The 65,476-nt window shown below is 35.7% G+C and overlaps 6 protein-coding genes across 6 annotated transcripts; 3 read left to right on the top strand and 3 right to left on the bottom strand.

Annotated features, from left to right (window-relative positions):
- Positions 1–12,033: 12,033 nt before the first annotated feature.
- LOC129922491 (uncharacterized) lies at positions 12,034–15,974 on the bottom strand. Its single transcript, XM_056008917.1, has 2 exons — positions 15,821–15,974; positions 12,034–12,662 (listed from the first exon to the last, which is right to left on the bottom strand). Exons 1-2 carry the CDS (start codon positions 15,882–15,884, stop codon positions 12,082–12,084), a joined length of 645 nt encoding a protein of 214 aa, XP_055864892.1. The 5' UTR covers positions 15,885–15,974; the 3' UTR covers positions 12,034–12,081.
- Positions 15,975–18,993: 3,019 nt separating this feature from the next.
- LOC106077847 (uncharacterized) lies at positions 18,994–24,184 on the top strand. Its single transcript, XM_013238548.2, has 2 exons — positions 18,994–19,086; positions 21,590–24,184. The coding sequence occupies exons 1-2, from the start codon at positions 19,038–19,040 to the stop codon at positions 22,054–22,056; spliced, it is 516 nt and encodes a 171-aa protein (XP_013094002.2). The 5' UTR covers positions 18,994–19,037; the 3' UTR covers positions 22,057–24,184.
- A 4,225-nt stretch (positions 24,185–28,409) lies between these two features.
- Positions 28,410–33,601, bottom strand: LOC106077844 (uncharacterized). Its single transcript, XM_013238545.2, has 2 exons — positions 33,488–33,601; positions 28,410–29,014 (listed from the first exon to the last, which is right to left on the bottom strand). The coding sequence occupies exons 1-2, from the start codon at positions 33,549–33,551 to the stop codon at positions 28,491–28,493; spliced, it is 588 nt and encodes a 195-aa protein (XP_013093999.2). The 5' UTR covers positions 33,552–33,601; the 3' UTR covers positions 28,410–28,490.
- Positions 33,602–40,756: 7,155 nt separating this feature from the next.
- On the top strand, positions 40,757–43,232 carry LOC106077839 (uncharacterized). Its single transcript, XM_056008908.1, has 2 exons — positions 40,757–41,470; positions 41,838–43,232. Exons 1-2 carry the CDS (start codon positions 40,963–40,965, stop codon positions 42,401–42,403), a joined length of 1,074 nt encoding a protein of 357 aa, XP_055864883.1. The 5' UTR covers positions 40,757–40,962; the 3' UTR covers positions 42,404–43,232.
- Positions 43,233–45,972: 2,740 nt separating this feature from the next.
- LOC106077843 (uncharacterized) lies at positions 45,973–48,375 on the bottom strand. Its single transcript, XM_013238544.2, has 2 exons — positions 48,205–48,375; positions 45,973–47,014 (listed from the first exon to the last, which is right to left on the bottom strand). The coding sequence occupies exons 1-2, from the start codon at positions 48,251–48,253 to the stop codon at positions 46,041–46,043; spliced, it is 1,023 nt and encodes a 340-aa protein (XP_013093998.2). The 5' UTR covers positions 48,254–48,375; the 3' UTR covers positions 45,973–46,040.
- Positions 48,376–51,248: 2,873 nt separating this feature from the next.
- LOC129922490 (uncharacterized) lies at positions 51,249–56,049 on the top strand. Its single transcript, XM_056008916.1, has 2 exons — positions 51,249–52,127; positions 55,207–56,049. The coding sequence occupies exons 1-2, from the start codon at positions 51,732–51,734 to the stop codon at positions 55,570–55,572; spliced, it is 762 nt and encodes a 253-aa protein (XP_055864891.1). The 5' UTR covers positions 51,249–51,731; the 3' UTR covers positions 55,573–56,049.
- Positions 56,050–65,476: the final 9,427 nt, after the last annotated feature.

Below are 65,476 nucleotides of genomic sequence, written 5' to 3' on the forward strand. Positions count from 1 at the left end.
ACCACGATGGACGAACTATAAAATTATAAACAACGATAAACTGCTAACGAATTTTTTATGGGCGGAATGGAGTCTAATAATTTAAGATTATTTGTCTATGCGTATGGTTATGTTGTTTTGCACGTTTGTGACCTTACAGTGATAAATACATTCATTTGTGCATAAAGAAAAGTAAACTACGTCATGCATATAATATAGTACCTATCTTATTATAGTCTTAGGATATTATATAGATCTGGTTCTTGATTCTTTTAAAGAAATATTATATATATATATATAAATTATTAATGAGTCAATAACACAATTCCTATTTTATTTAAGATAGCACGCTCATGACCTCAACAAACGCAGATTAAGTACAATATATCCTATATAGACGGCGGCGCGGTGGCTGAGCGGTAAAGCGCTTGGCTTCGAATCCTTGTGAAGACTGGAATTGTTAATTTCGGGATCTTCTGGCGCCTCTGAGTCCACCCAGCTCTAATGGGTACCTGACATCAGTTAGTAAAAGTAAAAGCGGTTGGTCGTTGTGCTGGCCACATCACACCCTTGTTAGCCGTAGGCCACAGAAACAGATGACCTTTACATCATCTGCCCTATAGATCACAAGGTCTGACAGGGGAACTTTACTTTACTTTACTTTATCCTATATAGATATACATATGGGATTGTAAATAATAATGTTGCATATCAAAAATAAAAGGCTGGAGCCGTGTTCTAAGTACTAAGCATTTTCTGGGCAAATCAAGCTTCAGAGTAAGTTCCACCTAATAAATACAATAGTCATGGTAACTGAGACCTACGCTTTAGAGACGTGGAAATCATTTCATAATGGATGACAAGACTCAACGTAGAAGTACATCAATAAACTGAGAAGGATGCTAGGAATGTCAAGTTCATGTCATCTGTAGTCTAGGAATGTCAAGTTCATGTTATCAATAGTCTAGGAGTGTCGAGTTCATGTCATCAATAGTCTAGGAGTGTCAAGTTCATGTCATCAATAGTCTAGTAATGTCACGCTATGTCATCAATAGTCTAGGAATGTCAAGTTCATGTCATCAATAGTCTAGTAATGTCACGTTATGTCATCAATAGTCTAGTAAAGTCAAGTTCATGTCATCAATAGTCTAGTAATGTCACGTTATGTCATCAATAGTCTAGTAATGTCACGTTATGTCATCAACAGTCTAGTAATGTCAAGTTCATGTCATCAATAGTCTAGGAATGTCAAGTTCATGTCATTAATAGTCTAGTAAAGTCAAGTTCATGTCATCAATAGTCTAGGAATGTCAAGTTTATGTCATCAATAGTCTAGGAATGTCAAGTTCATGTCATCAATAGTCTAGTAATGTCAAGTTCATGTCATCAATAGTCTAGGAATGTCAAGTTTATGTCATCAATAGTCTAGGAATGTCAAGTTCATGTCATCAATAGTCTAGTAATGTCAAGTTCATGTCATCAATAGTCTAGGAATGTCAAGTTCATGTCATCAATAGTCTAGTAATGTCAAGTTCATGTCATCAATAGTCTAGTAATGTCAAGTTTATGTCATCAATAGTCTAGGAGTGTCAAGTTCATATCATCAATAGTCTAGGAATATCTAGTTCATATCATCAATAGCCCTAGGAATAGCAAGTTCTTTTTATCATTAGCCTTTAGACTATCTTGTTTATGTTATTATAATTATTATTATTATTATTATATTAATATGGAATATAATTTTAAAAAATCATTAAATTTAGGTCTAGTGTCTACTAAACAGGATTACATGTACAAATGACAAAATGTATTCACTGTATTATCTTTAACACTCAAAAGTATATTCTATGTATGACAATTCAGTATCATTCTGACACTCTACTTCTATTTCTATGTCACTCTGCTTATTCGGCGCACTATCGATTTCCTGCTCATCAACCGTGTCTAATCAATCAGTTAATCCTGGTAATCCCCAAACCATTTCCGCAATGTTTTTCTTACCTGCAAATTTGATTTACACATAGTTTATAACGACAGCTTACGCAATTGCAACTTTCAGTCTAAATGTATTTTACAATATAAAATATCGACTACCATGGGAAATACATATATGTACTGTCCCATCCCATCCCATAGGACGTTACCCAATGGATTCCCATGGTAATAACATTCCTATGGACCTTTGACCACTGGGGTGGTAATTTGCATACGGATCAGAAGAATGTTTTATTGGACATTCCGATGGTCTAGAGCAACGGTTCTCAACCTTTTATGCTCGGCGACACCTTTTTACAATCCCCCACTTAGACGCGACCCCCCCCCCGCACACACACACACAGCAATAAAAGAATAGATAATAACAATCCAACTTTTCAATGGTCTTTGGCGACTCCTGGCAAATCGTCAATCGACCCCCAAGGGGGTCGAGAACCACAGGCTGAGAACCCCTGGTCTAGAGGTTAATTTCGCTTGGTGCGTTATCGCTAGGCCGTGGTGTCGAATCCAGAGTCACATGTTCGAGCCTCGGTCGGCGCATACCCTTATAATCGTAGCATTTTAATTCACTACTTTCTCTCTTAAAAACGTGGTCCTTGGTGCTGTTGTTCATTATATGTTTAATATATGTATGTAAAAAATCGCGTAGAATGGCTTTAATACACTAAACGACTACACAACAAACATTTCGTGAACACATTCTTACTGACGAGTTACAAGCACATGTAAACATGAGAACAACAACCGATATAGAATATAATTTTCATAACAAGCCCTTTCCAGCACCCTAAGGAAAATAATGATCGAACCTCATATAAGATTGTCAAAATTTTTATGGAGTCAATGTTCAATGTAATTTCTGCTTTCTTGTTGAGACGGACAGTAGGACCACACATAACAACAACTGCGTTACAATTTTTGTGGGAACGCTGAAAAAAAATTAAGAATATTTTACCTGAACAATATTGATTAATTTGGCTAATTAAAAACTGCGCAGCTTGGAATTGTGAGTCTGTGCACCAGTTAGCGGTAGTTTTATCCGCCAAGCAATCTACCACCAGACTTTGAAATCTATTTAAAAATAAGAAGAAAATTGTTCACACGTTATAAAGTCCTATTAAGAAAGTAGACAAATAAAATACATTTGTCATAACTTTAAAATAAAAAAAGATTTGACAGAGTGTAATTGTATCAATTAGTTTGGATCAGTAAAATTTAATTAAATTGTAATAAATCTAGGCCAACAACAATAGATCTGTGCGACTGGAAATATTTTTACCGTTTTATTGTGTTTTTTTTTTACGCTTTTTAAGGTTTTTAAGCACATTTAAAACCACCAAACATAAGAATATTCAGAACTTGTGTTTAAACGTATGTAGATTTTTATTTTACCCGCATTATGTTACATTTAAATATTAAGCGACTTCAAAGAATAATACTTATATGCAATATTTTATTTATCATTCAAGACATAGAATATATGGAGTGAATATATGGAGTGTGATGTGTGGCTGGGTGACACGAGTCACTTGGCTACTTAGCAAATGAGCTCAAGTTTTAATCCCGCCTCAAGCTGAGTTATGTATACAGGTACCCGCACCCTCACCGTCTCACCGAATCAGAAACCCCATTAGCATCAAACCATGCTGAGAATGACTCTCTTAGAGCACGTGAAAGGCAGCTGGCAGATAGTTTTAAGGTCCTCTGTACAAGAACAGACCTAATGGTGCACACGAACCAGTTCTCTCTCTCTCTATCAAATCCTTGTACCGTCATGCAGAACGCGTCATTCATAAAGAAAGTGGACTATTGTTTCCACCTCCTCTATGCAGTGGCGACACCGTGTGTCGTAGTTGTCACTGAACCGTCCGAAGTAAGCACTTATTGGACAGTGACCGACTCGGAACTGGGCTAGGACGGCCTGTTACGCACGATTGAGCAGCAACCACGCATCCTTTAGGTCTGGTCTACTCAGCTGCCTATGGAGCTCACGGCTTTTGTCTGAAGAATCCCAAACTGTCGTACCGAAGTGACAACTATCGGGATCAGGCTAGTGATCGTACTCTCTCGTAAGTGCACGGTCATCATGTAGGGTTGCCGTTTGCACCGCGGATGTCGCTAAAATGTCAGCCCTCTCGTGATTGATCAGACCACAGTGGGTTGGAACTCAAACTATCAAGTTGTAGAAGACGTGCCACGACCGAGAGGAACGCTCCCATCCTTCTGACGCCTGGATGCTGACCTTCAAGGGCGTCTAGGGCAAAAATCGAATTAGTGAAAATGACCACGTCCGCTTATGGCGCAGATCCATTTCTGAGCCTTCCTCAACCCATTCCCACCCAGCCTCGACAGACATAAACTCCTATCTGTCATCCATCCGCAGGATCTAGGTTAGCACAGGTTTTCACCCACTTCAGTTTCGTACCCTTCGTCCCACCAAAGAGATTGAGCCGTAGCGCTCAGTGAAGGCTATAAGAATGACAGTTGCACTGTAAAAGAATACTCCCTATGAAAGTATTACGAGCATAACAAAGCATTTCATGAATATTCGTCGTTTTTATTTCAAATATTTTTCGATAATGAAACATTTTCAAACCAATATAACGTTCGACCTAAAGTTTTTGCGATGTAGCCAATGTGTTGAGAATTTTTCATCCCCAGTATACACATAGTATGAAATTTTAAAGAAAATCGTTAGAGTTGATTTTGAAAAACAAAATGCTAATCTATATCTATAACTATGTCTCTCTCTCTCTCTCTCTCTCTCTCTTATATATATATATATATATATTGCTCGATTAAGTGTATATGATACAACACACTAATACAAACTTACTCACAATCACCAGTAAAATCTAGACATGTTGGACACGCAGCTTCAACCAAATCAATCCATGCTGGAAAAAAGATTTTTTTTTTTCAAAATTGTTCCTTTTTGTTAATGTAAATAATTGTTTTCAAATATCAATTTAATATAACTTTAAATGTATATGATATGGCTATTTTTTTTTACCTGATACCATAATTAATACCATCAAGCCTGATATTTTCTTGGTCGTCATGTTATTTAATGTTTATTCTGAAAATAATCACAATTTTTTATGAAAACTTTATTATGAAGTTCCATTAGTGTTAGATAGGAAGATATGTAGTACGGAGATAGAAGAAATTTAGACTGCCAAATTTAGAAAGCTAAGAAATTAAGACTACGAAATTTAGAGATCGAAGAATTTCAAACTGCCAAATTTAGAAAGCTAAGAAATTAAGACTACGAAATTTAGAGATCAAAGAATTTCAAACTGCCAAATTTAGAAAGCTAAGAAATTAAGACTACGAAATTTAGAGATCGAAGAATTTCAAACTTCCAAATTTAGAAAGCTAAGAAATTTTCTAAAGACTACGAAATTTAGAGATCGAAGAATTTCAAACTGCCAAATTTAGAAATTCAGACTGCCAAACTGCACATAGTGAATAAATTTAGACTGCCAAACTTTAGAAAGCGAATAAATTCAAACTGCAAATTAAGAGAATGAAGAAATTCAGAATGCCAAATTTAGAGAGCAAAGAAATTCAGTTTGTCGTAACGCCAGAAGGAGAAAAAAATTACAACTATAAAACTATGGAAAGTGAAGTAAAATAGTTTGACAAGCTCTGAATAGTATAGGTAGAAAGTTTTACTACTGACTGCCCTTAAAAATATTTACACTTACGCCCCAACCCCTTTTTAGGTCCACTCTGATGTATAAGATGTATAAGGGAGTTATAAAGAAACTTCATCAGTTGTAAAACTTTAGACATTTTTTACAGTTTTACATGATTTTAATTTAAATACGTTTTTATACGTACAATGCAAGAATAGCACAACACTAGACAGATTTGGCGGCCTTACTTTCCGAAAGACATTTGAGAAAAACTGTAATAGTTGTTAAAATGAACAAAATATTTTTTAAATGAAACTATACAGAAAATTTAAAAAAAAACATATAATACAAAGCAAATCTGAAATGTATTTACATTAATATATGACTTTATTTACTCAATGTAAAATATGTCCTAGCGATATACCAGTAACAGGTATTGTCAAAGAAACTATGTATCTAATTTAAAAACTAACCTTTGTGTGTGTGTGTTTGAAGTCTGAAACCCACACACAATCTAAAAGTATAAAGACTATTGACATATTTATACTTATTTTACAACGTACGATACTTATGAATAATTTATGACAAATTTTAAAGGCATAATTGCATTCATAATCTCCTTAGTACAGGTTCTCAAGTGTAGCGTTTAGAAACTATTACATAATATTTTAAATTTGAGCAAGAATAAAAGATACATTTATATGTTGAAGATATAATATTATCATACTTTCTATCCATCTATCTATCTATCCATCTATCTATCTATCTATCTATCTATCTATCTATCTATCTATCTATCTATCTATCTATCTATCTATCTATCTATCTATCCATCCATTCATCTATCTATCTATCTATCTATCTATCTATCTTTTATGTCTGTCTGATTGTTTGTTTGTCTGTCTGTCTGTGTCTCTTTCTGTCGTCTATCTGTCTATCGATCGATCGATCAATCAATCCATCCATCTGTCGGTAAATTTAACCATCTATATTGTTGTAAATACAAGAGGAGTTTAGCATAAGTTTTTTGAATCTTAGATTACTCAAATAGTCTCAAATAGTCCAGTTTTTTTCTTATTTTACCTTCTCCTTTTACGATCTACGCCTCAAGCACCTTCGCTGTACGTAACAAACACGCTTCAGTGATGCTCCACCTTCATGAAAGTAGCCTCCCATAGTTACCAGTCACGAAGAAGGACGTCTCTTACTTGACTTTTAGAGTTACTGAAACTGACTCATTTTTGTCTTTAAGGAAGCTTCTCTATATAAAATAAAACTACAATAATAATACTGCCCTGGTTTTGTCTCAGAAAGGTGCTATGGTGCACATCTTAAACGTCGACACGCTAGTAGAGTTATCTCTTATAATAATAATAATAATAATAATAATAATAAGGCTTGTCTTCAAGTCCGAAGATTAGTGAGGAATTCAGTATTTTCAGTGGCTGTGCAGCCCCAGCTGTGACCTACATATTTTGCCACAACCAGGGCCAGCATAACAATTGTCTGCAGGTGGCCGATTTAGATTTTAATTTCGCCGTCTGCAGGGTATTTTGTTTTGGTCTCAAATGTGTATCCCGCGGCCTTTGTGAATGACCTCCAGCTGTCTCGTTCAGAGACCGCGTTCAAGCAGGTGCTCTCTTCTATGTCAGCCAAGGCAAGTTGGCGCCTAAGCTGGCATAATATATATATACAGAACAAAATAAGGCGTAGGTATGTATGTCCCGAAAGAAAAATCAAAACCTTTTGACCAATCTTTTTAAAACATGGCATAAATGTTCCTTTGATCATTCCTGAAACCTTATTGTATGCTTTATGTCCCTCTTACAAAAAGGGGGGGGGATCCTAAAATTAAAAACAAAAAGAACCTAATTGTATCTTTATTAAATAACGAAATGTGTTAAACCATTTTGACAGTATTTTTAGAGGCCCCCGAAAGGGGAATAGACGCTATTAGTTTTGTGTGGTCCGTCCGTCCGTCCCGTTTAGAGCTCGTAAACTACAAAAGATATCCGTCATCATATTATTTTAGACCATTCAAAGTTCTTTTCTGAAAGCGAAAAAGGAGATTTTTTTGTGAGGCTTTGAATAATATATTACAAAACAATTAGATCAATAAGATAATCATTATATGACATTAGTTAGCCCAGGTTCACATCTAACTTCACCTTCACTATCACTTTACCTTGGCCTGGTGGACCGTTGGAGCACCACACAAGATCTGTCAAACTTTCTTTCTCCATTCTTTTGTGTTATTTGCCTATGATATAATTTTATTCTCATATTCTTTCTGAAAATGTAAGATTGTACCTTACCTTTTTACCTGCCTAAGTGAAACCCATATTTACACTCTACTTTTAATTTCGAGGTAAAATAAAATAAAAAAATTTACAAAATGTGAAGGGAACACTCTCCATGTTTGACATAGATCTAAATTCAAACCAGTAGATCAGTTACACCCAAACTAAGGTCAGAAGGCCATGGGTCATATCTAGCTTGTAATTATATATGTAATATATATATATATATATATATATATATATATATATATATATATATATATATATATTGTAATAACTTAAGTGAGGCAACTCAACGAGGACATTGACGTTTATTTACACTGAGACATGACAAACACAAAGGACATCTGCCTTGAGCACAGCATCTCCATATTGGCTCCAGACTTGGGCGGAAATCGTTAGTCCTAATGTCAACAACCGACTTGTTTGGTCACAGATAGTGCGCACCTTCTTTCTGCACTATCTTGGATGGCGGTGCGCATGGCAAAGTCATAACATTATATATATATATATATGCCACCCGTAAGCATTATGAAGATCAACTCGGGCGCCATTTCGCCCTCACTGGCGTAGAGGAAAGTAGCTGATAGCAAATGGCCTCTGAGAGAGACAGGTTGAGAGCTCTAACAAATACTGCGGGACAAACATGTGACAGGAAAAGAAAAGCCATTTTTGGAAAGTGCAGAAGGCGGAAAGAAAACTTTTATGGACCGCCAGCCGATAAAGGCTTTTAATGCATGAAACGCTTGTAAATATGCAGGTCACAACTAGGTTTAATCATGTGAAACACTGCATCATATGTGGTATTTTACGTCTCGAGAGACGGCCTTTTACCTTTGCAACTTCTTGAGTGACTATTGAGTATCTTGGTTGGTGCACAGCTGCGGTGACAGCTTGAGCATATGTAATAATGAACATATATAATTGGTATTTGTAATTTGGATATTTATATTTAACTAACATTAGACTCTTTATTACTTCTTTTATATATTTAACAATTTACGCTTTTATGAAAAATGTAGCTCATGGTAAGGCACTAAATCACCTAATTAGAAACGAAGTTTAAGATTAGAAATAAAGAAGAAAAAAAAAAGAATGTAAACTGTCTTATCCCATTATATAATCATATAGATATGCCTAACTATATGTCACGTCGTCTGTGCTCACTTTGAGAACCCTTGGAATATTTCTTTTATTTATATCGTTCAATCATTGCGTACTATTTTTTATGCTTAAAGTGCTACACCAAAATGTTTCTACAAAATTTCTACAAAATTTACATGGATGTATTTCACCATCACCACACACTCAAGCGGCGCCCACAATATAAAGTAAATATTGCGAATTTTTTTTTATGTTTTTTTTCTACATCATCTGGGCAACGAAATTCGCTTTGCCTAGGGCCTTTAATTATCTAAGGCCGGCTCTGGTTTGTAATCAACGTACACCTAACCTAAATGAATGACTTAACTAAAATGACGAGCTCCTTGGCCGAAACTCCTAGTTTTCAGGTTCCTATATCCACCTCATCCCTTTACATATTGTTACGATTTATATTTCTCCTAATCAGGCGCTCTGTGAACACTGCCCAAGATAGCACATCAAACTCAGGACATGGCGAGAGTTTTAAAATAATGTGATTGTTTAATGTGTCACAAATAGCAGCCATTACTACACAATTTGCAACGCGGTAAACTGACTACAAATTTAGCACATTACATCGCCGTACTTTGTCTCTCTATCACTGGGGTTCTCAACCTGTGGTTCGCGACCCCCCTGGGGGTCGATTAACGATTTGCCAGGGGTCGCCTATGACCATCGAACAAAAATAGATTGTTTTTTTTTTGTTCAATTCTTCTATTGATGTTTGTGTGAAAAGGGGGGTGGGGTGTAAAAAGGGGTCGCCGACCTTAAAGGATTGAGAATCGCTGTGACTATCACATCCTAGAATCCTGTTGCTACACTCGAGGATTTACCGCACCCGGATTGAATCGTCGTCTCTGTTTTTCCTGGAGGATTTCAATCACGTTATCAGTCACGGGACTTGTTTACGTGAAACGTTTATGCCAGTACTGTCCCTTGTCCATCGACACAGTCTGCTGAAATGTATTACTGGCCTGTCTCATATGTGTCAGCTGATCGAAGACAATTAACCCTATAGCGTCGCTAAGACAGTGACAACGTAAGGTTAGTAAAAAAAAGTTATTCCGTTTCGCTTGTGTGTATGCCGCATGACCAGGTCAGGCGCTAGACTCAGTTGTCAAATTCTATTGGAGACGCAAGCACTGAAGGGCAATTCATAGATAAATGAAGCTTGCCTTATTGACACCACCGGGCCGTGTTAACATCGGAAAGTACATTTTGAAACTCATCATCCTCATTTGCCCCCTTGACTTTATTCCAAGTGGTGCTGTGACAGTTGAAGTAACAGAGTCCCTTGACTTTATTCCAAGTGGTGCTGTGACAGTTGAAGTAACCAGGTCCCTTCACTTTTTCCGGTCAGCAGCTGTTCTTAGCAGGATAATGTTGTGGGCTAATCTAATCTGACTTCGACTATGTATCAATTATTACTTAACATTAGCCACAGAACATTACAATTTGAATATAGTTGATAACAACCTTCAGTTCTATATATCTAATTACTATTCAACTGCTATTCAAAACACAACCTACTTTTAACATAACGCCATGTTGGTCCCTTGTTCGCCTAAGTCTACTACGTCATTAGTCTGTCTTACTACGTCATTACTTTTACCGTCGCTAAAACTATACACAATATATTTATCTAACAAAACTAACCTACTCTCTAAACTAGTACATTACAATAGCAAGAGAAAGAGGACGTTTAATTCTTTTATGTTATCTATCCAGCTTTTTTTCAAACGACCCTTTCTTCATGCTCCCTCCACTGTACCTTGAAAAATAACTAAATTTGAAGAAATTGTTACGATAATAATATGATTTCGTATAATGGGTACAGAACTTCCTTATGTTGACTGTTTGATACTCGAGTGTCCCCAACACCCAATCCCACAAGTTGCACGCAATTTTTTTTAGGTCTTAATGTCTAGACTAACCATTACTGCTTATTTTCAAGAAAACATTAAGAAACTGGAACAAACACAAAATAGAGCAGTGAGATTCATAAGAAACGAATATTCACATTTGACTAGAGTAACACCTTTTGTTAAATCACTTAATTTTTTGCGCCTTCAGGACAGAAGACGCAAAAGTAAAGTAGCAATTATACATAAAACACTGAACCATAATCTTCAAATACAAAAACAACATTTAATAAAGTACTCAGAAAGACACAAAAGATAAAGGTGCATTCCACGTTCCATATGCTAGGACAAATTTGTACAAACACTCCTTCTTCCCTAGTGCTATTAGAGCATGGAATGGGTTGCCTGAGCTTGCCAGGAAAACCAGTAACTTGGCAGAATTTAAGTCATTGGTTAATATGCATGACTGAATGCATGACGCGTAGGACGTAATCATCTTCTTCTTAGAAGTAACGTCTGTATTATATAAGATATAAGATATATATTTATATTTTGGCATAACACTTTGTCATCTTGTCTATGTATTTCTTTCTTTTAAAACTAAATCTCCTTAGCATGTGTAATATTCTAGTCTATAAAGATGAATTAATTTTCCATGGGTAAATATTTTGAAAATCTATATCTTTGAATACCAGAGCTCACATTATGTTCTGCAGTGACCAGGTATACAATTGCATTCTCTATGTTAAAACATTAGTTAACCCTTAACACGCGTGTGAAAGTTAAGCCTCTTAACATCAAAATTGTAATTCCATTTTGTATGCACTCATTGTAAAAAAGCTTAGCACTTTAAGGGTTAAGCGTGTCAATAATTCCCCCAGAAAAAATGTACACATTTTAAAAATGACTGCAAACAGTTATAGCAACTTTTTTTTTTTACTTTATTGATAATAATAATAAGGCTTGCCTTCAAGTACAAAGCTTAGTGCGGAATGCATTATTTCCCGTGGATACGTAGCCCTGAGCTGTGACCTACATAGAAAATGTTCACAGTTGCATCTTGCAAACCTAAGATCACAAAGCTAATTTTTTTTAATTAGCAACTCTTTGAAACTGGGACATTTTGTTTTATTTATAATTTTAAAACTACGATTTACACGTTCATTTATTGTTTTTTAACGAAGCCAATTGATCCGTCATGTCGAAGGAGACGTACTGGGTCGAATCATCTTTAACTTCACACAAGAATCCAACATCTCTACCGTTAGACACACAAGAGCTGTCCGCTAAGACCCAACCGTTCTGTTTCACGAAACTTTGGCAGTTCTGGCTTCCTTGAAAATTATCCGGCTGACCGATAAACCAAAGAGATGCAACTTGAGTTTGGCTGTATCGGTTAACCCAAGTCCCTTCTTTGTCTTCATCCGTGCCCCCTGTTACAACATATTGAAATTTCGATGCGTGACTTGATAAAAACGACTTGATAAAGTCACGCTCCACTGCTCCGTCGATTTCCGCCAGATAGCCTCCAACCATTCCACACATGGCCTGGCCGAAGCTTGGATAAAAGAAAAGCGATTCTTTTGACAAGAGATAGGTGCTGTCCCAAAGTTTTCTTGACTCTATGAAATATGCTTTCTTCACCAGTTCTAGAGGCGTTTTAGTAACTCGTTTAGAAAGAGACACAGGCTCGGGGATTTCTCTTTTTTTCTCGTCACCATATAAATACTGCACATTGGAATCTGTAATAAAAACAAGAGAAACAAATTTACTTTTAGAAAAGCAAAAAACATAGCTGATACGAAGTGTAATCATATCAATTAGTTTGGATCAATCATGTAATGAAATTTGTAATAGATGTAGACCAACATCAGTAAAACTGTGCCATTAGAATTTTCCAACTGTTTTTGTTTTAGCGCTATTTCATGCTTTTGGCTTTCTCAATGCGTTATGATTCTATCATTGGTCTGGACCAGTTGAGAAAATGGAGGGGGAGAGGGAGGGAAAAAAAACTGAGTGACTAGTACCTTAATAGCTTTTTAAAATCGTTTATAAAAAAAAAACAACAGGAAACTACAAGATTCCCAACTCATACCTCACGTTTCCACAAGCAGACGTACTAACCACTCAGCCAGTGAAAGATGTTAAAATAGAAGGTTATGTATAGAACCTATAGTTTGTTTCAAACTTATTATGAAGTGGAGACCTCTAAAAGGGACTAATTCAGCTTATATCACCACTTCAGTCAAGTACAATTTATTTCCCTTGTTCGAGATACCAAACAAAATTATTAATTAACTATCTGGTTAATCTAAAAAAAAAATAATTCTTGCTTTGTCAGATAAAAAGTAATTATGCAAAATTTCAGCTTCATCCTAAATTGGGTGTCCGAGAAATAACATGTACAAACCTTTTTACCTGACAGAACTGACATAAGCTTTGTACAAATATTACCAATGTTAAAATTCCTACATTTTTGTTTGAAGTAGACAATTTAAAGAGATCTATTGAACACATAGTTGGTGGATTTTTTGGGGAAATTGAAATATGACATGAATACAGAGCATTTTAACAAAGTTGTTGTTTCTCCTCTTTAACAGTTGACACTTTAGTTTGGGTTAACAAGCAGGGTGTCATGTGGCAAACTTAACGATCAACCATTTTTACTTTCCTAAACTAAATGTAAGTTGGGTGCACTAAGAAGCGCCGTTCTAATTCCGATATGCAAAATCCCACTCTTCACCGAGATTCGAGCCCTGGACCCCAGGCTCGTAAACCAAGCGCCTAATCCACTCAGCCTCAGCGCCTTCACATTTAAATGATAATCGAGAGATATTTAGCGTAGGTCTTTATTAGGCGCATTAATCGTACGGTTAGAAGACAACATAAAAGAATGGACGGGCCTGCTTTTGAAAGAGGTTCTAACTCAGGCCAAAGACTGAGAGAGGTGTAGACAGACGGTCGACGAGTCTCGCCTGGTGCCCCAACAGTCCAATTGACTAAAGAATAGGTAAAAGTAAAAAGGTCAAATCGTACGGTTACCTTCATGTTAGAAGAAAGATCTTGTAAGATTGTTTTTATGTCAGGAGATAAAAAAAACAACAAAAAAAAAACACACAAGATCCACTTCCTAAATACAACCAATGTCTGCACGTCTACGTAAGCTTGTGAAACTAAAGTAAAAATAAAATTCCGACCTTGTGATCTATGGGGCAGATTACTTAAGGGTCACCTGCTCCTATGGAACATGGTTAAAAAGGATGTCAAGTTACCAGCATAACGACCAACCGCGGTTACTTTTTCTTAACTAACATCAGGTACCTATTAGATCTGGGTGGATTCAGAAGCCGAAAATAATAATCTGAGTCTTTGCAAGGATTCGAACCCAGGACCCTCGGCAGTCAAGCGATTTAATGCTAAGCCACCAAGTTAAAATGCGACCCAGTAACCATGATGGCTTAGGAGGATCCTGGGAATAGCGAGGTCATGTTACCATAAGAAATCTTTGCCAGCATGGTTACTTGCCCCTAAGTTAAGTAGTGACTGAGCGTCGAATGAGATAAGTAAGATATGTGAGATAAATGAGATAAATGAGATAAGTGAGATAGATGAGATAAATTAAACATATGAGATAAATGAGATAGATGAGAAAAATGAGATATGTGAGATAAATGAGATAAGTGAGAAAGAGGAGATAAATGAGATAAGTAAGATAAATGAGATATGTAAAAAAAGAGAGATAAATGACATAAATGGGATACATGAGATAGATGAGATAAATGAGATGCGTGAGATAGTTGAGATAAATGAGCTAAATGAGATAAATGAGATATGTTAGATAAATGAGATAGATGAGATAAATGAAATAAGTGAGATAAGTGAGATAGATGAGATAAATAAGATATGTGAGATAGATGAGATAAATAAGATATGTGAGATAGATGAGATAAACGAGATATGCGAGATAAATGAGATAAACGAGATACGTGAGAGAGATGAGATAAACGAGATATGTGAGATATGTGAGATTAATGAGATATGTGAGATAAATGAGATATGTGAGATAAATGAGCTAAATGAGATACATGAGATATGTCAGATAAGTGAGATAAATGAGATAAATGAGATAAATGAGATAAATGAGATAAATGAGATAAATGAGATAAATGAGATATGTGAGATAGATGAGATAAATGAGATAGATGAGATAAATGAGATATGTGAGATACGTGAGATAGATGACATAAATGAGATATGTGAGATTAATGAGATAAGTGAGATAAATGAGGTAAGTGAGATAAATGAGATTCTATCTCGCCTCTACCTCTCTGTTTTTTATCATCTTCGTCTTTCTTCTTTTTTCCTTCTCTCTATCTCTCTCTTTTTTACCGTTCTCTCTTTATCCTTCTCTCTTTCTCTCTCTTTTCTTTCTCATTCTCTCTATCTGTCTCTTGCTAGCTTTGTCTCTTTCTTTTTCTGTCACTCTTTCTCTTTCTGTCTCTCTTTCTCTTTCTAACATTCTCTTTCTCTCCCTTTATCTTTCTCTCCTTTCTCTTTTTATATTTATATTTATTTCTCTCTCTTTCTTTTTGTGTCTGTATGTATTTCAATTTCTCTCACTTTCTCTCTCTTTTGTTTCTATATTTCTCTCTTTGTTTTTATCTGTTTCGTTCTCTTTTTTCTCTAAATATTTCTCTTTCTCTTTTACTTTTCTGTCTGTTTATCTCTCTCTCTATTTTTTCATTCTCTGTTATTCTATTCATGTTTCTCTCTCTCTCTCTCTCTCTCTCTCGAGCTCGCTCTCTATCTTTCTACATTTTTTCCTCTTTCTCTTTCTCCCTCTCTCTTTTTTTCTCTTTCTTTCTGACTCTCTCTCTCTTATCCTCAAAACATTACCTACCTTTGACTACAAAGCAGCAATGACCAGAGAGAAATATGAGCAACATCCATGACTTTAACATCATTTTTGTTCCGACAGTTAGTTGTAATACTGAGTCACAATGTACAGCATATAAAATATGTGTATTTATACAACACCATGTGTCACAATCACGTTGGCGGATCACTTTGCCTACTTTCATTAAATTCTGTAAGTCATTTGTAACTGATGTAAAGCAAATGAATATTATACAAGAGGACTACACAAAAATACTATAGAAGAGTTCTATACAAAAATACAATACGAAAGTGATATAAAATGCAATAAAAAAGATGAAAATAAATATTATTATAAATGCTTCTTTGAAAAGTACAAACAAAAATGTTTATGTTCTAAAATTGCAGAAATTACTTCGATAGAAAAAAAGAGACTGTAGCAATGTGCTAACTAAGTTGAGCAAGTATATCAGGGGATTAAAATCAGTAAAGTTATTTGCTCTTTTGGCTGATTTCAGCAATCTGTTTCATACTCCTAAGGTTTTATGGGGAAAACGAAGTTAGAAATGTACCTCTATTTAAGTGTATTCGTGCGTGTTTAACTACACTATGCTTCTTGTGTTTATTTTTTTTTTTTTTTTTTTTTTTTGTGTTAATTTAAGTTTAATTATTATGGCGTAAGTTTTATAAATTCCTTCCTGGCTCTCAGTAATATGTCACTGCCCCCCCCTCCCCATAAATGAGTTTAATGAAGACCAAATGGAGTCTCCCTGAATGTACTAACGCATCATTTAAATGTAGGTTCTAGCTTCTAAAAACGTCACCCTAAAACACCATGACTGTCATACGCTCGTGCTACGCCCCTGGGTTAGTCTTGTGATGCCCACTGAGCTTAGAAGTGTTATTTTATATAATGAGTTTTCACCTTCTGGCGGTGTAGTCTGTTAGATCAGGGGTTCTCAACCTGTGAGTAACGACCCCCTTTGGGGGTCGATTGACGATTTGCCAGGGGTCGCCTAAGACCATCGAAAATATGGATTGTTTTGTCTATTCTTCTATTGCTGTGTGTGTGTGTGTGAGGGTGGGGCGGGGTCAAGGCAAAGTGAGGGATTGTAAAAAGGGGTCGCCGAGCTTAAAGGGTTGAGAACCGCTGTGTTAGATGTTAGATCAATGTAAAACAAAGCAACTACATCCTGTCAATGACGAAAAGGATAAAGGTGTGTATTGAAGCCTACTTTATACTGCGTACTTTTAAAGATTAAAAGGCCACACTATTTGGGGAGAGGTGCTTTATTTAAAGATTGTGTATTCTCTGTGTGTGTTTTGTGGGCTTTATTACGCAAGCAGACGAGAGGGCTACAGGTGTGTGGCTTAAGAAGTGTTTGTGTAACCTTGATATAAGCGGTGTCAGGCAGAGGCGTAGTGACATGAGGGGCGAGAGGGCAGGATGCCTCGGGCGCCACCATCAGGGGGCGTTACACGCAGCCTATATTTTTATGTGATGTTCATGGAAAATGGGGGGGGGGTCGGCGATAAAATACCTTTTACTAAGGCGCACATTTTGCTCACTACACCTTTGGTGTCAAGAGTTTGATTATGTAATATTAGATATTAAAATGTCTAGGTAACATGGTATCCTTTTAATGACTTCTTCTTCTTCTTCTTCGTTCTCATTTTTATGTTGGAGTGTTCAGATAACTAGACCAATATATGAGATGAACTGCGCAGTGGTTTCCAAATCAGGGAGATCTCCATATAGTTTTCTTTCTATTGGGTCTCATGGTAAAGAGAACAGTTTTGGAGGACATGGTCGGCATTTTCTGGTGACACTCCACATGGGCAGATTTAACTGGCTCCACTTTTGAGCTTCCGGTGCATATGTTGTCGCATTCTGTTGTGTCCGGTTCTGAGTCGAAAGATTAGACGTTGGTCTTGTCGGGATAGCTTATAAAGAGCGTCATCTTTCTTGTGATTTGGATGGGAGCTCGTCCATTTGTTATTGTTATTATTTTAATGACACTAGGTGAGTGTTAATACTTGATTATACAAGTCGAAATGTTCAGCCTAACAGACACAATCATTTCTTCTCTTCTCCCAATCTCTTTCTCAGTCTCTCTCTATCTCCATTCCTCTCTCTCTCTCTCTCTCTCTCTCTCATTCTCTTTCTTTCTTTCACTGTTTCCCTCTCTATGTGATTTTTTTCTCTTTTCCTTTCTCTCTCTCTCTTTTTTCATCTCTCTCAACTTCCCTCTCTCTTTTCCCCCTCTCACTTTCCCTCCTCTTTCTTCCTCTCTCTCTCTTTTTCTTTCTCTCTTTCATCTCTCTCTCTCTCTTTTCCCCTCTCTGTCTCTTTCTCTCTTATCCTCGCTTTTCTCCTCTCTTTTCCTCTCTTTTTTCTTCTCTCTTTTAATCTTTCTATTTTCTCTTTTTTCTTTTATCTTTTCCTCTCTCTCTCTTTTCCTCTTTCTCTCTTTTTCTCTCTTTCCCTCTCTTATTTCCTGTCTCTCTTTTCTCTCTTTTCATTTCTCTCTTTTCCTTTCCCTCCCTTTCCTCTTTATATCTTTTTCTTTCTTTCTCTTTTTATCTCGCTTTTCCCCTCTCTCTACCCCTCTCTCTTTTCTTCTCTCTTTTCATCTCTCTCTTTTCTCTCTTTCTCTCTATTCCTCCCTTTCCCCTCTCTTTTCCTCTCTCTCTTTTCTTATATATCGATCTCCTCCATACACTTTCACCCCCTTTCTCTTTCTATCTCTTCTCGAGCTTAACTTCTTTGTCTGTATTTAAAACATGTAATCGCACATTACGTTTAGTCGGATCAACTTCTAATGTATTGAGACTTTTCTTTGTGTGTGAGTCATCTTTGAAACTCCGAAAATTGTACATTTTTACATACTTGTGAACTATTAACAGACTTTTAAAATGTGAAGCATAACAAACAAAACATTGTGTATTCAAAAAGTAAGCCTTTCTATCTTCTTACAAAACAAAAGCTTTGCATCACTCAAGTAAGAAAGAAGCGAGACATATCCTGTTACTAAATTCATGAATAAACGATCTCAGCATTACATCATTCCTAAGGAATATTAAACCTACTTTTGTTTAGCGACTAGGCATGTCAATTCTACTGATTGCTTTTTAATCTTTTTTGATGTCTTGTTTTATGCCGTGAATGTCTGTTAAAACCAAATCCTATATAAGGGAGACTTAAGCATTCTGTACATGGACTTTACATAAAACGTTTTACAATGAAGACCTTGGTTTGTACAGTGTGCCTTTTACTGCTTTCTGTAGCACGTAAGTCTCTGTATAGATTTTTAATTGTACTGGCTTAGATTGTGTGTTTATTATGTTGCTATATTTAACTCATCCAAAGGGCGAGCCCGAAAACATCCAAGGGACACAACTATTAAATATCTACTTGTCTGGCCTTTAATTAGGTTTATTACAAAGCTTATATCAACTAACACTGTCTGTCTCATAAAATAAGCGCACATCCATTCTCGGTTGAAGCTTAAACTTCATACAATTATTCATTGACATAGAGAAAACATGAATTTATTTAAGAATGTAACTAATTAGAAAACTAATTACTGGTAATTCCTTATTCATAATTCATTTAATAGGAACAACTGAAACTAATACCCCAGTGACCACGGAAGTCTAAATATGTTGGGTTTAGTCCCCTTAAATAATTGTTAACGCTATTTCTCCCTTACGTATTCGCCGATCAAGTTGATAATTTTAATAATTATTTATTGTACCTAACATAAACAAAATAAGCAAGTAGACAATTATATATTGGTAATTAATTATTGTGTTTGATAAAGGGTAAAGGAAATAAATTGAGACAGTGAGGTGTTTATTTCTTCTTCTTCTTCTTCTTCTTGAAACTGTCAGATAGAGTTGAGCCTTCAGCTCTTGGAACTCTAAGCCAGCAAAAGTGAACAAGAGCTCCCTCTCACTGGCCTGAAAATGAACAGTGTACACTGTTCTGTCTGACGGATGGGTCAGACTCGCGGCAAGAGGCCGCGTACACTAAGACCCCCGCCATTTTCCTTTTCTATACCAGGCTAACCGTGCAGGACACGCCATTTATGTAACAGCCCCTTGAGGGACAGCGCCTGGATTTTGACAAGGTTGTGGGAGCTTTTTTACAACTCCGCACAGTGCAATGAGGATGCTCTCGCACCCTCTTAGGCACCCCCACGGGAGTCTTATTTTGATACCCTTTAGCCTAATCGTTTCCACTTACGATCATTCCACTCGAGCGCCACTATGAGGCAGGGTAGCCCGGGAGGTGTTCATAAAAGAACAGGACTAGGATTTTGAAACGTAGCGAAAGTATACACCGAAGACTTCTGGCAGTTGTATAGGAAGGTCGGATTTATTTTCTGAAGTAGATATTTAGATAATACGACATTCGACGGTTCCCTTTATTAAGTATTAAACTTCTTGTGTGACATCGTTCATAAGCGTCGGATAAAACTATTTTTAGATAACTATAAATCTATCTATTTTTATAAGCAGTCCGCTGGGATAGTGGTCGCTGTATCGACATGAGGAGGCTTGAGCCCTCGAAAGTTTGAATTTAAGTCGTAATTTTTAAAAAATAAAATACATTCAAAGGCGATCACGTTAACATTAACAGAAATACACCTTTCTTTCTCACCCCCCTATCTTTTCCCAACTGGTTCTGACAAGTGACAGGATCATAGCGCATTCAGAAATCTAAATGATTGAAATATTGCTAAACAAAAATTGTTAAAAATATACCTATTCACTGTCAGTGGAAGGTATGGCAAGAATGAATGTTACTTTGATTTTTTTTATATTTTGGTATGATTGTTATATCCACGTGTGGTGAACTGAGTGATAAAGTCTTCGTTGAATGTAAGAGAGAGTGCGTTAGCTAGTGAGGTCTTGCTCCCGGTCCAGGAAGGTTGGATAGTCGATTCCTGTACTGGTGTTTTTTTTTATTAAATATTTATTGAAGTTGATTCATTGTTTGTGCTCTATTGGATATTATTAAAGTATTAAAGTATCATTGTTATTTCAAGGAAAGTATTATTGTTATTCATAGAGTTGAAGTTTATTAATAATAATTAATTGTAAGTAATCAAGTAACCCCCTAGTGAGCCAAGACAAGAAAAGCATATAAGTTGAACCCTGACATCTAAGGCTTCGTCCGGGCAGGTACCGTGTCTGTTGTACCTTACCATTTTTTCGTCACCTTGAAGAAGTCTATAAGAAAATAAAGTATAAGCAACACAAAAAAAAGAAAAAGGATACCGACAATTCTGGAGGCTTCGTCCGCTCAGGGACAGTAATTATTGTACTTGTCATTTGAATAATAAAGTTGGATGCAAAGCAATCTATATTTGTATGTGTGTCACATAATAAGTGTTTATAGTATGGAGTACACTGAGAACATGGAGGAACGGTCAAGATTTTTTCCCCCTCTACAAGTACAAGATTTATTGTTGTTGGTCTAGGTCAGCGGTTCTCAACCTTTTATGCTCGGCGACTCCTTTTTACAATCCTCCACTCTGCCTCGACCCCCACCCACACACACATAGAGCAATAGAAGAATAGACAATAACAATCCATATTTTCGATGGTCTTAGGCGACCCCTGGCAAATCGTCAATCGACCCCCTCTAGGGGGTCGCGATCCACAGGTTGAGAACCCCTGGTCTATATCTATTATAAATTTAATTACATGACTGATGCAGGCTAATTGATTTAATTACACATTATATTAAGCATTATGTTTTTTTCTGTTTTTTTTTCTTTTTTAGACTCACAACAAATTAATTGTTCTTGGGCACTAAACAATTTTAGAAAAGCATACTTCAAGGCCTCATCCTGTTTCAACAACACCACCTACCTTCTATCCAAAGAAGATATTTTCTATTATCCGAGTTTCGGCCAAGCGATGTGTGCGCTCGCCGGAGGCTACCTGGCTGAAATAAACACGAAACAGGAGCTGGATTATGTTAAAAATTTCGTAGCAAGCCAGGGCTTTGGCTTTTGGGCCGTCATGCTTGGCGGCACCGATGAAGTCCAGGAAGGCAAGTGGGTCAATCGGTACAGTGGGACCCCAGTGGTTCCTTTTTGGTACCGCACAGAGCCTGATGATACAATTCACCAGCAGAACTGCCAGTGTATGTTCAAGCCTTATTCCTGGGAACTCGGAGACATTGCCTGCGTTTATAACAGCAAACAGGATGTAGGCTTCCTCTGCGAAGTCGAGAGTGTAAACTGACTTCTTCGATTTTCATTTTTCTTAACTTGTAATCAAACGTATCTTTAATTAAACAATATTCAAAGTTCTTTTATACTATAAACTAAAATATATGTGAAAATGTCATATAATCTTAGTGCTTTTATTACTGTATAACAATTAATGCCTAGACCAGTGTTTCACACATTTTCAACTAATGTATAGCCTCATAAATAATTTTCCTAATTCTGAGTAGTAAAGGTAAAAGTAATCTTCCCCTTTCTGAGTAGCACTAGTAAAATAGAAGGTTATTAATGAAAATAATAAAAAAATATAAAGTGTTAATAAAAATAACTGTAACATTATAAATGGTATTCATTTGCATCAGCGAGAAGGAGAAGCGTAGTTAATGAGTTGCAATGCGTACCCCTTTTATACTCTTCTCGTAACCCTGGGGGTGCGCGTACCCCGCTTTGGGAAACCCTGATCTAGAATAATGAAGCTGTTAATGATAATTAAAAAGAATTGTAGTTTCTTTAATGTAACCATGTTTTCAGAATATACCTACGAATGATTACTCAATAAGTGTTACACTCAAATGAATGTGTCCTTTGAAAAAAAAAATTTAAAAAATTTAGGAGAGTGATTTTACTAAATGTGTAAATTAGTCACAATCTAATGTGTTACTACGCCAGCACTTTCGGAGTTAAGGACTTGAGTATAACTTAATTTGCATTCTATAACCTCCTTTTGTAGAAACAGAATATGACTAAAAAATTCAAATTTCCCTTTATTTCGCATTATGTAGTTCTATGTATTGCATACATTCTCTCAAACCGTCTCAGCCATCGGCAATCTACTGTCAGGAATCTGTTTTCTGCCTTCTTGGTTATAAGGAAATGCATTTTATTTAGAATGGGCGTGCATCACTAGATACCCATTTAGTACGCTTTAACGTTGCGAGAGTGTGGAACTGGTTGTTAATGGATACCAATGAGCCAACATGGTAGCAAGATCGGCCTCCTGTTGGAGTACCTAAGAACATTGTTTATTGCACTGGGCGGGGATTGAACAAGAAAACCAACATCCTTATCAGGATCAGGGGCGGACTGACTATATAGGCATTTGGTCAAATGACCACTGGGCCGGTACTGAAATGGGCCGGTAGGACCACCTAAAGGTCCACATGAATTCCACTAAGGTACGCATTAAATTGTTTTAAAAATGTATACTATTTTCATATATAAGAGGCTATATAAGCGTCATGTTAAAAACATCTTTTGCAGACTACAGTGCAGTACTAAATTAATCTAACACATTTTCAAAAATAGTGTAATAGAGCTATTAGTAGGGCCTACAAACATAGCAATAAAAAGCGACAAACGGCCTATATTTCTTGTAAAGATTTACAGCATGCAAACAGTTATAGACACATTATAAAAAATAACATAATGATTTTGAGAACTGATATGCCTATAATTGGAGGCCCATCATATGATGTGCATATGTATATAAATGCATGGGCGATTCGGACAAAGAGTCCGCCCCTGGTTCATCCCTTTCTCTCCACCTTTGTTTCTCCCATGTGCTTGTATGTTTCGGAGGCTTTATTTCGGCCTTGTAATCGGGTCATGTGACCAGTGACATTCAAGCCCGCAAACACAACCAACCAAAGAAATCATTTTAAAGGAATTTGTATGGTTGAGAATAGTTTGCGTCTAGTCCTGTTCTAGGCGGAGTAATCAAGTTAAAAGATCAATAGTGGTCGTTATCTCACTATAATAAATCACAATTTTTTTCTTTTGAAATATACTGTAGCTAATAGTGCCACCATATGTATGTAACATGTACGCCAGTTTAAAAAATTAAAGGAAAATAAAATAAAATAAAATGGAGACAAACTTTGGCTAGAAAGCAGATTTTTTAAAGCGTGTCTACCTTTTCTATTGTACAAATTTTGAAAATTGATATCAAAACTATGTCTAGAAACATTAAATTCAGCTACAACAAAACGTCGATATCTTATTTGTAAAACGTGCAAAATCTGTTTACATTCTATTGCATTCAAAGGTGTTATGTATATCTATGTATTTATTTTATGAATATGTTTTTTTTTTTTAATTTTGTCATTTTTTGTTGTAGATTTGTTGGGGTTTATTTTGTTAAAATAAATTCTGAAATATGATAGAAGTTGTCTTATTTTCTTGTTACACTCTTGTGGAACCAAAACGAGACTGTAAAGAACAAAAAGAGACACTCTATAAGACTGTTCCAAACTTCAAAGTGTATACTCTCAGTCTGATTCAAGTCCATTTGCAGTGCACATTGTATGTGTGCCCTTAGTAGAAAACGTAGCTGCTGATAATTTTACTAGTGGGACATATTTTGCAGTCTAGCTGATAAGCCTGAAACAAATATAAAAATATGAAAATAAATAATTAATTTGATTAGCTACGGGGTGGGAAATTTTTTTTCCATCGAGGGCCGCATTGAACAAATTTTGGGAATAAGGGTCGCTCAAATGTATATGTAATTACAAATCAGAACAATACGCTAGCTAACTGTTTTATACATTTAAATTTCATTTTATTTTTAAACATTTCCAATTGAAAATTTACAACAAGAGCCATTTCTGAAACTAATTTTACGAAAAAAAGAAATAAAATTTTGCTATAGTCTTTTTAATCAAAACATTTCACCATATTAGTACTTAATGTTAAGTATTAAACTGTTTACATTCGGACATAATGTTCCGGAACTGTGGAACTAGCTTATTAGTTGTTATCCCAGGGACTGCTGTCAAGTTACCGTCTGTCAGCATCGACCTGCTGTAATTACTTTATTTTCAGTAGAGGAAACACAGCATAGTTCATAGATGTATTAGGACCCATAATGTGAAAGGTTAGCAGCAAGGGTTTTTTAAAGTGTGGAAATAAAACTGAACTGAATGGAACTTCTCTTTTAGGTCATAATTTGTTTGGAGGTATGTCCTATGGAGCTGCATCAACTTCTACACAAAACGGTAAGCAGAGGGTATTGAAAACGTGTTCCAAACTCTTGATGTTTTAAAATTTGCTTTCGAATTCACAATCAAGGAATCCAAAAAAGTCTTGTACTTCTCATCCAGTTTAACCTTTCAACAAAGAAAAATGACAAAAACCACTTGCTTGCCTTTATTATTATTATAGCTTTTATATAGCGCTACCTTCATGCTTATAGCATGCTCAGAGCGCTTTTGGTCCAATCTTAGTTGTGGACCAGTGGGGGGAGGGGGTATCTAGGAGTTGGTTTTCCGTGCTGCCTTTAGGCGCTCAGAAAACACAACTTTGCCCGAATCGGGTGTCGAACCTCGAGCCCCCTTCTAGGTAGCCAAGACAAGCCTTGAGAAATGGGATAGCTTTGTTTTAACAGATGTACATGCACATACATTTCATGTGGAAACAACCTACTGCAATCCTCCCGATGTAAAAAGTGAGGCCTGTCTTCCACTCTTCATTAGAAATATTCATCACAGTCCAAGTAACATAGTTTCCTCCTTGAGATATTTTCTTCTCAATACCATGCTGCCTATGCTAGACCAGCGGATACCATTGTGTATGTTTTGTTTCCAAATCTTTATGTACTTTTAGGAACTATCTGTGGTTAATACCTTTAGCTCTGATAAGTTTCATTACTGATACAATTTGCCCAATAATATGTTTGATATTTAATGCAGTTTTGCGCAAAACTTTCCCGTTGTAAGAGCTCATGTTTGGGATATTGTTCTATTTTTCTCAGTCAAAGCAAGGGCTCCATCAGTTGTTATACATGCAGAGGCAACCCAACACTTTCAACACAGTTCTTCACAACATTGAATAAATACTATAAAATTTAAAGTTTATGTCTTTGAATGTTTGGATTGCTAATAAGAAAGATCTTCTTTTGCTTTAAACTTTCCTGAATGGAATGTTGAGACAATGTTTCTTTTGTCTATTCCTCATAAGTATTAAGAATCAGAACTTTCTAAAATTTATATACATATTTAGAATTATTTATTCTTAAATATACTTGCATTATATATATATATATATATATATATATATATATATATATATATATATATATATATATATATATATATATATATATATATATATATATAAACTTGTGGGAATACCTGATTTCTGTAGGCGGGCCGCATAAAAGACTTTGACGGGTCGCATATGGCCCGCGGGTCGTAATTGGCCAACCCCTGGATTAGCCTATTTTGTTGTTGTAACCCTACATTGGCTCTTCAGGTGCGTACTAACGTTCGGTATCGGAAAGAAAACAATGTGAATATAAGGAGAAAGAGTTAACATTGGTCTGAAGTGATTCAAGAGTCCAAACTGTCAGGAATGAAAAACAAGAAATATAAAAAAATATTAAAAAGCACTTTAAAAAAAATCTTAAAGCATAGCTGTATTAATTAGTCAGGTAATTCTATTTGTAATAGATCTAGACCAGTGGTCTTCAACGTGGGCACTAGCGCCCCCCGGCGGGGCGTTTTGTTGAAGTTGGGGGGCGTTGGAAGCCAAACAGGTGGTTAGGGGCGCTAGGCATAAAGAAGGACAGAAGAAAATAAAGGTGAATTGTAAATAAAATAAAAAACGCATCGTTCGCTGAATCTCGAAAGGGGTTAGCTGTTCCTAGTTTTGTTAAGGTGTTTTATTTGGTCTACTAGATGTCAAAATTAAAAGAAAACATTTCTGTTTGTTTATAAAGGCTAAGAATACACTTTGTATGTAAATAGCATGCACATACCTAATATCGGATTTTGGCAGCTAGTTGACCAGAAAAAAAACAAACACCTTTAACTAATATTTAAATTTGTTGTAAACATTTCTTGTACATTTTAAAAATATATTTGACTTAGTGATACTGAAAAAAACAGACTTATTTTATATTTAATTTTCTTGCTGAGACATACAAACATGGTTTTAATCGGTAAAGAATGTTCCGGATTTAGTTTTGAAAAAGAAATCGACCTACATAACATTAATAATCTAGCAAATCGTCGCTAAAATTGTTCCGAATTTTATTACAAGAATCCACTAACGCCAAATAACAGTTGTAATTCCCTCTTCTAACAAATAAAACTTGTATATATATAGGTCACACATCTTTAAATGAAATACTGTAAGAACTCAGTTTTCTATATATCTATGTACCCTCGTGAGATCTCTCTCTCGTGTTAATAAAGACATTTTTAGTCTAACTATATAATAGGCTGTGTGACGTCATGTATTTTTTTCTTTAAGTCACATGGACTAAATTGTTTAATGAAATGTTCATTAGAACTCAGTGCACTAATATTTATTGAAGCTCGCCAACGTTCTCGTATTGTTAAAGACATTTTTAGTCGAACTAGGCCGTGTGACGTAGGCTTAAGAAATTTTTCTATTCTAGATTTTTTTTACACTAATTCTAGATTTTTAACACTAATTCTATATTTTTTTTTACAATAAATCTAGTTTTATTTTCTAATTAAAATCATTATAGATTTTAGATCTAGAATTTTTAGGTCTAGTTAAGAATTATATAGACTAGATGAAGATCTAGAATTTCAATTTCTAGATCTAAATCTAGACTTAAAGTGTAGATTTTGATTCCATATGCCTAGATATATTTTGCAATTTTATAATATACTAAAAGTAATATTTTTTTTTAAATTTAATGTTGCAGTCAGTCTATTGATAGATTATCTAGGCTTTTTTATTTTAAGTAACCAGTTTGTTATTAAGTTAAGAGCAATGCCTGGTCGCGCGGTTAGCGTTCTGAACTGATTATCTCGACGGTCCCGGGTTGTTTGTTTGTTTGTTTGTTTTACATGTTTTGGATCTTCCTTTAGAATTGAAGATAGTTTACTTCCTAGTCCAAACCTCCCGCATGACGAAGGGGGATGGGAAAGGGCAGGGTTTGAACCAGGGACCATCGATAAATCCGAACGACAGTCTAGCACACAAACATGACGCATACATACCCTGCTCGCTGCCACCCTCCGTCGACCAGCAAGAAGTTAAATATTTTCAACTTAGAAGAACATCAGAAACATGCAAAACATTAAAATGATATATTTTTTACAACGGCAAATAAATCTTTGAATCATTATTATTTTTGACCATCAAAATTAAATAAAGTCTTGACTATTCCTTGCGGATAGGCGGATCCGACTGGGATGCGACTCCGACGGGGGCCGCCTCTGAGTTTGTGTGATAACACAAACTCTCTTTGTAATCTTGATTTTATTTACTTTTATCGATTTGTTCATCTCCGAATACTTCAATGCAATTTTATAGTTTAAATTATACAATTTATTTCAATATTTTGCTCTTTTTGTAAGGTTGACATTCTATTGTTTAAAAAAGAAAAGAAAATTTTGTTTCCGTGCGTGAATTTTTAATTTCAATGTAACTTCATGTAAGTTTCATGAAACATAATAATATGTAGTCCATATTTCAGTCTTTTACTTCACATAGGAAGCCAACCTCTCTACTGTTAAAAACACATGAATTGTCATCTAAATTCCAATTATAAGGTTTGTAAAAAACCTGACAGTTTTGACCACCTTTAAAATCATCTGGCTGTCCTGCGTTCCAGAGAGAGTCTACTTTGGTTTGGCTGTATCTGTTGATCCACAATCCTTCATGATCTTCATCTGTGCCCCCTGCCATTACAATCCCGAAGCGAGACGCCTTTTCAAACAGAAAATGTTTGATAAATTCAAGCTCTTGAATGGTGTTAACTTCCACAAGATAGCCTCCAACCAGTCCACACATGGCCTGGCCAAAACTTGGATAAAAGAAAAGTGAATCTTTTGACAAGAGATATGTGCTGCCAGAAAATTTGATCGACTCTATAAAATATGCTTTCTTAAACAACTCTAAAGATGTTTTAGGGAAAATCTCACGTAATGCATGAGTTGGAGTATCAGAGATTTTTCTTTTAAATTCATTTTCGGGTAAAAAATGATCCTCGATATCTGAAACAGAAAATAAAAATGTTTTAAATTTCAAACAAAATTGTATAATTTAACAAGGTTACAAAGACAGTTTGTGTGGAAACACAAACTTAAAATCGGCCCTCGAATTGGTCCACCCAGGCAGGCTTCAATATTTTCAGAAAGAACATCCAAATGAAATTATATGAAAGACAAATGAGAGATAAGAATGGAGAAAAAAGGTTGACAGATCTTGTGTAGTGTCCCAACGGTTACAGCAGATCAAAGGATAGGTGTAGGTGAATGTAGAGTTAGATGTGAACCTGGCATAACTAGTTCCCCTTTCAGACCTTGTGGTCTATAGGGCAGATGATGTTAAGTTCATCTGTTTTTGTGGCCTACGGTTAACGAGGGTGTCATGTAGCCAGCACAACAACCAACCGCCTTTATTTTTCCCGAACTAATGTCAGGTACCCCTTAGAGCTGGGTGGACTCAGAGGCGCCCAAGGATTCCGAAGATGAAAATCCCAGTCTTCAACAGGATTCGAACCCGGGACCCCCGGTTCGGAAGCCAAGCGCTTTACCACTCAGCTACCGCTCCTCTCCTGGCCTAACTGAAGTCTTATAATAGATGTAATTGTTTTGAAAAGGATCAATCTCTTATTCGAATGTTTAAAAAAAAAAAAAAAGAAATATATCCGCAATAAAAAAAAAATATTTACGAAAATGACGTTTACAAGATTACTATTCTTTTTAATTTAGGTCTAACATATAATGCATACTAATTAGCTTTTTCTCTTTAAAAAACTGCTTGCATAACTGATTTTAAAAATGAGATTTTTTCGCTTTCAGAAAAAAAAAAAAAGTAGCCGTTGCATCAGAATGGTCTAAAATATTGTGATGTCGGATTTTCAATATCTTTTCTAGTTTACGAGATCTAAACGGGACGGACGGACAGACATTTCACACAAAACTAATAGCGTCTTTTCCCCTTTCGGGGGCCGCTAAAAATTGTGTTTTTTCTCATATTTTTTAGTATTTATTTTTTTTCCTTGAAAAGAAATTTGAAGTGTAAAAAAAAAAAAGCTGTTAATCGGCGAACAAAAAAAAACAACTGTCAACCAAAAGTCGAGACAATAAATCATCCACGATTTTGTTGACGGTCGCTGACATGTAGCACCAAAATACTGGTAGGTGACTAAACACTGGCCGTCTTAGCCCAGTTTCAAGTAGGTCATTGTCCAATAGATACTTACTTCGGACGGTTTCTAGAAGACTACGACATATGGTGTAACCACTGCATCGAAGACGATAAAACAAAAGACCACATTCTTTATGAAGGTCGCATTCTGCATGAAGTAAGAGTGGGACAAGGATTTGATAGAGAGAGAACTGGTTCGTGTGAGGCATTAGGGCTGTCCTTGTACGACCTTAAAACTCATTGCCAGCATGCGAGCTCTAAGGGAGTAATCTCATCATGGTTCTTTACTAATGGGGTTTCGTATTTGGTAGTCGGTAGACATCTAAACCGCTGTAGAAGTATATCATTTTTAATTAAAGTAAAGTCCCCATTTAAGACCTTTTGGTCTTTAAGGCAGATAATGTAAATGTCATTAGATTCACTGGCCTACGGTTAAGAATGGTGTCATATGGCCAGCACAACGAACAACTGCCTTTTATTCCCCCAACTAAAAGACGAAAAGAAAATCCACTGCCGATGACTGATGTAGACGGCGAAAAGAGAATCTAAATCGACCACCGGTTAGGTTTGCGTTGAATGTGGCAAACTATGTGGGTCGCAGCTGGGGCTGCATAGGCACGTAAAATACTGCATTCCTCCTTAATCTTTGAACTCGAAGTCAAGACTTATAGAAAAGTATCAAGGAAATCTACGTCCAGAGGCTATAGAGACTGGACCATAGCGCTCTGTGAATACTATAAGCATAAGACTTGAACTATAAATAATGTACTCCATTATTACAATGCAATTCATATACATTTATTTCTTTTTATTTTGTACTTGTATATACTTTTGTATGCACAGACTCTTACAAACACGTAGTAGATTAACATATTATGGAACTATGGACGAAAAAAATGAAATAAAGTTTGCAGTGATATGTTCGGTTATTGTGGTTTGTGATCTTTATTAATTGTTTACACTTTAATTGCGGAGAGCTGTGTAGGTAGCTTTTACTTTGTTGATAAGGCTAATAGAGCTTACAATACAATACAATGCGATGGTGCGCAAATGTTTAATTAGGTCTATTGATGTATTTGTTTGCAAAGAAATGTTTTAGTGTACTGCTGTAAGCCCAGTGACGTAAGCGGTGTCAAGTTGTTTTTTCCCTTTGACGTCACGGCAAATTTTCATTCATAAAACATTCTAGTCAAAATTAATTTTTCGATAATGAATCATTTTCAAACTGATATAACGGTCGATCTCGAGTTTTCTCTTGTGGTCAATGAGTTGAGCATTTTTTTCTCATTTATTGACATATACCTTGAAATTTTTAAGAAAATCGTTAGAGCCGTTCTCGAAAAAAAGTATATATATATATATATATATATATATATATATATATATATATATATATATATATATATATATATATATATATATATATATATATATATATATATATATATATACAATGTATACATACATACAAATAAGAATTGCTCCCTTAAGAGTATAAGATATATTTAAGCTCAACTTTGGATGGAATATTAAAAAAATAACTCGATATAATAACACGTCTCTACATTTAGATTATGAAAGAGCCGTTTATGTTGCATCATTTTATAAAAACAAATAATGTTCCCTTCCTTTATAATCACCTTGGTAACACACACACACACACACACACCATATCACCAGTCACTCCATCCCTGGTAAATTCATCTCCTGTCACTTCATCTCTGGTCTCTTTTGCCCCAGTCATTTCATCTTTGGTTACTTCATCACCGAAGTTTTTATCCACTATCATTTCATCCCCCCCCCCCCCAACTTCCAAATGCTTTTTTTTTTTTAGTCGTTGAGTAATTCTGCTTTTCAGCATTCATTTACAATACTTGCTGAAGTCTCTTAATGTGTTTCTTATGGAGAAATCTATGCTATATTTACAAAGGCCCTGATTATTTCACTGACTCACGTATCGCTCATCCTCCAACTTGCGGTTCATAAAACTATTCGAAAATTTAGCCTTGTATCTTTTAATTTAGATCTAGGACAAGTGGGATATTTTCAATATGGAAACTGCAGAGGTTAAATTTATCATATACGATCCTTAAGTCGCAATTCCGACACAATATATTGTTGAAAGACATAGTATTACACATTTAGTACTTCCTGTTCAGCTTGAAGGCATAATTTTAATTAGTTAACCAACTATTGGTAATTAATTAATTTTGTTTCGTATCAAATAAGGGAAAGAGATGATAGTAGACAGGTGTGGTGGTATAAGTTGAATTAGCTACCTTGAGGAGGCTTGAGCCCTGAGTTGGAGTATGCATTTAAATAGCGATCACGTTAACATTCACATGGATACCCCCCTTCTTGCCCTCCACTTCTCCTTACCTTCTCCTAACTGGTCAGACAAGTAATAGGATCATAGAGCAGGAATAAAACTAAAAGCATACAAGGAATAAAACTAAACGCATACAAGGAATAAAACTAAACGCATACAAGGAATAAAACTAAACGCATACAAGAAATAAAACTAAAAGCATACAAGGAATAAAACTAAAAGCATACAAGGAATAAAACTAAAAGCATACAAGGAATAAAACTAAACGCATACAAGGAATAAAACTAAACGCATACAAGGAATAAACTAAAAGCTTACAAGGAATAAAACTAAACGCATACAAGGAATAAAACTAAACGCATACAAGGAATAAAAATAAACGCATACAAGAAATAAAACTAAAAGCATACAAGGAATAAAACTGAAAGCATACAAGGAATAAACTAAACGCATACAAGGAATAAAACTAAAAGCATACAAGGAATAAAACTAAACGCATACAAGGAATAAACTAAAAGCTTACAAGGAATAAAACTAAACGCATACAAGGAATAAAAGTAAACGCATACAAGGAATAAAACTAAAAGCATACAAGGAATAAAATTAAACGCATACAAGGAATAAAACTAAAAGCATACAATGAATAAAACTAAACGCATACAAGGAATAAAACTAAAAGCATACAAGGAATAAAACTAAACGCATACAATTACACTTAACAACAACAATTTCTAAAAAATATTTCTAATTTAACAAGGTTTATTATTGTTAGTCCAGATCTATTATAAATTTAATTACATTTCTAATCTAAACTAATTGATAAAATTACACTTTATACAACCGTTTTTTGATATTGTTAATGTTTTTTTTTTGTGGTTCAATGTATATAGTTTAATATAAGCCTAAACAAAATAACACACAATCTCTACATGTTTCTACGGGATTCTATTCTTCTTCTTTCCATCTTTCTCACATTATTACGTACCTTTTACAACGAAACAGTAATGACCATGAATGAGTATAAGTAATAATAAAGAATTTAGAAACATTTTTGTTCAAATGTTTACAACAGCAACAAACCACTATTAGTTCTCATCATAAAAAAAAATATGTATTTATACCAAATGAAAGTTGCGCCAAATGAAAGTAAAAAAAAAAAACACAAAAAAACTACAATTAGAATTGGAAGTCACAGAGGCGGAGGAAAGTAAAATTTTGTAAAGCTATGCTATTTACAAGATACAAAATATTTTTGTGTGTGTGGATTTAACACAACAGATTCCTATTTTATAGAAATCAGAATTAAACTCTCACTCTATAACTTTGTGGTCAAAGATGAGCCCTTTCTTATGAACCCGGAGATGGCATGAAGTACAATCCTCTCTTTAAAAAGCTGGTTTGGTCTGCTGCAGATGCCCACCACATACAAGTCCTGGGTAGGTTTCATATTCTACGCATACGTCTGCTAAATACATGACACAGTTCTCCTTTCAGTAATTGTCCATGGAGACGATTTTCAGGAATAAGGACGACATGTTCCACCAATTCGTAATTTTTGCTGTGGCGTAGAAACTACATCTGAGACAATTGTAGAATTAATTTAAAATCTTGTATGTGTTTAAACCTAATCACCTGGTGAATTTGTTGGAAGTTGAAAGTAGTTAAAATGTTGATGTGGAAAATATGACGTGAAGTGATCTATATGATTACACTAAAATGATAAAGGAAGGACTTTACAGTCTTACAATGTCAACTACTCGGCTACCGATTTACTTTGATCAACTTATAATAAAAGATTGATAGTTTCTATTTAGTATTATTTGTTTTAAAAGTAAAAAGATCTTTAAATAATTATATTTATTAAAACTTTTTTTTTAAACAAAACAAAAAAAAAAAAGATCTGTAGAGTCTGTAAGGACTATACATCTAAGCTTGAAAAGTTTCAATATTGTGTAATTTTAAAATCTAGTTTCGCAACACCATATCTCTACGAACACATACTACATATTGATGATTAATTTTACACATTTAAGCCCCCCTTTTTTTTTGGCAACTACTGCTCCGTAAACAATCCATGTACATATTTTAATTGGTTACACTAAACTTACAGCTTAATGACGAGTTCATGCTTTAAAAATAAATCTTCACAATACATGGATTATAAACTGAAAAACTTTATCTTACACATAAATAATTTGCATGCCAAAGAAAGATCGCTATAGCGAGCAGCTCATCTTGGCTCCGACTATGCTTCATATAGTATTAACATGTGTTATTACATGAAATGAATTGTTTTTTTCAAACGATGCAACATTTAGGTGGGACCTGGATAATTATATCGTTTCAAAATCAGAAAAAAATAATTAGTCCAAATAATGATAGATTCATTTTGGTCTAAAATGGTAAGACAACTGAACTATGAATTAGAGCGCGTGATTTAAACCTGTTAAAAAAGGATTGATAACATTTTTGTTAATCTGCTTTGTTTTGCAATCTGCACACAGGACGTCCCAGCTGTTTCATACTGTCAGACGGTTTAGTGATGTTGTCCGATATAACCAGCTTTCATGCACTTTTTCTAAACGAGGTATATAGTACCCCTTTCAGACCTTGCGATCTCTAGGGCAGAAGATGTAAAGGTCATCTGTTTCTATGTCTTAAGGTTGACGAGGGTAAATGTAACCAGCAAAGGCACTAACCAATCCAACTTTTTCCCAACTAGTGCCAGATACCAATTAGAGCTTGGTGGACACAGGCGTCTAATGATTCCAAAACTAAAAACAACAGAGAGAGAGAAAAAGAGTTAGCTAGAGATATAGAGAAAAAGAGAGAGAGAGAGGGAGAGAGAGAGAGAAAAAGAGAAAAAGGTAGATAGATAGATAGAACGATAGATAGAGGGATGAGAGAGAGAAAAAGAGAAAAAAGATAGATAGAAAGATAGAAGGATTGATAGAACGATAGATAGAACGATAGATAGAACGATAGAACGATAGATAGATAGATAGATAGATAGATAGATAGATAGATAGATAGATAGATAGATAGATAGATAGATAGGTAGATAGATAGATAGATAGATAGATAGATAGATAGAGAGAGAGAGAGAGAGAGAGAGCGATTGAGAGAGAAAGAGAGGAAAAGGGGTAGATAGATAGAGAGAAAGAGGTAGATAGATATATAGATAGATAGAGAGAGAGATAGATAGAGAGATAGAGAGATAGAGAGATAGAGAGATAGATAGAAAGAGAGAGAGAAAGAGAGACAAAGAGGTAGATAGATAGATAGATAGACAGAGAGATAGATAGAGAGAGAAAAAAAGAGAGAGTGCTTGTAATATAGAACCTTAATTCTATAACCCAGTGTTTCCCAAACTGTGATCCGCGAGGCCTGAATAAAAATACACCACTTCATGGGCCTATACTGAGTTTGTGTTCCAACACTAACTACCTTGGTAACTTCTTTTAAAGCGCTATTTCATGTATTTAGCTTTTTGAAATTTGTATGATTCTATCACTTATCTGGACAAATGGGAAAATGGAGGGGGGGGGGGGGAAGACCATATTTATTTTTAAAGCATTTATTTTAAAAAAAGGAACTTCCTGAATTACAACTTATGGCTCAGGCCATAAAAAACAAGTTTTAACAATATTCAATGAAAATTGACGATATTTTTGTTTTTGTTGTTTTTTTGTGTGAAATACACAATTGCTTCTTCTTTTTTTTTTCTTTACTACAAGTAAAATCTAATGGGGACTATGATAATATTGATCATCTTTATAATTTTAAACTTATGTCCGACTTCGGATTCAATTATTAATGAACTGTTTGTATGCTTTTTTGTTAAGCATTTTTAAATTGATTTGTTAAGATCATCTGTCGTGTTTACAGCATGATCAGAACGCTGCGGTCCTATTTCTATTGTGAACCAATGTGTGTTGGGTGGGGAGGTTATCTGGGAGAAGTCTTTCCTTGCTGTCCTTAGGCGCGAAGTTAGAACAACTCTGCTCGAGTCAGTATTCGAACTCAAGCCCCCTTTGTTAGATCGCCAAGTTGTATGAAAGCAAGTTTAAGGCCTCTCAGCCACACATAATATTGCTACTAATTAATTTTTTTTTCCTGTTTTTGTTTTTGTTTTTTTCGTTTATGGCTGACAAAAAAAAATATTACTCCCCTTTAACTCAAAACTAATAGAATTACTTCCTAGTAATCGAAACTATAATAACATTGGTTTTGAAATAAAAAAAAATATATGAAAGGTGTATTCTATATTACATTAAAACTGTGCAGATAATTAAAACTGAAATTTAGGTAGATATAACTGACTGCATAAATAAATAAACTGATTTTAATGAGTATAGCTTATCCCAGGCAATTTGTTTGCACGAAAGTAGATTATTTTCCCGCCAGTTATTGTTTTAGAAAACAAACACTCAAAATGAAATAAATACTTAAAAAAAAAGCTTATGAAAAGGCAAAGTATTCTGCGCTTAAAACTTCATCTTTCAATAATGTACAATTAATTCCCTTATTTGATCTCTAATATAAAGATGACCAAAATTAATTAACTAATTGGGTATTTTTGTTTATTGATTCATGTTTTGCTAGGTGCAATCAATGATGAATTAAAATATCAACTTGATTTCAGGATACGTTGGGGAGAAATAGCGTTAATTAGCTATTTAAAGCAGCGTTTCTCAACCTTGTTGGCTCGGCGACCCCTTTTTACATTTCTTCACTATGCGGCGACCCCCCACCCCCCAAACCGAAAAACTGTTATAAAATGGAAATCTCGTAGAATAATCGGATATGCGTTGTCAAAGCTTTATGTTTAATCCATGAAAAGTATGGAATTATATTTTTCAAATAGATATTTCTCCTATCATTACATTAGAAAGAAATATGTTTGATCTTCCATAGATGCATCATTTTCCTTATTTACCTTGTTCTTGTTGCAGACTTAAATGAAAAATGTAAATAGCATGACTGAGCACGAGCTGTGACTGTGACAAAAGTAGCTACATTGCTACAATAGTGTTGCGACTATCTGAGCTTGTTTCTGCTGTACCAGATTAGGGATTCCGTGGGCAGGCTTTGCAAGATCACAACAACTGTCAACGTCTGCATCACATTCACTTCTTTAGTTAGACTTCAGGGCTACAAACCTGGTAAACCAGACCTCGCGAACATAATGACTGGAAATGGAGAAAACAAATCGCGATACATGCAAATCGGTAATTGACTGCAAACACTTGATCCAGATCTGTGTCATTGACATTAAAGACAAATCTTTTTTTCGCTTCATCGTTATTAATGAGTTAATTCTTCTCAAGGTGAGCAAATTAGATTGGCAACATGTAAATATTATTTTATTCTATTTTTGTTTGCCAATTAGAACTTTCATTTGGATGGATCAAATTGTTTATGACAAATTGAGCCATGTTACTTTTGACCCATGCAGTTACGCTATTAATTAGGGGTACTTATAATTCTTGTGGAAGTGTCTTTTGTACTAATTTTCATTAATGAATAACACAGAGAGTTCATGGGACTTGTGATGACTTTGAAATCCAGACCAATATTCTAGGAAACATGTAGCACTATCTCTATTGAAACTCATAATATTTTGTTTTTCAAAAAAAAATTTACTTTAATAAAAGTCACAGGCTTTTGTAATCCTTTCCAGTGTTATCCAAAAGAGAAACCCGTCTTTAAAATTGCCATCTTTTAATTACCTATCTTTACCATAAACAACTGGGTATCCTGTAGACAAAGCTCGGGATGTTGAGTATCAGAAGGACATTGCATTTATTTAGGCTTCATTGATTCGACCAATAGAACTTCGTTACAAATAACGCTCTGGGATTTGTCACTTTCTGCTTCAACTAGTGAAGTCAAACCTTATCGATATTTATATTTTCTTTTCTTAACGTTCTCTTCTGTGAGAATCATTGTCACGGGTGTTCCATAATGAAAATATTCAAAAGTTTGAGATCTAGAACTTCTCTCCTAGAATGACATTTGAAAAAATTACTAACTTCCAGTAAAACATTTTTTTTTCAATATCAAGTTTTACACGTTGGAATAGACAAAAACTATTATTTTCAATGGTCTTAGGCGACCCCTGGTAAATCGTCGATAGACCCCCAAGGGGGTCGCGATCCACAGGTTGAGAACCCCTAATTTAAGGGAACTAAACCCAACTAATTTAGCAATATCTGTGAATACTCAATGATTGTTGCAATGAAACAAAATAATTAAATTACAAGTTTTTATAGACTGATTGTTCTATTTTTTAAAATTGATTTATGTCTTGTCTATACCAATGAATAATTGTGCAAAGTTTCAAATTGATCCATGAATGGTTGCAAAGATAAAACACTATTTCTCGAGATGTAAAATGCCACAAATACAAGTAAAAAGCAGCGAAGGAAAAAAAAAAAGGCGTTTGTATGCTTTTGCACATTTTGGCACAAACTGTAGTATATACCAACGGTACTACTTACATACACAACGTCTTACAGATTTCTACACATGGCTTCTCGCACAATTACTTTTAATATTGTTTGCTCATCAATCCTAAATGTGTGTCACTTTGATCTCATTATTATGTTGGATGACTAGACCAATACCTGAGATGAACTGCGCAGTGGTTTCCTAACGAGGGAGCTCTCCATAGGGTTTTCCTTCTATAGGTGCGTGTTATGGTGCAAGTGTCTTGTTCAGGGCTGTAAATGAAAAAGTTTGCTGGATATGACCAGCATTCTCTGGTGACATTCCACATTGTCACACTCTGATTCTAACATTCACTCAAACACTCAATAAATAACACACATTCCCACAATCTCTTAATCAAAGACTTAATATACAAATACGATAAACCCAAGATTAAAACTTGCTGCCGTGGTGGCAGAGTGGTTAAGCGCTTGGCTTCTGAACCTGAGATCATGGGTTCAAAGTTGGGGAAGACTTGGATTCGAAATTTCGTGAATTCTAGGGTACCTCTTAGTTCATACATCTCTAACCGGTACCTGACTTTAGTTGAGGAAAGTAAATCCGATTTGTCGTTGTGGTCGCCACGTGACACCCTGCTCGTTAACCGTTGGCCAAAGAAACCGATCTCCTTTGAAAGAATATTGGAGAATGCTCTTATGGCCTGGCAGTTTCTTTAGCTTATGGTATACTAATCAATGCCGAAACAAAAAGATACAATATGACCAATAGCCAACGAGACTTTAAAATAAAAATCAGTATTAGAGGTGAAAAGCTGTCGAGTGAAATTTTAAATACCAGGGAGCTATCGTTTGAAATAATGGAACCATATCTGAGCTTTTGGCCAGAATTGCACATCCCACAGCAACACTAGCAAAGCCCAATACAATCTGGAAAGATAAAGGCATAGCCCGATGCTCTAATATCAGAATGATGCGCTCCTTGGTAGTGGCCACATTTTTATATGTTGTATGTTTGCTCTTCCAGGACGCCTACTGCAGAAATAGAGTGAAAGATCATGGCAATGGAGTTAAGATGCTATTATAGAAGGACTCTAGTTATCAACTAAAAAGAGATATGGAACAAGGATAATAATAGCATTTGGATCCCACGATGACCTGCTGACCACTGTCAAAAACGCAAACTAAACCTTTATGTCCATATTATAAGATCCTCAGGCTTTGCAAATACCTTCCTTCAAGGAACAGAACCGGGAAAAGAATGTAAACAAAAATAGCAATTGGAATACAACATCAAAGACTAGATAGACCTGTCAAAGATTCTTCTTATGGCATAAGATAAAATTCAATTCAAGATTCAACTGGGATAGGTGGTGGTGAAGTAAATATATTATTATTATTATTATTATTATTATTATCATAGCTTTTATATAGCGCTACTTTCATGCTTATAGCATGCTCAGAGCGCTTTTGGTCCAATCTCATTTGTGGACCGGTGGGGGGGAGGGGTATCTAGGAGTTGGTTTTCCGTGCTGCCTTTAGGGTTAGGGTTAGGTAAACACTGACTCTGCCCGAGTCGGGTGTCGAACCTCGAGTCAAGCCAAGCCAAGTTCAAGCGCACTTGGCCTCTCGACCACGCTTCCTACATATATAAATACGCTTTACATATATAAATACATAAATATCATAAGAGAGAGAGAGAGAGATTGAGAGAAACTCTAGATATTATTTGTTTGTTGTTTTTTTTTTTGTTTCTTTGTTTTGTTTTGTTTTGGCATAATGTTTCATTCTTACATTTTTACACTTCATTTCTAAATCTTATTATTTTCAGAGTCAAATGGCGTTATCGCCATGATATCTGGAGATCAGCCCATTGTTAGAACCGGCCTTGATATAACCTCTCCGTCAATCAAAGGTGAACTCTATCACAACATATCTAAAGTCTCCTTTCTTCAATTAACATGGCGTAAACCTACATTCTTAGAATCTGGGAAATATTTCTGTGGAGCACATGTCAAGATCTCGGAAAAAAAAAAGCGATAGGTTAAATAAAATGTTAACTATAATTGTTGAAAGGCCCACGATTGAAGATTTGTTTAGAAGTGTGTTGGACTTAAAAACACTATCAGATGAACAGAACCAAAGTCTACATGAAAACGAAAAAAAATTGAAGAGCATTGAAGATGACTTTAATAAGCAAGCAGACAAACTGAAGCAAAGTCTAAATGATAATGAACAAAAATTGAAGAGCATTGAAGAAGACTTTAATAAGCAAGCAGACAAACTGAAGCAAAGTCTAAATGATAATGAACAAATATTGAAGAGCATTGAAGAAGACTTTAATAAGCTAGCAGACAAACAGAAGCAGAGTCTAAATGATAATGAACAAAAGTTGAAGAGAATTGAAGAAGACTTGATATCTAATCAACAAAACCTAAGCATCTTTAGAAATGAAACGAAAAAGCTTGTGGCTGAACTTTCGAATTCTCAAATAGAATGGAAAGGCCAGATTGACAAAGGTACATTATAGTTTGCTAAAAACTAAATATTTAGGTACCTTTTTGACCACGACATAGAAAAATCAACGTCTACCTTGCATTTCAGAAAGATAGACAGACAGACAGACAGACAAAACAAGACAGACAGACCATACCAGACATGACCAGACAGGACCAGACAAACAGGCCAAAACAAAAAAATACATTAGATAGAGTGAATAAACGAGAGATAAATAGAGAGAGAGAGAGAGAGAGAGAGAGAGAGAGAGATACAGAGAAATATGAGAGATGTTATTAGTTATACAGAGTATGAAAGATAATAGGAGATAACATATGACCTATAAATATATATATATATATAAATTTCTGTTCACTTCCCATAATTTAGCTTTGGACAATCAAGTTTTATTCAATTCAAATACAAAAGTCGTTCTATGGCGAACTCTTCAGCAAGCCGCACACATCTCTGAACTACAAACGGAAAACACCACAATGAAACAGCTACAAAATGTTTCGAATTCTACCCTGAGTGCATTGACAAACCTAGTCTTCATAGCAACAACCCAATACAATGGTACGGTTTATCTGTTATCAAACGGAGGATTAACTGATAACATCCGTTACGCTCAAACGATTTGTGAAGTACTCAGAGGCTATTTGGTGGAAGTCAACACCGATGCTGAGTTTACATTTCTCAGAAATTTCTTACAGACCATCACACCCCCGCTTGTGTTTGTTTACACTGGAGGGACGGATGAAGACCTCGAAGGGGTTTGGATCAACAGATACAGCCAAACATCCATGAAACCATTTTGGGCCCCTCTCGAACCGAGTTCTAGCATAAAACAAAATTGTCAGACATTTTGGAAGAAGCATGTTTGGTATATGGACGACCTTGAGTGCAGTTATAAACCTATTTCTGAATCGGGATTTATGTGTGAGATCTCAGAATAAAGGACAATATCAATAGTACATACTCTTTTTATTACCAAGATTAAATTCATTTAATCTCTCTGTCTGTCTGTATGATACAAGTTTAAAAATAGTTTTTACACCTTTCCCCGACACCCAATCTATGATCTAGTTGAAATTTTGCAGGTTTTTTTTTTTACCTGACAAACAAGAATCAGTAAAAAAAAAAATAGTTTGTTAACTATTGGTAATTATTTATTTTCTTTTATCTCTCGAACAAGAAAAAGAAATAGTACTTGACTGATTAATGATATAATTTGAAAAAGTCTCCCTTATATTATATAGAGAGAAAACTTCGAAAATATTAGTAGATAACTATAAAAAAAATTCTATTTTAATAACAATTACACTGGAACAGTTAATATATCTCATTAGTAACAAAAGGCTTCAGATTCAGGTCGTTTATCATTTATTTTTATTTATATTTTTTTAATAAATATATAAAAACATCTTTTCCTTGATCCCCCCTTTCCTTTACCATCAACCCACTTAAACTGGTCCAGACAACTGTTAGGATCATTGCAAATTGAGAAAGCTAAAATCATGAAATTGCGCTAAACAAAACAATTGATAAAAATAGTGCTAATCGCACAGATTTCTTATTGTTAGTCAAATTTTACAAATTTTATTACATGACTCACACAAAGTAATTGATACTATTTCCATTAACATAAGCTTGCTTTTTTAATCTTTACATACAAATTCTCATATATCTTTCTTTTACATTAGTCAATGTCCTTTGTGAAGATAGCAGCCATTCTTTTTGTAGTGTCAATTTGTTTGTCGATCTATTAAAAATCAGATTTCTTTATTTCACATATAATTTGTTCAAAATATAAAAAAATTCCTATATTGTGTTCATTAAATGCGAATTCTTCTATTCTTCAAATTCAATATGTTTAAATTTGTTAATTGTCATGCAATTTATGTTTTTATTATAAACCATTTTTAAAACGTTTGAAAAATTTTAAAAAGTTTCAGTCCACTTGCTCGTCATTGGCTTAATACAACCGAAATGACCAACCACATCTACTTATCCCTAACTAATGTCAGGTACCCATTATATCTGGGTGGACTCACTGGGGTCAAGAAATCCTGAAATTACAAATCCCAAACGTCGGTTCGGAAGTCAAGCGCTTTACCGCAAAGCAACCGCACCTCATTAAAAATAATGTAGATAGTTAAATTGCTGTTTGTTGATAACCACAACAATGCATCTACAAATAATATATTTATTCTTCTCTACGCACATACACACACACACACACACCATTATTAATGTCTAGTTATTTCTTTTTGTTTTCAATTATACCCATTGCAACTATGGGATTGTGCAGATCATAAGATGCAATTGTTCGAATTAAGGTTGACATTTGTATGTTAAAATTTGATGATAGGGTTATAACTTAAGCGATGCAACTCAAAGATGCTTAATCACTGGAGGACATCGCAAACACATAGTAACATTGTCTGACTTGAGCACAGCCCCTCATATAACTTCTAGACAAGGGCGGAACTCTTTTATCTTCCTTATTGTCAACAGTTATCCCCTAAGCCTATTCTTAGAAGCGCACCTATGACTGAACGATATTTCTGAACGATATGTCTGCATGCATCACAATTTCAATCACAAAGTTATATATAAAGTCGGTACCTGTAAAACATTTACACAAATAGTTTTAACACTCAAAAACTCTTAATATCAGTATTACTAACTTAGAATATCAACTAATACGGAAAAACTTTTTAAAAACATAAAAAAAACAAGGTTACAAAAGACAGTTTGTGTGGAAACACAAACTAAAAAATCGGCCCCCGAAGTGGTCCACCCAGGCAGGCTTCAATATTTTCAGAAAGAACATCCAAAGGAAATTTTTTCAAAGACAAATGAGAGATAAGAATGGAGAAAGAAGGTTAACAGATCTTATGTAGTGTCCCAACGGTCCCGCAGATCAAAGGATAGGTGAAGGTGAATGTAAAATTAGATGTGAACCTGGCCTAACTAGTTCCCCTTTCGGACCTTGTGGTCTAGAGGGCAGATGATGTAAAGTTCATCTGTTTTTGTGGCCTACGGTTAACGACCAATCGCCTTTACTTTTCCCCAACTAATGTCAGGTACCCATTACAGCTGAGTGGCCTCAGCGGCACCCAAAATTGAAAATCCCAGTCTTTAGCAGGATTCGAACCCGGGACCCCCGTTTCGGAAGCCAAGCGCTTTACCGGTCAGTTTCCACTACTGATTACCATATAGAGGTTTAGGAAAATGAAATTTACAAGATTACTATTCGTTTTAAATTAGGTCTAACTTATAATGCATACTAATTAGCTTTTTCTCTTTAAAAAACTGCTTGCATAACTTATTTTAAAAATTAGATTTTTCGCTTTCAGAAAAAAAATAAAGTAGCCGTTGCAACAGAACTTTGAATGGTCTAAAATATTGTGAAGTCGGATTTTCAATATCTTTTGTAGTTTACGAGATCTAAACGGGACGGACGGATAGACGGACAGACATTTCACACCAAATTATAGCTTTTTTTTCCCCTTTCGGTGGCCGCTAAAAATGCTAGAACTTCATTACTAAACTTTATTTAACAAACGTTTTAAGTAAACAATGCTATTTAATTTCAACACATTTAATCGGACAGTCACCGAGACCCCAAAACAGTAAATGCATATCCTTATAAAGTATATACAATTTACGTTTCCCACTCTTTCCCATTTAGCAGGAACTAACTACGCATTATTTTTAGACACGTATGTACACTTCACTTGAAAACTAAGGGTGGGCAACCTCTTGTATCGAGGGCCGCATTTAAAAAAAAAGGCAAATATACAGATATATATCTACATATCTAAATCTAAATCTATATCTAAATCTATATCTAAATCTATATCTAAATATATATATATATATATATATATATATATATATATATATATATATATATATATATATATATATATATTATAATTTTATTTATAAAGCGCTGTTAACAAACAAAATGTAGGCTCAAGGCGCTGTAATAACATTACAAACACAAACACGACAGCTGAAATGACAGTTAATCTAAAACAGTTTTAAACAGATAGTTCTTAATGTTCTTCTTAAAAGTGGTGTGGCATGTTGTCTATCTGAGATCAATGGGGAGTGAGTTCCAAACCTTTGGTCCGTGAACTGAAAAAGCCCGCAGACCGTAGCTTTTGAGGGAGAAACGTGGCACTACTAAAAGCGTTGAGTCCACTGAGCGCAGGGCTCTCTGGGGGACATATGGAGTTATCAGTTCGCTAAGGTACAGGGGCATCTCATTGTTATATATACACTGATGACAAAGTGTGGCGACCTTGTAATCTATTCTCGCTTTCACGTGAAGCCAATGGAGTGTACGCAAGAGCGTAGAAGCAGAATCTTGTCTTGTTTTTCTAAGTACTATTGAGAGATACATAGATAGATAGATAGATACATACATAGATAGATAGATAGATAGATAGATAAATAGATAGATAGATAGACAGATAGACAGATAGACAGATAGATAATAGATAAATGAAACACATATTTTCTCCTTTTAATGTAACTTTGACACAGAAACAAAAATTAACTCTTTTAATGCTACATTTCTTAACAAGTTTGTTGCGGTATCTCGCATACATAACTAGAAGCACTTGTTATGTTATCGCACTCACAGGTTCCAAGCAAAGCTTTAAATTTAGAATGGAAGCACTGGCAAGTATTGTTGGCTGGTTCACCAGGAGCCCACTCAAAGTTCGGTGTCGTGGAACTATGTTTATTAACCCATACACCACTGGGGGCCTCGTATGTGGCACCTGTCCACACCGCCTCTGTAATATTGAAGGAAGAAATAAAGTTTCGAACTATTACAAACTCCTCGTGGGTGTCTATCTCAACCACGTAACCACCAAATCCGTTGCACAGAAATTCAGCACTCCCGAAACTGAATGACTGCGCATGCGTAGAGAGATAGTAGCGATGGCCGTTGAAAATCGACGAAGCAGAAAAGCCATAGGCCAACATTGGGTATATCCTTTTATTTAGGGAGTCTATTAAGCCTGTCTGCTTGTCAACGCACGCTTGTAGAGAACTAACAAGAGCTTCAGATGCGCTTCTATTTGCTTCAAGCTCGTAGATCGTATCAATTACAGTATTTAAACTGTAAGATGTTAGGTTGGCTGTAGAAAATATGGATAACGGTCTACCAATGTCATCCAATCCCTTGATCGAGCACAGGTATGCTCCCAGCATCTTTGTATTTGGGTATTTGAATTGAACCAGCAGCGTGGACTCGCCATTGTTGTCGACGGAACCGGAAATGACCTGGACTTCACGAGAAAGATTGACTGGGTGACCCTCCACTTCATTGACGAAAGCGAGGTCCTCGTACGATGTGGATGTCGAATTCGAGTAGGCCACGCTGAGTGAGACTACAGCAGTCATGGAAGGAACATCCCCTCGACTAAATGAACATCGAATGTTAACTTCTGAGGACAGGTCGTCAATCAAAAACGCCGGATCAATTTTTATTTTTACATTGCTATGCAATATGATTTCTCTTTCTGTAAACACATTACCAGATACTGAAAAATAAACACACAAAAAAAATTGAAATAAAGTTATTTAAAAGCCATACACACTGCAGAGCAACATAAACACAAAAAGATATATAATGCAAAGTGTAATACATATCTATCTTAGAAAGTGATAGGAAGATAGTACGTTGTCTATTGTTATGGAGTTTGTATGAGAGTGTGTTTCTATAGCGATGGTGGGAAGAGTTTAATGATTGGTTGGTGGCTACGTAATTTGAATGATGCAAGATAAGCAGCACTGTCGTCATCTGTCTTGGGTAGGCCACAGACGACTCCAGATTGCCAGAGTGAAAAGAATTTGTTGCCGATTAGATTTTGTTCCAATTATCATTTTTATATTATTACAAAGTCTAATTAAGTTTATTGTATCGCAAGTAACATTTACTTCTGTTTTTATAAAATTTATATTTATTTTGTACTTAAAATAGGTTATTCAATATAATTCAAGTTTTACAGGTTAATATATTAAACGCTTTCATGGGTTTAGTTGTCTATCAGCATTTAGTGCTACAATTCAACGACCGTCAAGAACACCTGAAGAGATCAAATCCATTTTTTTATTTCACCTATAAGTTGTCAGATATTTAGTATTTGTTTATATAAATTTAACCCAACAAAGCAATATGAACAATGAACAAGCAAGTGAGAAAATACTTTTTTTTTTTTTTGCGTATCTAAGGGAAAGAACCACTAATTACTATCATATATCTTAAACTTGCAGGGCTTACCTCCCTTTCTAATCAATAAAATATAAATATTTAATAAGTTAATAAGATAAACATATAGATAGAAGGAGGCGCGGTGGCTGAGCGGTAAAGTGCTTGGCATCCGAATCGGGGACCGGGGTTCGAATCCTGGTGAAGATTGGGATTTTTAATATCGGGATCTTCCGGCGCCTCTGAGTCCACCCAGCTCTAATGGGTACCTGACATTAGTTAGGAAAAAGTAAAGGCGGCTGGTCGTTGTGCTGGCCACATGACACCCTCGTTATCCGTAGGCCACAGAAACAGATGACCTTTACATCATCTGAAAGGGGAACTTTACTATTACTTATAGATAGATAGATAGATGGAGATAGATAAATAAAAAACTGACCAAAGGTGATTATTTAAGTACAAATAATTACATATTGATCTATCAATCTATTGTGTAGCTATATCTACCGAGGCTATACTTACTCGCCTCTAGACAAGCGATCAACACACACAGATACGATTCACGTCTCATAATTATTCTATCAATTAAGAATTCAAAATGTCCATCTATTGCACAACTAAATGTCTATAGATATGACATACTGAGCTTATCACAGATACCTTCATTCTTAAGCATCTTAAGTTAGACTATTTCTGTTCTTATGAGTCAAGGGGTATTATCACCCTGATAAGAACATATGGATTGGACTTCTATCTATATTGAACCATACCATGGTCTGCATTCAATGGTTCTTATAGAGCAAGGGTTCTCAACCTGTGGGTCGCGACCCCCTTGGTGGTCGATTGATGATTTGCCAGGGGTTGCCAAAGATCATTGAAAAAAAATGAATTGTTATTGTTTATTCTTCTATTGCTGTGTGTGTGTGGGGGGGGGGGGGGGTTTGCGGCTAAGTGAGGGATGTAAAAAGGGGTCGCCGATCATAAAAGGTTGAGAACCGCTGTCATAGAGGATATTTAAGTTAAAATGTGCTATCAACCTATGAATAAATAGTTCTACTAATTGCTTGATTAGTATTTGTGTGTGTGTGTGTGTGTGTGTTGTATCGTGATATTAAAGTCTGGGCTGCACACAGTCACCAAAAATCTTATGCCATCTTATTTCATATGCAGCATTACATTTAAAAAATAATTGTCACGGTGATATAGTGTTTGGCTTCCAAACTAAGCGACACTGGGTTCGAACCTAAGTGAAGACAGGAATTTTTAACTCCGTAATTTTTAGGCCGCCCCAACTCGTATGGTAAAGTAAAGCAGTAGGTCTTTCCGCTGGCAACATAACAGCCCCATTTACCGTCGGCAATAAAAATAAATCTCTAGTATATTTTGCCTTAATACTATTTAAAACTCAAACAGAATGACTTCTAGGGAATATATTGACCAAAAGGAAAATCAAGTCTGTCAAGAAGTGAAAGATATTCTGCTCAATGTAGTCTGAAAATGTGGTCGTAGGTGTACAAATCATTAATTGAGCCATCTGTATATCATTTGAGCCTTTCTTGAACATGTTTGTCAATGTTCAAGTTATTATTAAATATAAATAAAAATGGTGACATTACACACATACTTACTTTAGCGTCTTCTTAAGCTTCAAGCATACTGAAGTCTATGTTGTGGAATATACAACCCCTGGTCGTGCTGCCATCCACCGTCGTGCTGCGGGAGATTTGGGCTACGAAGCAAATTATCGTTAACTCTGGAGGAACATCCGGAAAATGTACAACGGTTTTTTTTTACAAACAACATTTTTACAAAACCACAAAGGGCGTTGCAACATCTGAAGTTAGATAGAGACACAAGAACTAAAACAGATTAAAATTTGAGAAGTCCTAAAGATAAAACTTCTCTAAAAGCGTTCAGCATTGAACAGGTCACATGGAAGAAGGAAGCACATGATACAGCATTTTTAGCGTTGCGCGTGAAAACTAGCGCACAAATTGCAGAGGACATGAGAACAGCCCTGGCAGAAGAAAAGCGTTAGATAAAAAAAAAAGCAAGACCAATGACACTAGCCCCAGCTGGAATAACCTGCCAAGTGTGTAGCCGAACATTCCGGGCTCACCTAGGTATATATTTCTCTTGCACTGATATGCGGCGATATAATTCAAGAAAGTGTCTTAAGAAAACTATCACCTATTGCGTAACGGCTTATGGGGTATAGGGTATACACATTTGTTACAGTTTATTACAAGGGGGGAGAGGGTGGCGTCTGAATTGTTACATAAAAAAAATATTAAAATGAAATAACAAAATAGTCCCTTGACTTTTGCGGGTCCAACTTTTGCAAAAGGGCTATATCACTCGTTTTCAAAAAAAAATAATTAAAAAAAAAAAAATGTAAAAATACGTCTTATTTATATTTTGTTCTCAACAACACGTTTTTTTTCCGGCGGCCGATGGAAATTGTAAGTATTGGGGAAAAAAAATAATACGTCAAGGTAGCGCTTAGGAATTTGATAATTGCCACGTCATTTTTAGAGAAACCATATTGAATAATGTAATCACTGAAAATGATAAATTGTCGCTACTAAAATTATTTTTTTAATTATGTTACTCTACTCGGGGGGGGGGGGGGAATTGAGTTTTGTTGCGATTCGTTACGATGGAAGAGAGGGGGGGGGGTAAATAAAACGGGGATTTTAGGCGCTACATGATATCTATGTCCACATCACAAGGTCCTCAGGGTGTGCAAAGACCTTCCTTCAGGGAACAGTACCAGCAGGAAGAAGAAGAGAAAAATAAAGGGAAGGTTGCATCAACGAATGAACGGGCATTTTGTTGGCGTATTCCTATCCAAGAAAAGTGTAATGTGTTTTGTGAGTTGCGGTTGGCATTTCTTGTATGGTGCCTCAACGGTCCAACAAGCTTGGAATAGGTGATAGCTGAATAACTGAGCGTTCCCTTAAGTTACTGCGTCTATTGGAGGGTTATTTTTCCTTTTTGGTTTTAGTAATTAGCATCACATGCTCCATTTTAAATTGTATTATAATTCAAAGCTTTAAAACGAATTTAGCGGCAGATAGTTTCATCGTTGCATATAATTTTCACTATGTCTGTGTATGAGAAGTCTTGCTTTTATCATATCTTTTCATACATCTGCACATTATGTATATAGTAGAAACTTTATCTGATTATTTTTTACTATGATGGTTAATGATTACTATTTTTATTTAAATACCCTTAATTGCATCATGGAGAGCAATAGCAAAAATAAAAACTTTTGCGAGCGCTTCTCTCACGAAACAATAACTGATTTATAAATATTTTTTTATTGCATTAAGAAGAGAATATGTTTCCTTGAAGTATTTATTATAAATTATTTTCGCTTAAAGAAATAATTTATTTATCTCCCTTGCAACGCGGACTGTATGAAGTTGATTCAATTTGATCTTTTCATATTTATGCATAATGTGCTCAGCGGCCCGCGATGATTTCCACTCTAGGGGTGAGTCCACTTTGCCCGGAGGTAACTATCGATCCCTTACAGACAACTTAACCGACCATGTACAGAGAACGTGTTGGCGCGACGTATCGATTATGAAAGGCGTATTGACCAGTACAAATATTTAGTAATAAACAGTCGATCGGATTCTTGGAACAAAGTGACTACAGTTCTCATTATAAATGTATTCTTATTTAGATATAATGTTAAAACGAGAGTTCATTGAAATCTGTTTTTAAGGAAGATATATTACTGCTTACTATTGCCATCCAATAAATAAGTTGTTTCCATTCGTTGTTATGTATATGGGGTATAAAAGGAGACTGATATATTTGTGCAAGCCTAATAACAGACAAAAATTCTTTGACAAATGCAACTTAGGTTCGGTATAGATATTAAAATGCATTAACAATGGATAGACAAAGAAGACTCTGATTTCGACAAATTTAACAGTGTTTTGAAAGACAAAGAAAACAATTTAATAAAGGCGAATAAATACAATTTTCACAAGGCATTTTCTTCGACTCCGCAGTCTGCCTTCCTTACAAAAATGGCAGCACACTCTTTACATATAGCAATTTTTGTGTCAATACTAGCTTACTGCCCGGATATAACAGAGTGTCAGATGACTGGAATACTTACAGCTGATTTTAAACCGTATCCAAACGTAAGCACATTAGGACAGGTGATAAACCAAGGAAGCAACTTCTCCAAACTGTGGTGCGCCTTTCTGTGCCTGTCTAGTCCAGACTGCACTGGGTTCAGATACCAACAGAGTTGTGAGATTGTGGACAACAACGTCAATACAAGTTTCTTGAATTTCTCCAGCGGCGATGACGTGTTGAGGAAGCGGAAAGTCTTCCTTCGAGAGCTGAGCTATAACTCTGTGAATTTAACGTCGTATCAACTCTCGAAAATACCGTCAAGAGTAGTTTTAGGTGATATGGTAAGTCCTATAGCTTACAATAAGTAAAATAGTTGTGTTTTTTTCCTTGTCTAAGTTAACTAATTCATAGGAGGAGCCTTGAACTGGAACTTAGGTGGATAGTTCCCCTTTCAGACATTGTGGTCTAAAGGGCAGATGATGTAAAAGTCTTCTGTTTCTGTGGCCTACGGTTAACAAGGGTGTCACGTGGCCAGCATAACGAGGAACCGCCTTTACCTTTCACAACTAATGTCACAGCTGGGTGGACTCAGTGGCGCCCAAAGATCCCGAAATAAAAAAATCCTAGACTTCACCAGGATTGAAACCCCATGACCCGGTTCGGAAGCAAAGCGCTTTACCGCTCAGCCACACCCAGAAAAAGCTCTAACAATTTTCTGATAACTTTGACAGAAAATGTACATGTTTTTGAAAAAAAAATTTACTACCTGATTGGCTATTCTAATCATCTTAAAATCAAAATTGGTCTATATTGAACAAAAGTCAGTGGAAATTTCAGCATTTAATAGGTAAAAAAAAATAAATAAAAAATAGCATGTAGAAATCATTACCCATACAGCTAATATTAGTTGGTGGCGATACACGTCTGTATAGTATAATTATATTATTTACAAATCACTGTTACGTCGACCACCTTTAAGCTCATCCAAATAAGACTGTCTTTCGCATAAGCTCATCTCCCATACGGGATATTTGCGCTACCCAGCGTAACTGTCGGACCAAAAGAAGTCCCTCTATACCAATGATGCTCAACCTAATTCGCCCTGCGGGCTATTTTAATTTCCGTCATTCGTGTCGCGGGCCACATGAACGAAAAAGTAACGAATTGACATTGACTTGAATTTGAAAATATTTTATTTGAAATCATTGGATCTAGTTACATTCTAGTACTAACATTAATGAATTGGATATTTGAACTTATCTCTTATTCACGAGCTTTACAAAGACTCATTTTCTTTTTCGAGTAAATATTCCCATCGATCCTCCAATCTGTAGGCGTAGTTAAACTATCTTTTATTCGCGGCTTAAATCAAGATTGTCGCCATATTTGTTTTCTAACTCGGTTTTCATGTTTTTCTTCTTAAAACAGACGCATTTTCTTTACAAATCAACTATGTTGGCTTATTATCGTGTTCCCCAAAAGTAAAGGTCTGTTAACTTTTTCAGGTAGATTCTAGGCCTACATTTAATAAGCGTAAAAATATTAAAGGTCATGGTACCAATTAATTCAAGAAAAATTAAGGGCCCAATCGTTGGTAAAGATACATAAGTCAATATTTTTTTTGGATGGGGGATGTTCCACACTTTGTGCCAACATTTCGGCGGGCCGGATGGAACCACGTTGCGGACCGGATCTGGCCCGCGGGCCATATTTTGGGCATCATTGCTCTATACTGTCCTTACCGGCGTTCGCAAGTACATCGATATTTGTTGTGCGGTCTTGCCACCGTATGTCCATGATGGAGCGCAAGGATCTTTGATGAAAGCATTCAAGTAGTAGTTGCTTTCTGTATAGTGTCCATGTCAGATTCATATAGAAGAGTTGAGAAAAACAGTAGGCATACGGAGCGATTTGTTGCGCCAAACACTCGCCCGAAAGCGTCCAAAAGCGCTACTGGCCCTGGCCAGATGGTTATCAACTTCTCTTGAAAGCGAGGCGTCATTTGACACTACACTACTTAGATATGTGAAGTGGTCTACCACGTTAGAGACTGTCCGTTTACGGTGATCTTTACTGCTGAGTATGTATGGGTGACTTCTGGAACATGACCTCTGTTTACCCGAGGTTTAAAGATAAACCGAAAGAAGCGGCGGCGTATGCAAATTCGTTGACCGCATTCTGGAGATCATGTTCATTGTGAACTAGCAATGAACAGAGCTGCCCCAGGGAAACGTTTTCAAGACAAGCCGAGGCGCCAACTTGTCTTGGTTGACATAAGAGAGAGCGCCTGGAGACAGCTGGAGGTCACTCACAATGGTCGCAGGATACACATTTGTAACCAAAATAAAATCCGCTGCCGAGGACAGACGCAGACGACGAAAAGAAAATCTAAATCGACCACCTGCGGACAATGGTTATGCTTGCCCTGAAAGTGGGAGAAAATATGTAGGTCGCAGCTGGGGCTGCGTATCCACGGGAAATACTGCATCCCTCATTAATCTTCAGACTCGAGGACAAGCCTTATTTTTTTCTAAATACACAGCATTTAACAATGCTACCCGTATCAATGTCGATATAGTCACTGAGAGAGTTTTGGAAACAATTAAACGTAATAATAATATAAATAAAGGGAAGCGTAAAAGTTATTAGAGTATAAACGGAGCTATCAGAATAGCTAATCGACCTAAATCCATTATTTCAAATAAAAACATTTGTTTGTAGGCCTTCATATATATAGATCTATCTCTAAAGTCTAGATACTATTATAATAGATGCAGACATACTATTATACGAGTGAATTCAAGGGCTCAAGAAGCTTGTTTATTAGTGTACATTAGTATATTTAATTCCCCCCATATAGCGCCTCCTGTAGGCTTTCCAATCATAGTATGTTTACATGGGGAGGAGGATTAGAGAGTCGGCGTGCGTGCGTGGTGTCCCGCAAGGTTGGGCGAGTAGATAATTATATATACCGATAGTTAAATGTAATTATTGTCCTTAGAAAGAAAGATACAATAGATTGTGTAAACTGATATCTAGGTAATCTTCTAAATTACAAAACGATGTACGCTTATTATGTGCCTCTTGGGACATCCATTTATTTCACCGAGATTCGAACCCAGGACCCCAGGTTCGGAAGTCAAGCGCTTAACCACTCAGCCACAGCGTCCCCTACCCGGTCATTAGTGAAATTGTATGTTACTTTTTTGCTTTCTACATTTATATTTTGTATTTGATTGAAATATAGATAATCTTAACACAAATCCAATGAGGATCAATGAAGCAGATTTCTCCTTAAGTCTTACAAAAATAAAATCTATTTGAAGGTTTCTCATCGTGAATGAAGTGATTGCATTGTTTGTCTACTTGTATATTACAAAGTAATCTTTTATTACGATAGGACTTGATTTCAATTTTCAGGTCTACTTAAAAGCAAAATTACTGAAGCATAGCGATGTCAGAGTGACACTTTTTGAGCAGCTGGACCAGAGCAACATAACCTACGAGTTCCGGGCCAGGTGTTCGACCTCCGCCTGCAAGACCAAGTATGTGACCATCAGCAACAAAATGAACGGGATGTGGAACACAACCATCTACAGCAACACCCCTGCCTACACCCTGTCGGTCGACGAAACCTTCGAGTATCACATGCTGGTGACGTCACAGGGGCTGGTCACCTTCTTGAAAAACGTGTTCCTCTACACGCTCAGCACCCAGATGTCGTTCGCTAATGCTAATTATATCACCATAAGCGGCTCTATCGCCGTGGAGGAATTTAGTATGTAGCTAGAGTTTTAAAATTTTTTTTATTTTTCCACACATTTATGTTGTAGGTAAAACCTTGCCATTAAAGTATTTAAGCGATATTAAAAACCAAAAAAACAACAACAAAAAAATATATATATACGCTCAAGTAAAACGGTCTGATTTACCTGTCCATAGTAATGCAAAGAATAGTTAATTTATATATAATTAGAAAGACGGTAAACAGATCGTGTGTGGCTCACCTACAGACCAAAACAGTGATTTTTCACACATTTATGTTAAATCTTGCAATTAAATTATTTAGCGATATTTTAAAAAATACAAAAAAAAAAAAAACAACGTTTAATGAAAACAATCTGATTCTCCTTTTTTATGCAAAGAATAATTTTGTATATATTATTATGGCTTTTAATATAGCGCTACTTACATGTTTAGAGCGCTTTTGGTCCAATCTCATTTGTGGACCAGAGGGAGTATCTAGGAGTTGGTTTTCCGTTTAGGCGCTCAATAAACACAATTCTGCCCGAGTCGGGTGTCGAACCTCGATCCCCCTTCTAGGTAGCCAAGTTCAAGCGCACTTGGCCACTCGACCACGCTTCCCACGAAGGAGAAAGACGGTAAACAGATCTACTATGGCTCACCAATGGTTCAATAGACCAAAACAGTGATGTCCAACCTAGTTCGGCCTGCGGGCCATTTTAATTTCCAACACTGGTGTCGCGAGTCTCATGACCGAAAATGTACAACAACGTATTGAAATTGACTTAAAACAATTTTTATTAGAAACTTGTGGATCTAATACTTTTATTAATTAATGGGATCTCTAAAAGTATTTTTTTTGTTACGCATTTTTTAAACAGCCAAATATTATTTATAAATCAAATGCGTTGGTTAAGCTTGGCTTAGTATCATGTTACACACAAAAAAAAGTAAAGATCCGTTCACCTTTTCCTGGTAGATTCTACACTGGTTAACTACTTACGGAGTCTATCAATCCTTCGATTTTAAATGTTAAACGGTCATGGTTTCCACGTTAAAGTCATGGTTCCAATGATACGGGTCATGGTTCAAATCCTTCAGAGAAAGAGTTAGGGCCCTTACGTAGATAAGATGCATTTTTCAACCTTTTTATTATTATTATTATTTTTTTTTTGGAAAAGAGGGGAGGTATAAAATACACTTGGTACCGATGTTTCAGCGGCCGGACAGAGCCACATCGTGGGCCGGATCTAGGTGGTGGGAGGTATTTTGGGCTACACGATTATAGAACAGGTGAAGGTTATATAAATGTATACACAAATATATTGTTAAAGAAGGATTAGGAATAAGTTTAGTTATTTGTTTCATAGAAAGGGAAAGTATTGACTTAGAGACAATGACGCGACTAGTAAAAACTAGACTAGGATTTGAAAAAGAATAGTTAAATGTAAACAGAATACTGTTGACGGTTTTAGAGAGAGGCACATTTGTTGACGTATAGATTTAGCTTGACGACATTCGACGATTCACTTCGTTATTATAAAACTTCTCGTTCGACATTCACCACTAGGGTCGACTACATTATCTCTTTGACTTAGCTGCATCAGACACTTCGCTCAATGAAGATTTAAAGGTTTCAGAGGGGAATCTTTACTACTTTGCTTTTTGTAATCATTTAGCGTTGATAATCTGTTTACTCTGCCCCCCCCCCATCCCCCAAAGAAAAAAAAGTTGCGCCAGATTTGTTGTTTTTAGTAATTGCTAGCAATGTCTCTGTTCATACAGTATTATGTTATAAAAATGTTTACAGAATGTAAATACAATCTAAAAGAAAATAAGTATTCTTTGTAAGTTTTTTGTATGTTTGTTTCATGTTTCAAAATTTCCCAATTTCTATATTCTTGATGAATTTTCTGCTCATCTCATCTCATTTCATCATCTTATCATCTCATCATTTCATCTCATCTCATCATCTCAGCATCTCATCATCTTATCATCTTATCATCTCATCATCTCATCTCATCATCTCATCTCATCATCTCATCTCATCATCTCATCTCATCATCTCATCTCATCATCTCATCTCATCATCTCATCTCATCATCTCATCTCATCATCTCATCTCATCATCTCATCTCATCATCTCATCTCATCATCTCATCTCATCATCTCATCTCATCATCTCATCTCATCATCTCATCATCTCATCTCATCATCTCATCTCATCATCTCATCTCATCATCTCATCTCATCATCTCATCTCATCATCTCATCTCATCATCTCATCTCATCATCTCATCTCATCATCTCATTATCTCATCTCATCATCTCATCTCATCTCATCTCATTATCTCAGCATCTTATTATCTCATCTCATCATCTCATCTCATCATCTCATCTCATCATCTCATCTCATCATCTCATCTCATCATCTCATCTCATCATCTCATCATCTCATCTCATCATCTCATCTCATCATCTCATCTCATCATCTCATCTCATCATCTCATCTCATCATATCATCTCATCATCTCATCTCATCATCTCATCTCATCATCTCATCTCATCATATCATCTCATCATCTCATCTCATCATCTCATCTCATCTCATCATCTCATCTCATCATCTCATCTCATCATCTCATCTCATCATCTCATCTCATCATCTCATCTCATCATCTCATCTCATCATCTCATCTCATCATCTCATCTCATCATCTCATCTCATCATCTCATCTCATCATCTCATCTCATCATCTCATCTTATCTCATTTTATCATTTTATCATCTCATTATCTCATCTCATCTCATCATCTCATCATTTCATCTCATCTCATCATATCATCTCATCATATCATCTCATCGTATCATCTCATCATCTCATTTCATCATCTCATCTCATCATCTCATTATCTCATCTCATCATCTCATCATCTCATCATCTCATCATCTTATCATCTTATCTCATCATCTTATCTCATCATCTCATCTCATCATCTCATCATCTCATCTCATTATCTCATCTCATCATCTCATCTCATCATATCATCTCATCATCTCATCTCATCATCTCATCTCATCTCATCATCTCATCTCATCATCTCATCTCATCATCTCATCTCATCATCTCATCTCATCATCTCATCTCATCATCTCATCTCATCATCTCATCTCATCATCTCATCTCATCATCTCATCTCATCATCTCATCTCATCATCTCATCTCATCATCTCATCTTATCTCATTTTATCATTTTATCATCTCATTATCTCATCTCATCTCATCATCTCATCATTTCATCTCATCTCATCATATCATCTCATCATATCATCTCATCGTATCATCTCATCATCTCATTTCATCATCTCATCTCATCATCTCATTATCTCATCTCATCATCTCATCATCTCATCATCTCATCATCTTATCATCTTATCTCATCATCTTATCTCATCATCTCATCTCATCATCTCATCATCTCATCTCATTATCTCATCTCATCATCTCATCATCTCATCATCTCATCATCTTATCATCTTATCTCATCATCTTATCTCATCATCTCATCTCATCATCTCATCATCTCATCTCATCATCTCATCTCATCATCTCATCTCATCATCTCATCTCATCATCTCATCTCATCATCTCATCATCTCATTATCTCATTATCTCATCTCATCATCTCATCTCATCATCTCATCATCTCATCTCATCATCTCATCTCATCATCTCATCTCATCATCTCATCTCATCATCTCATCTCATCATCTCATCATCTCATCATCTCATCTCATCTCATCATCTCATCTCATCATCTCATCTCATTATCTCATCTCATCATCTCATCTCATCATCTCATTTCATCATCTCATCTCATCATCTCATCATCTCATCTCATCATCTCATCTCATCATCTCATCTCATCATCTCATCTCATCATCTCATCTCATCATCTCATCATCTCATCTCATCATCTCATCTCGTCATCTCATCTCATCATCTCATCTCATCATCTCATCATCTCATCATCTCATCATCTCATCTCATCATCTCATCTCATCATCTCATCTCATCATCTCATCTCATCATCTCATCTCATCATATCATCTCATCTCATCATCTCATCTCATCATCTCATCTCATCATCTCATCTCATCATCTCATCTCATCATCTCATCTCATCATCTCATCTCATCATATCATCTCATCTCATCATCTCATCTCATCATCTCATCTCATCATCTCATCTCATCATCTCATCTCATCATCTCATCTCATCATCTCATCTCATCATCTCATCTCATCATCTCATCTCATCATCTCATCATCTCATCTCAATCTTAAATTTTGCATAATTATTTCTTTTACCTGACAACATAAGAATCATAAAAAAAAAAACAACATTGACTATTTAATTAAATATTGGTAATTAATTTTTTTTTGTTCGGTATCTGAAACAAGGGAAACAAACTTGACTTAATAAAGTGGTGGTTTAAGCTAAATTTTTCCAATTATAGGTCGCAGCTTAAAGTAACTTTAAAACATAGATAACTACAATCTTCCTTTTTTAGAAGCACCTCACAAGCAGAGTTGTAAATATGTCGGCTTGAGAAAGTTTGAGCGAAGAATTCGAATTTACGTCTTTCCTTTTATATATATATAGAAACGCTTTAAAAAAGCGATTACGGTAACATTCACCCAAAGAATCCTTTCTTTCTTCCCCCTGTTCCCCCTCTTAAAGTGGTGCAAATAAGTGATACGATCATAGCGTATCGAAAAAGTTAAAGCATGAAATAGCGCTAAAGAAAAAAAAATTGGTAGAAACATATCTAATCGCACAGATTTATTGTTGTCGGTCTAGATCAGGGGTTCTCAACCTGTGGGTCGCGACACCCTTGGGGGTTGATTGACCATTTGCCAGGGGTCGCTTAAGACCATCGAAACTATGGATTGTTATTTTATTGCCTACTCTTCTATTTCTGTATGTTTATGTCGGTTGGGGGAGGGGAGTGGTGTCGTGGCAGATTGGGGGATTGTAAAAAGGGGTCGCCGAGCTTAAAATGTTGAGAACCGCTGATCTAGATATATTACAAATTTATTTATGTGTGATGCAAACTCATTGATACAATTACGCTTCATGTAAGATTTGTATTTGTATATATTCTTCTTGTTTTTTTAACGCAAAATTTGTTAACAGAATAATATACAGGAGTTGGTAGAAATTCGACCGTTTGAGCATATGTTGAAAAAGTTGAGAAGAATCTCATTTTGCAAAGTCTTCTTCAAAAAGTGTTAAGCCGATAGACGCATCTCACCAACACGTTGTGGATTTTAAATGTAGGCCTAAAAATGTATATAAAAATTTCTTTTATTTAAAAACATTTTTTTTTAAACCTGGATAGCAAATACAACAAGAATACCCTTTTTCCCTGCCAAAATAAGTTTTCAGGAAGTCGCGCTGCCCTAGGTGGGACGAACTGTCCACCTCTCAGTAAGAAAAACGATGGATTAGCGAGAATCGAAAAAGATCGATACATATCGATCGTCAAAGGCTTAAGATAATGAATCATGACTTACCTGTTTTCTGTGCAACCTGTTACAATGCTGTTTGTGAATATTTCATCTATTACTTTGTCTTATTCGCTCAATTGGTTATTATGAAAAGGTGAGAACCTTTCACATAGTAGAACATTTCCTTTTTTTAAATCAACTTTTATAATAAGTGACACATAAAGGAGTAGTTCTATAGTGTCTATTGGTAATTGTAGGTTTCAGCATATGTATTTATTAGGAGGCTCGGTGGCTGAATGGTAAAGTGCTTGTGTTCCAAAAAGGGAGTCTAGGGTCCAAATCTTGGTGAAGACTGGGATTTTTACTTTCAGGATCAATAGGACGTCTCTAAGTCCTCCCAGATCTAAATGGAAGCTGACATTAATTGGTGTAAAGTAAAGACGGTTAGTTGTTGTGCTAGCCACATGACACTCTCGTTAACCGTGGGCCATAGACATATTAAATCATCTGCCCCATAGATCACAGGATCTGAAATGGGCTATTTACTTTTTATATGCAATTATTAGAGTTTGGTCTTAGGCCACTGCAACCTATGCGGCCGCAGTGGGCCCCGCACTTTCGTATGCCCCGCGCGAATTCTAGGTGCAAATGATTAAATTAAAACATTTAAACTTATTATTAAAGGGTTCCTGGAATTCTCCCGAAATTTCAAAATATAAAAAAAAGTCATAAAAATCTCCTGAAATTATTAAAATCTTCTGAAAATGCAAATCTCCTTAAAAACAGAAAAAAAAATTGTCATCTTGGGTGTCATTCAATATGGAAAACGGCAATCATTCTCGCTCTTAAAAACTATAGGGCATTGCTTCCTTTCATTTAATAAAAATAAGGTGAATTTTAACCGAAACAAGAATTTCAAATACCTAATTTATTGTATTAGTCACTGGCATATAAATATAGATCTAAATCTACCTCGTCCTATTTAAAAAAAAACATCAACGATATTTCGCTAGTCGATAGTAAATGTAAAAGCTAAATATGAATGTTTATCGGCTTTTTGTTAGACGGCTCACAAAGTTAATTTCATTGTGATTTTGTACTTAGTAAAGTACGAATAGAATGCAAAAACGATTTATTTTCTAATATATAATCTAAATTTTCTCTTATTATCCTTATCCCTACCCAGACTGGACCCCGCGCAATCCGTTTCGCATAGGGCCCCGCAATCTGTAGGACCGGCCCTGGATAAGGATACAACATTACAAAAATCAGTGTAATTTTACCCTCAACAGATGAAAAAAACCAATTCAATAATAAAATACTAAAAAAATAAAAGCAAGTAAGATCCATAAAGATGGATAATATCGACATGTTTTCATGCTAAGCCCGACCTAAATAATGTAGCAGCTTCACTTAAAGGATAATGTATGTCAACCAATGAATAATACGCTAAATCAATCAGTCTATACATGGTCTATTATATACAATACATATACAATACCATTTATTTCTGTCACTAAATATTGGCACTCTTAATATAACTTAATGCGTTTTGCCTGTTGGTGCTCTAACAAAAAAAAAAAAAAAAAAAAAAGGAAGCTATTTTGACATCTTAAGAGCCTCTATAAAATCTATATCTTACAACAATATATGCCAGATTTTTCTGAAAAGGCATTATAATTTGACTTTTGGCAGTGTAAAGTAATATGCCACATTGAAGTGCGAGACTATCTATTATTTACTTTTGTAACTCCCGTGACCCGAATAAACTTTGATGCATTGTCCCGGTTGTCGGCTAGCTATCCGTTTTAGTGGTGGGCAAGTGCTTTCCTTTTTGGTATGCAAATAACTCACTGTTTTTGACTAGTGAGTGCCGCTGGTCCGTGACAATCGACTTTCCGGAGTTACGAGTTCGTTGTCAGAGGAGTACCACTTTGGGGGGATCCAGGATGACGCCTATGAAGTTGTTGTCTGCTAATACGAATGGATTGAAGAGTTGTCTTTATTGAAGGGAACGTTTCCTGAACTTTGACTTTGATCGATGACCAATAGTCAGGTTTGGATTCCGTGTTATTGGATGAACAACAATTGATTAACTGATTGCTGATTGATTGATTATTCTAAACCGTTTCTTTACCTAAATATGTTTAGGTTCGAGCATAAGCAGTGGATTTTTTTTTCGATAATTGTACGTACGTCTTTGTGTGTGTGAGTGTGTGTTTGTATGTGAGTGTGTGTGTGTGTGTGTATAAAACGGGGAAACTAATATTCTCATAGGAGATTGTATGTCCAATGCACACTCCATTGACTTCTTGTGAAAGCGAGAATCGACTACAAGGCGGCCACACTTTGTCATCAGTTTATCTATAATAATTCTAATGCCCATGTACCTTAGCGACCTGATCACTCCATATGTCCCCCCCAGAGATCCCTGCGCTCAATGGACTCAACGCTTTTAGTGGTGTCACTTTTCTCCCTTAAAAGCTACGGTCTGCGGGCTTTTGCAGTTCACGGGCCAAAAGGTCTTGAATTCACTCCACATTGATTTAAGACAGAAAACCTGCTACGCTACTTTTAAGAAGAACATTATACCTGTTTACAACTATTTTAGATTAAATTGTCATTTTAGCTCTCGTGTTTGTGTTTGTAATATTATCACAGCACCTTGAGCCTACATTTTGTTTGTTAACAGCGCTCTATAAATTAAAGTATTATTACTATTATTAAGTGTACAGCCGAGAACCTTTGAAACTTACTCCTTCGCGCATCAACTTTTTTTTCCAAAGCTAAGGTCAAAGCTGTTTCTTTGTTTTATATTAGAGGAACTACTGGTCGGGTAGTAAATCTTTACAACTGAACCGATGTGTCACGGGCTCAAATCTCTTTGAAGACTGGGATTTTTTATTTCGGGATTTTAATAGCGCACACAAGTCACCCCAACTGTAATGGAAACCTGAAATTAATTTAGGAAATTTGAGTTGTTGGCCGTTGTGCTGGCCACATGACACCCTCGTTAACAAATGGACTTTAAAAAAGTTTTTACCATCTGCCCTATAGATCGAAAGGTTAAGAGAGGGGTTGTTTACTTTATTTACTATTTAGAAAGTAACTAAAAAAATTACTTATTATTTTCTTCGTTAGTCGTTGTTAATTAGTTTTGCTTTATATAGAAAAAAACATATTAGCTATGGTTAGATAAGCCTTTGGTATAGAATTAGGTCTTCACTTTAAAAATTTGAAACTAACGATTAGATAACTATCATTCATTTTATTTTCATAAGCACTTGAATGGTTAGCGTGTTGGTCAACTAGTTAGGGAGCTTGTACCCTCGAGTTCAAATTCAAGTTGAACAGATGTTAAACTGCTTCTTTAAAAGCCAGCATGGAAAATTCTCTCCCAAATACCTTCCGCTTTGTATCCCTCCCTAACTGGCCTATACAAGTGATTGAACGATAACAAAAGCAATGAGGCAATGACGCCAACATGGCGCGTCCCCAGAGACAGCGCAAGGGACTACTATGATGCACAAAGGAAGCATCTCCAGATGCGCACGACACACAGCGCGATGGGAAATGGTACCACAAACAAGATTTGAGTATTTTTCGGCCTTTCAAAACAGTCTAAATATATGAAACGTTGATTATTTTTTACTAGAACCTTTATTTATCCAACGCTTACATAATATTTTGTCCTACCCCCCCTGGTAGGGGTTTTAAAACTCTAAACCCCTTTGGCTGTGCTAGGGCAAGTGATGGTTTAGTATTAAAATTTCACCTAAAATAAACAAAATTAAAGCAAAAGATCAGTCACTAAACTCCGACGACCCCCCTGCGGGGGAGGATTTCATATCGGGGGGGGGGGGTAGTTCAACCCCCCACCCCCTGGCTACGCCCATGATATATATATATATATATATATATATATATATATATATATATATATATATGAGAAAAGAAGTCATATTTAATGGAAAAGTAATTTTTTCTTTGTTATAAAATACGATATGATATTACTCAATTTTATAATGTAAAATCTTATTAAAGCACCTCTACCAATGTAGGAACCTCTGGCAAATCCTGCCAAGTTTGTCCATTTAGTTATGACTGGTCATGACCCTCCGAAGGGAAAAATAAAAGATTAATAAATTGAGTATAATATGAGCTTTAGACAGTCATAAATATGGTCCGATAAGTTTGGGTGACCACTGCCAGCCACTACACTTACGCCCCTTCAACCATAAGGCTTAAGAGATATAATAGAATCCCAATCTTTATTTCTATAGTAACATTCTATAAACATTGAATCATTGTTTTAGGGGAGGTAAGATCTCGAAATAAAACAACCAATAACATATTTTGGATTATCTCCGCTACATCGATACAAAAAGAAATTTAGATTTTGTAGACTGATTTGACTTCGTTCTGTAACAG

This window comes from Biomphalaria glabrata, chromosome 13, assembly GCF_947242115.1.
Source record: "Biomphalaria glabrata chromosome 13, xgBioGlab47.1, whole genome shotgun sequence".
Classification (NCBI taxonomy): Eukaryota; Metazoa; Mollusca; class Gastropoda; family Planorbidae; genus Biomphalaria; species Biomphalaria glabrata.

Bases quoted from the DNA above. Each gene is read 5' to 3' on its own strand.
- LOC129922490 (XM_056008916.1), top strand. From the start codon at position 51,732: ATGGCAGCACACTCTTTACATATAGCAATTTTTGTGTCAATACTAGCT. The intron at 52,128-55,206 runs GTAAGTCCTATA...TTCAATTTTCAG, and splicing joins GAGTAGTTTTAGGTGATATG to GTCTACTTAAAAGCAAAATT.
- LOC106077844 (XM_013238545.2), bottom strand. From the start codon at position 33,551: ATGTTTCTAAATTCTTTATTATTACTTATACTCATTCATGGTCATTAC. The intron at 29,015-33,487 runs GTACGTAATAAT...TTTCTGTTTCAG, and splicing joins TTACTGTTTCGTTGTAAAAG to ATATCGAGGATCATTTTTTA.
- LOC106077843 (XM_013238544.2), bottom strand. From the start codon at position 48,253: ATGAGACGTGAATCGTATCTGTGTGTGTTGATCGCTTGTCTAGAGGCG. The intron at 47,015-48,204 runs GTAAGTATAGCC...TTTATTTTTCAG, and splicing joins GATCGCTTGTCTAGAGGCGA to TATCTGGTAATGTGTTTACA.
- LOC129922491 (XM_056008917.1), bottom strand. From the start codon at position 15,884: ATGATGTTAAAGTCATGGATGTTGCTCATATTTCTCTCTGGTCATTGC. The intron at 12,663-15,820 runs GTAGGTAATGTT...TTTTTATTACAG, and splicing joins TTGCTGCTTTGTAGTCAAAG to ATTCCAATGTGCAGTATTTA.
- LOC106077847 (XM_013238548.2), top strand. From the start codon at position 19,038: ATGAAGACCTTGGTTTGTACAGTGTGCCTTTTACTGCTTTCTGTAGCA. The intron at 19,087-21,589 runs GTAAGTCTCTGT...TTTCTTTTTTAG, and splicing joins TTTACTGCTTTCTGTAGCAC to ACTCACAACAAATTAATTGT.
- LOC106077839 (XM_056008908.1), top strand. From the start codon at position 40,963: ATGTCAAGATCTCGGAAAAAAAAAAGCGATAGGTTAAATAAAATGTTA. The intron at 41,471-41,837 runs GTACATTATAGT...CCCATAATTTAG, and splicing joins GAAAGGCCAGATTGACAAAG to CTTTGGACAATCAAGTTTTA.